The sequence below is a fragment of the Micromys minutus genome, assembly GCF_963924665.1.
Source record: "Micromys minutus genome assembly, chromosome: 19".
NCBI classification, from domain to species: domain Eukaryota; kingdom Metazoa; phylum Chordata; class Mammalia; order Rodentia; family Muridae; genus Micromys; species Micromys minutus.
Genome location: NC_137954.1, coordinates 39447111 through 39511049, shown reverse-complemented (window position 1 = coordinate 39511049; position 63939 = coordinate 39447111). Strand labels below are relative to the sequence as shown.

Sequence of the window (63939 nt, the reverse complement as noted above, 5' to 3'; positions counted from 1 at the left end):
TCATCCTACCTGAAGCCTTTAGAGGTTCTTCTGTAGTGGAACCACAAGGAGTCTGCCAGGCTCATCTTTAGAAGGGTAAGGGGTTTCCCTGCCCAACAGCCTCTGCCTGTCCTTTCTCTCCCTCAAAGGTCTTCCAGCCAGCAGCGGAAGCACCAGTTACCAAGACCTGAATGGTGCCCAGGCAGCCACTGAAGTGGTGCTTAGTGGTGTCCAGGTTTAAGGATGGAGTATGTAAATGCCGGATTAGGAGCTGGCCTCTTGTTTTGGCTCTAAAGCTCAGAATCCAAGAACTCTGGAGCAGGGCCAGGGGTACTGAGGGTGCTGCCTGGAGGGCGCGCAGGCGCGCAAACGAACACACACACACACACACACACACACACCCCACCCCTCCCGCAGCGAGGCAGGGCCAGCAGATGGACCGCCGACGACGCGGAGCTTGGGCGTCTGGCCGACACAGGCGTGCCTGTTGCAGCCTGCGGGACAAAGCCAGCGGGACAAAGGCGCAGCCAACACCTGTCGCTCCTGGCCTGGCTGCCGCTTTTCTCTGCCGAAGCGGCTGCAGCTGCCAACTGTCACGGGCATCAAGTTACCGGGGCCAGACGGCAGCCTTGGCCTGCAGGAACCAAGGATGGTTGGGGGAGGAGCTGAGAGGGACTGGGGGAGCGGGGGTGGGGGACACTAAGTGGACTCGCGGGGAAAGGAGGTGAGCGTGGGCTTGAGGGACAGGGATATGGGAGACCACCGGATGGGGGTTCGGAGGAACTAGAGGGAAATGAGAGGAGCTTAGGCGGATACGGTGTGATGAACAAGGAAGAAGCTTGACTGGGGGGGGCAGTTGAGGGGGCTAGACTAGACAAGGTAGTGGCTGGGTAACTTAGAACACAAAGAGAGGCTCAGTAAGACGACCGCGGACCTTGGAGTAAGAAGGTTATAGGTGTCCTCATGAGTCTGAAAAATGCACAAGAGTCCTGGTCCTGCTGCTAAACTGGCACCCACTTTTCCTGGACTTTGCATTCTCGCCACCAGTGGCCCGGAGCCCCTTCCAGGTTCCGGGGGCATGGTCTTGACTTCGGCACTGTCCTGCCTGAAGCTGGCTCTGGGACTTGAGCTCTATCCTCGAGAGAACGTTTTGGTGAATCAGGGGAAGCAAATGGCTGAAGGGATGGATGGTGAAAGGGCGCGTGGAAGGGAGGAATGGATAGATGTAAGGTCCGAAGAATGTATAGCTAAGCCCGGGCTTACAAGCTGGAAATCTGGGATCATAACTCAGCGGAGGGAAGTACAATCACACCAACAAGAGAGAAGCCGGAGGTCACAGCCCAGGAGTCCAGCCCCTGTGTCTGTGGCAGGAGGTCCGGCTGTGGGCTCCGCCCCGCCAGCTGCCAGACCCCCCTCCTCCCCTCCCGGGCCTGACAAAGCGCGCGGCTCTCATTGGCTGCAGGCTGCCTCGCGGATGGCCGCTCCAATCACGCACAGCCAATCGGTGCATTGACATGTAAATAAGTTGCTATAAAAGGGGCGGGTCCCACGGGCCGGAAGACTCCGTATTCCTAGTGAGGCCTTCGGGCTGCGACCCACCTCGCAAAGTGGTTTGCACTAAGGCGTTGGGCGCCGGGCTCCGGGCGCTGTGGACCATGGCTCCGCCCCAGGCGCCCAGCAGGGACCATACAGGCCAGGAAGATGAGGACCGTTGGGAAGCACGGGGGGACCGCAAGGTGCGGACAGGGGCTGCGGGTGGATGGGCCTGCGGGAGGTTGCGCGGGCCAGGGGCTCAGTAGCCGCTTCCCACAGGCCCGGAAGCCCCTGGTGGAGAAGAAGCGACGCGCGCGGATCAACGAGAGTCTTCAGGAGTTGCGGCTGCTGCTGGCCGGCACCGAGGTGCGGCGGGAAGGGTGCGGGGGGCTTCAGGGTGCGCCCCGGAGCACACAGCGGGACTCAGCTCCCATCCTCTCTGCTCAGGTGCAGGCCAAGCTAGAGAACGCCGAGGTGCTGGAGCTGACCGTGCGGCGCGTGCAGGGCGCTCTGCGAGGCCGGGCGCGCGGTGAGTGGCGGCGGGGATCGAGGGCGGGGGCGCTGACCCGGGCACGCCTGCCACCCTAGAGCGGGACCTGTCGGCTCCTGGAGCCCCGGTCCCGTACATAGCGAGGGCTCTCCCCAGAGACTAATGTGTCTCCTGGGTGAGCCCCGAGCCCGCGGAGCGGATCGTCAGAGCCACGGTAGTCACTGCTCACGGTGCGGGATGCCGCTTTCTTCTTCCCACCCTCCTGCACAGAGCGGGAGCAGCTGCAGGCTGAAGCAAGCGAGCGCTTCGCTGCTGGCTACATCCAGTGCATGCATGAGGTGCACACGTTCGTGTCCACGTGCCAAGCCATCGATGCCACTGTCTCAGCTGAACTCCTGAACCACCTGCTAGAGTCCATGCCGCTGCGGGAGGGTAGCAGCTTTCGGGATCTGCTGGGGGACTCTCTAGCTGGGCTGCCTGGAGGCTCTGGGAGGAGCAGCTGGCCTCCAGGAGGATCTCCAGAGTCCCCATTGTCCAGTCCCCCAAGTCTTGGGGACGACCTGTGTTCTGACCTAGAAGAGATCCCGGAGGCTGAACTAAACCGGGTGCCTGCTGAGGGGCCAGATTTGGTGCCCACATCCTTAGGCAGCCTGACTGCTGCTCGCAGGGCCCAGAGTGTGTGGAGGCCTTGGTGACCACACTTACCAGGGACTGCTGGGCTGCCATCCTTAAGTTTGCTTTCTCCCTGGGTATCAGATGAGGTGGAGACAGCCTAGAACACTCCCCGCCCCAGGTATGCCCTCCCCACTATCCAATGGATGGCTTGTATGGCAACTGGGACAGCCAGCCCCTGCAGGTTTCATAGCACTGTTTTTTGAGGGAATCAATTTCATGGACCCTAGAGCTCTGGATGGGAGCCCGGGGGTGGCACTGCAGAAAGACGGGAGACTCTTGGTAGAGCTGCCAGGGTTCCCTCATGCTCACCATTTCCTACCTTTTAGGCATTCTGAGGGATCTAGGGCAGGAGTGGCCAATCTTGAGACTGAGCATTAGTGTCCTGGGCATGGACACACAGACCATAGCAATCCTGACCTGAATAGAAGTTTAGATTTGCTACTTTGGCTAGGAGACCAGGGGAGGTCATCATATCCTGCAGTCACTGAGAGCCACTCCCTGTTTGGAACACAGCTGAGTGTGTGAATTTGGTTGCTATCGGATGCTCCGATTGAATTAAATAAAGAACTCTGGAGTCAGTTGCTCGGTGTACTGTCGTTGATGTCAGGTGTGTAAATGTTCAACTGCATCCAACACTAGTGAATACCTTTGTAAAGGGTCCGTCCTTTGTTAGCCAAGTGCTGGCCAGATCCTCTGGGCTCCTCCACTTTCCTAGGAGGATGTCCTAGATGAGTCCACTAGCATGGGGTTTGTCTCCAGGGTAACTAAGCCATAGGGAGATGATCTATCCTCGTACTGTTCTCTCCTGAGCTCCAGGACCACCACTAGTGACTAGTTAGTTCTCTGCCTTGGACGTGTTTTTCAAAGGCCTGGCTTCATGTTCATGAGTATGGTGCAGATGTCAATCTTTCTCAAGTTGTCACTTTTTTTTTTCCTTTTTAAAAATGTTGTGGGGCTGGAGAGATGGCTCAGCGGTTAAGAGCTCCGACTGCTCTTCCAGAGGTCCTGAGTTCAGTTCCCAGCAACCACATGATGGTTCACAACCATCTGTAATGAGATCCTTTGCCCTCGTCTGGAGTGTTTGAAGATAGTGTGTCAGTGTACTAACATACATAAAATAAATGTTTTAAAAAATAAGTCATTAAAAATGTTATATATGTGCTTATAGGCATGTATCAGAAAGAGGATAACTTTGGGGAATTCTCTCCTTCCATTATGGTTTCTGAGGATCAAACTTGGGTCCTCAGGTTTGTTTGGGAAGCCTTTATACTAGCTGAGCCACGCAATGGACTCGCTTGTCACTTTTCTTTGCAGGCATTTCCCCTGGTGCCTCTGTGGAGACAGGGAGTGCTTGCTGTGAAAGTGTCTGGGGCCCAGAAAACCTGGGCCTGAGGTTAGGCTAGACCCTGGAGGAGTTTGATAGGATGGGCATGCAGTATGCCTACGGATAGCCATAGTCAGTTGACAGCAATCACTGGCACCATTAGAGAGCCCCCTTCCCTCCAGGAGCCCAGAGCAGATGGTTTTCACTAGGCTGCAAGCAGGCAGGCTGACGTGACACTTTAGGATTGTCATCTTAAGTCATGTGCCTTTAAGAGCATCTTTCTCAAAAGCTTCAGGTTCCCCAGTGTTTCGGCATTTGGGGGTTCAATTTTTTTGTTAGGTTAGAAATCCCTGCAACTTAATCTTAGCATTGGGGATGACCTGTGGGCAGTTGGAGGAATGGAAACGTTCCTGGGGTTATTTTCTTCACCTCAAACTAGTGTAGAGTTCCAGAGGGACACAGATTTTGGGCCCTCTTGCCTGGCTCCTGTCACTATCTAGAGTCCAAATCACTAAGCTCCATTGCCACCATTGAGAGCTTTGGGACTGCTTGAAGGAGCAACCTGCATCTTCCCATAGGCCCCTGGACGAAGGGGAGGTCTTACTCCTTTTGCAATGTGCCAGTGGGCTCAGGACCCACTCAAGGTCAGAAGCCACTGACTGAGCTCCAGTCCTATGTGCCCCCAACCCAGAGACAGCCTCTGGAATGCTTGGGCACCGTCTTTTTCTCAGTAGTGGAAATGGCTTCCACTGTTGTTTCATTCACCCTGCCTCCTCTCAGTTCCTAAGCTTCCTCCCAGGCCTCCTGCTAAAGCATTTGATGCCCTACTTTCCTCTGAAATTTGCCACCTGGCCCCAAGCCTTTGATGGCAAACTTGGTGGTTTCAAAGGATCTTGTAATACCAAGTGTTTCCATAATCAGAGTTTCGACAGGCAGGGTCCTGCTGTGTGATGGTGATTCTTGATTGCCAACTTGACTACAGCTGGAATTAGCGAAAACCTAGGCAGCTGGATATACTTTCCAGGCATTTTTTTTTCCCTTAAAAATCATTTGAAGAGGGAAGAGCCCCTTTTCATCTTTTGAGGTAAGAAGATCCACCTTTCATCTGAACCACACCTTCTCGGTGGCAGCCTGTGTGAAGGACAGGGAAGAAGGAAGCTTGCTTACTTTGCCTGCTTGTTCTCCCACTCTACCTTGTTGCTCTCCACACCTCAGAAGCCCCATCTATCCATCCTCTCTCCAAACTAGTAGCTCCTTACATCCTGAGCACTTACAGCCATGTCAAATGAGCATCCCAAAGAACCAGGAACACCACCGAGAGTTGCCTGAATGCACTTCCCAGATGATGGCATATCTCGGCACCTCACTGGTGGGAAGGGAGAATCCTGTACAATCCTGATGGGAGTTCCAGCCCCAGCTGTTCTTTCACTCTTAATCCCAACATTCAGGAGAGAGAAGAAAACTGAGTTCAAGGCCAGCTTGTTTGTTCTACACAAAGAGTTCCAGGATACCTGTCTCAAGATACAAAACTAACTAAGCAAACAAACAAACAAATACTCTTAAGAGGCTGGAGAGATATTTCAGTGGTTAAGAACACTGGTTGCTTTTGCAGAGAACCCCAGTTCGGTTTCCAGCACTCACAAACATCTATAACTCAAATTTCTGGGGATCCAGTGCTGCCTTCTGGCCTTCATTAGCACCAAGCATGCACAAGACATTCGCGCAGTGAGAAAACATGCAGGCGAAGTATATTATATACATATATGCATATATGCATATATATGGTATTATCTTAAAATAAAATTAAAAATCCTTCTTTTCTTATTATCACACTTCCCGTCAGTCCTCCATTTGTAAATCCATCTCCACTGTGCTTCTTACCACTGCGGGATCCCATCTTGGAGAACCCGGAGGAACTGAGAAATGGAGGGGTTTGTAGCGCCATAGCCAGGGAGAGCTGAACACTAGCTTCAGAGCCACTGTGCTGGACTCAAGTCTCGGCCCGGCCCCGCCCCTTCCGAGAGCAGCGGCGCCGCCCTCCTTCGAGAGGCAGTTCCCACGCGCTCGCAGAAACCTGTGCGCGAGCAGGTGCCAACGGTACCAACGAAACCAACGGTGCTAAGGGCGCCAAAGGTGCTGGCATCCGAAGGAGGAGCGGCCGCTTTCTGCTGAGCCGCCGAGAGATCAGGCTTGCCGAAGGAGGGGCTCGTACGGCACTGCATCTCCGAAACCCCTGAACACCATGGAGGTGGTTTACCGTTGGTGGGTGCCCCCCTCGTCTCCAGGCCCAACCCCTTTGACCTTCAACCATCTTAGCTATGTCTGTAGCTACCTAGGTCTGTAGCCACACTGTGAACCTTCCCGGTGGACTGCCACAACTGAAGTTCCCGCTTTCTTTCCTATCCCCCTACCTAGGAAGTTTGTTCTCACCCTCAATACCCCTGCCACCCACCAAGCCAGTCCCCACTATCCCCACCCCACCACCCCCCGCCGCACCGCCCTCTTACCCCCCCCCCCCCCGCAATGGGTGAACCAGAAGCCACAGTGCAGCCTTCCGACTTCCCCTTGTCCTTCTGTTGCAGGATCTGAGCAGCCACTCACTGGGCAGCACCTTAGCTGCTGTATTCACCATGCTGAGGGAGGCTGTGAACATCCTGCCCAGAGAAGCAGGATGCCCAGAACTATGCCTACCTTCACTAAGGTGAGTGCTCTGTGGAGGAGAACCAGGCTGTAGAACCCTGGAATGGGAGGTCGAGTGCCCTTCTTTCCTGTTTCTCCCTCCAGTGCTCCCAGACAGCTTCTGCTGGTCTTGAGTGGTAGTTGAGGAAGAACCACCCAGTGCACAGAGCTGAGAGTTCACAGAAGCAGCACTGGGCATCTGCTCTTACAGAGGGATGTGGGGGATGCTGGACAAAGGCAATGGGGGGGGGGGGGAAGAGAAGGACCATTACCTATGGGATGGAATGTTAGAACTTTGGTATTTGGTTTGGTTTGAGCTCAAACTTGTTTGTTTCCTAAGGATGAAACCTGAGACTTCCAGAAGATGCTGGCCACCAGCTGGTGCCTCACACAGAAACCCCACAGGTCCTGCCAGCATTGGACTCTTGCTCTTTCTCCTGTAGCTTTACCTTGGCTCAAGACCCATTCACACCAGTTCTCTGGTCCCTGGGCATTCCTTTGGAGGCCTGGCTGTGCTCTGCAAGAGCAGACAAGATGTGGGTCTTGTTGGGCCCTGACCAGGCCCGAACCTCTGCATGAAAGAGGAGACTGGAGTATCTTCATCCAATTTAGGAATCATGTGAACAAATCACTGGAGACAGCCTGTTTCTCTTTGTGACCAGGAGGAGTTTCAGCAGGAAATTCAGCCTAGTCCTGGGGCCACAGTCTCTGACTTAAGAATGTAGTTTCAAAAGGGATGCTACTTCCCAAGCATCAGTGTGTCAGACACAAGGCCAGGACAAAGTAATGAGCATGGTAAGAGTTGAGGAAAAGCTGAGATGCCCTCCGACAGGCAGGCCCCAAAGAAGGCTGCCTGAAGGAAGTAGCCCATTGGCCCTGCAGATTATGGAGGTGGTCAAGGGTGGCAAAGGACTGGGTTTGTCTTTCAGATTTCTGATTTCCACAGCAGATTCCCATAGTAACTTGATCCCTGAGATAAAGCTCCTGTTCCCCATCGTGGAAGGGAAATGGGCTTGCTGGACACAGCCTCTCCTTGGAGGGAGCTAGGCCGTGTCAGAAGGATTCAGCAATGCTGTCTTCTGTGGCTCCATTGACCTCTCCTTTCCCACTGGGTACAGAGCTTGTGCCTTCTGGACCTTGATCCCGTGAGGCTTCCTGGCAGCAGCTTCCTCAGAACTGGAGGTTTAGGTTGAATCCATCCCATCCAGTTAAGCTCCCCACTGTCCTGTGTGTGTGTGGGGGGGGGGGGTGCCAGTTGGGCAGTACCAGAACAAAAATGGGATATGGCACCTGCATGCAGAAATCCACAAGAAGTTCACTCTGTGTAAAAAAATCAGCCAGAGATGTCTGTTGCTGTGTAACAAACTACCCTACAATTTAGCAGTTTAAATATATTACAGGTTCAGTAGTTTAGGGCTCCACGTGGTTAGTGGTGTCTTCCTGGTGGTGTCTCATAAGCTATGCAGTCTGTGTTCAGGCTGTGGTCTCTCATGTGAAGGCCCAGCCAAGAGGGGGTGCTGTACTCTCAAAGTACAGTTGACAAGACTTCAATTCCTGTCAAGCAAACCCACAAAGGGTCTTAATTTATTTTGCTTTTTTGGCTGGAGGCCTCTCTGAGTTCTTTTGCACGGGCCTATCCACAGTGTGCATCCCAGTATGACAAATGCCTGCCGCCTGGTTAAGCAAGCAAGAGGACAAAAGAGGAAGTGGGCTCTGTCATCCTTCTGACTTCATAAGGGAAATTCTGGAATGTAGAATTTAAGTCCATACTAATGGGCTGGAGAGATGGCTCAGCGGTTGGGAGCACTTCCTGCTCTTCCTGAGGTTCTGAGTTCAATTCCCAGCAACCACATGGTGGCTCACAGACATCTGTAATGAGATCTGATGCCCTCTTCTGGTGTGTCTAAATACAGCTACAGTGTACTCATATGTATAAAATAAAAGTCTTAAAAATCAAAAAACAAAAATCCCCTACTTAAAAAAAAAAAAAAGGCATACTAAAAGGAAGCAGGTCTACAGTGAAGTACATAGCACCAGGAAGGGGAACGTTGGGGACCACCTCAGGACATCTCCACAGCCTGCCATGACACCATCTAAACCCAGTTATCTTGTTACCCTAGTGTGTCACTTTATAAAACATCCTAAGATATACTCAGGGATTCAGAGGTAGTACATGTTTGTTAGAGCTGCCTCTGGTCTTGACCTCTTTCCAAGGCAGCTGATCCCCTTGAACTTCCCTGGGTGGCATAAGGTATCCAAAGCTGGGTTGTTAGGCTGTCGCTCAAAGAACAAGCTTGGGCCTTGCTCTGAAATGAATACTTTAGAGATCCCATAGACTGGAGAAAACGAAGGCTAAGCATGTAGAGAAGTCTGCCCCAGTCCTTGCCGTATCCATAGGGGTCTCATAGATGAGGCTTGAAGAGCATCAGAGCCCATATCTAGGGAGAGCTCTTCATCCTCCTGGACAAGATCAGTGCACTCACCTTCAGAGCTCTCTAAGGCTTTGATGAAATTGGAACTCCCCCTGCACCTGCCCTAAAGCAGGTTCTACAACAGGGTGTTCCATCATCCTGTGGCAGTCTCTGGTAACTTTTTTTTTTTTCCTTCGAATTTCCCTGCTTAAGGTCCATGAAGAGCTGGCACCTTTTTTTTTTTTTTTTTTTTTTTTTTTTTGGTAGTCAAGATCTGTTTGTAATGGGGATTAAAAACAAAACAAAACAAAACGTACTGGGGAAACCTTCATTGTTACATGTGAGAAACAGTATCCACTCCTGCCTGAAGCTCATCTCTTTATTGGTGAACCTCAACCCCTGATTTACTCTGGCAAAATAGAATGGAAACTGGAACAGCCAGAGGTAGAATAAGAGGACCTTGGTTTTAGAGTTACACTGTGTGCCTTCCCTTGCTCAGTGCCAAATTCCTTTCTGCCTCTGTTCTCCTCCAGATACCCGAACCAGAATCACCTTGTCCATCCATAGACTTGGTAGGCTGGAAGGAACTCAGAGCTCCCTCACCAGCTCAATAGGCCAGCAGTTGAAGCTAGACATAGAACTGTCTTCTGTTCCTCAAGAATACAGCAAAGTTGAGCCACATTGAAAATATGCACCTGTTTGCACCAGTCTTCATTTGCAAGGTCTAGTAACGCCACATCTGGTCAGCCCTAGACGCAAAACAGTAGTCACTTGTTGCTAGAAAGGTAAAATAGCATAGCTCTTGTGGAAAAAATTCAGTGGTCTCTCAAGACTACAAGATTACCATGTGACCCTGTGTGGCAATTCTAGGCATATTTGGGAGCTATAACACAGTGCAAACAGCTGTGCCCACAGAACTGACAGTATCCCAAAGGTGGGAGCAACTTGTGCATTCAACAGGTAAACATGACCAGCCCATGCAACTGGACCTTATCAAAGGAGGGAAATAAAGCTCACATATATGTGCAAATGAATCTTAAAACACTAAATGAAATAAATGCAGAACAAATAGGGTAGGATTCCACGCACACGAAGAACCTAGAAGGCAAATTTGCAAAGCAGAGGAACAGGACAAGTTGTCTTAAAAAGTCAATGAAAGTTACCTGGAGCAGTTGTGTGGGGAGTGAATATGACATTGTATGCATATATGAAATTCTCAAAATAGATTAAAATGGAAACTGTAGGGACAGCTCTGGTACTAGATGGTATGTCACTGCTCTAGAAGTGGTAGGACCTGGGAGAGTGGAGCTGATAAACACGATAAACTCATGCAATAGCTGACTTTATTCAGAGCATCAGTTTATTCTGAGGGTTAAGGATCACATGAGTAAAGTGGACAATTACAAGGACAAGCTGCACTTGGCAAAAATGCGTTTTTCCATAGAGGTAGATGAGCATTTAATTGACTAACAGCAGAAAGCAATTATGAGTACTCTGAAGCAAACTCTCTATACCTGGAGGAGAGCAAACACATTCCAAGAACAATCCTGTGCTTTCAAGAAACTGGTCACAAGCCTTTTCTCACAAGCACTCAGAATTCTCAGGACTCCATTCTTTGACCATGTCTCTACAGTGATGGTTTGCAACATAATATGCTTAGCATCATGATCACACAGTCAGGGCTGAACTTGTAAGTTTATTTTTTATCATAGTTCAACAGTTGAGATGGTGGCATGTGTCTGTAATCCACTTGGAAGACTGAGGCAGGAGGATTGCTCCAGGTTTCAGGCCACCCTGGCCTACATGGTAAATTTTGACTTAGATTATACAGAAGGACTCCATCTCAACAAAACACAAGCCAACTAAGACTATTGACAACATAGCTCAATCTAGTCATAGAGATAGCTTTTGACCCAACAGTCCAATCTTTGGGCATTTTTCAACAGAAATGAAAACTTGTGTCTACCAGATGGATATAGAATGCTTATAACAGCTCTGTGGGTAACAGCTCTTAGACAGGTCAGAACCTACACGTTCACTAAGAGCAGATAGACAAGGAGTGGTGTGACTACAGAAATGGATAGATTACAGTTTTGACAATGTGGCTGAATGTCACAAAGATGATGTTAAAGGAAATTCAGTTGAAACAACATGCTGTTTTCTGTCCTGTATTTTTTCACACATGCAGTTCAAGTCCAGGCAAATTCCAGGGCAGAGTGCTAACAGTGATCTCAGGAGCTTGTGCTTGCAATGTGTGTGTGTGTGTGCAGAGTGCCCAGAACCACTTTTTCTGGTTCTTTGTTATATGGCTCTGTTTGGCTTGTAAAAGTCATTTAGCGGTATGATTCATGCACTTTCCTGTAATTAGAATTTGACTTCAAAGTTTAACTGCATACCTGTTAGCATGTTAAACTCCAGAATACTGAGAACAAATGCTGGCATGCTGGCATGATACAGAGGGCAGGTGCTCCATTCCATCACGGGTGGGAAGGTAGAATGGAACAGCCATGCTGGAACACATACTTTCTTCCAAAACTAAATATGCTTTCCCTATATAACCAAACAAAACACTCTTCTTGTCTGGACAAAGAAGCAGAAAACTCAAGTCCACACAAACGTCTGCATGGGCATTGTGATGTTTGACATTGGCTGTCAACTTGACTGGATTAACATGTCTACAAAATTAGTAAAATACATTGTGTGTTGGAGGTGGAGGAAAGAGTGAGGAGTGCTTTCTGAAAAAATCAGATCATAAGGCACTGACCTAATGAATGTTTTAACTCAATGGCAGGTTTAACATTTTGGTAGATTGTTGGTAAGTGGTGGAGCAGTGGGAAGTGGATACTGTATAGGTGACTGGGAACTTGTCCCTTTGGATTATATGTTGTCTTGGTCCCTTCCTGCTGCTGTTTCACTATGCTTTCTGCACACCATGACGTGAAGAACCTCCTCTACCACACAATCCCATTGCCATGCTTTCTGCCCAAGTATCTTAAGCCAAGCAACAGACTAAGGGAATGATTTTGTAGTAGAGAAAATGAAATGTTGGGAATGGAGGCACTGTGATTATGATTATCCATAACCCATTCTAGGGACTTAGTTGAGCCCAGAAATCTAGAGGTGGTAATAAAATTAACAAGTCATGTCTGTACTGGCTGGATTTATGTGTCAACTCAACACAAGCTAGAGTTATCACAGAGAAAGGAGTCTCTCTTGAGGAAATGCCTCCATGAGATCCAGCTGTAAGGCATTTTCTCAATTAGTGATCAAGGTTGGGAGGGCCCATTGTGGGTGGTGCCATCCCTGGGCTTCAGAAAGTAACATTCCTTCATGGACTTCCTGATCTGCTTGAGTTCCAGTCCTGACTTCCTTTGGTGATGAACAGCAATGTAGACAGTGTAACCTTTTCCTCTCCAACTTGCTTTTTCATCATGATGTTTTCTGGAGGAATACAAATCCTGACTAAGACAATGTCCAAAGGGGTAGTGTAGTACCCCCTTTTGGGGACCCCCACTTGAGTCTCAGGACACCCAATGAAACGCGAGAGACCTTCTTGCTGCAAAAGCATGAGGTAGTTTAAAGACAGAGCTCCGGGCCAAAACGTATCTCACGCAGGAGACAGAGGCATCGACCCTGAACTCAATTAGGGGGACATATTTATAGGGAAAATTACATAAGCAGTTGGTAACAAGCACATAATTTTATTGGTTTATTCAAATTGGCACTCTGTCTGCTTTTGGATATGATTTAACTCTAGACCACTCTGTTTTGGGGCACACTGACCTTCATACTAGTTTTTCTCAGGACTGCAAGGCCAGCCCAGACCTTATTGAGTCTAGCCGGTCTGGGTAGACTCTTTGGACCATCTCTTTAAACAACTTATTTTGTTCTCAGCCACTACTCTCTTCTGCCAGAACCATTTATCACGGGACCAAATGCCCAGGCTAAAAGCGTTTGTGCGCTTGCGCAGCCCACCCCCGCCCCGCCCCCGCGCGCGTAGCACTCTGGGGCGGCGGCTGCGCGGCGCGCGATTGGCAGGGTCTCCGCGGTGAGTGACGGCGCTGCCGCCGCCGCCACCGCTGCCGCCGCCCAGGGTAGCGCGGAGCTTCCGCTCCATCGCCCCGCCGCCATGGACCTATTCGGGGACCTGCCGGAGCCCGAGCGCGCGCCGCGGCCGTCTGCCGGTAAGCGGCGCGGGAAAGAGGGCGGCGCCAGGATGCGCAGCCTCCGCCATCTTCGCGCCACCGCTGCCTCAGTCTCGGCCTGTGCCTCCCGAGGCCGCAGCGACCGCGCGGTCCCTGTCCGGGCCTCGCGTGGCACACGCACGAAGTCCCGCGCCGAAGGGTCGGGACACTCTGGCTTAAATTTGGCCACGGCAAGACTCCCAGCCGGATGTTCTCGTCCCGGGCCTATCTGCGTACTGGGGACCCCGAGAACTTAAAAGAACAAGTTTCGACTCCCAGTCCCTCGGTGCGGGGCGCCTGCACAGCCAATGCATGGCGCTATGGCTGGCTAGCCCGGGGCGAGAGATGGGGGGCGTATGCAGCCCACGTTTTGGGAACGTCTTTGGCAGGGAATAGGAAGGTGGAGAGGACCCAGACTTTGCCTTCAGAGCGTTCAGTTCTGATCACAGATGCAATGGTTAAAAACCGTGGGAAACGCCAAGCGTCCAGAGTAACGGTACCCGAAGACTGGTGAGAAAGGAGGCGGCCTTTAGCGGGGGCTTCGCGAGATGGAGAGGCTGGTGGTTTCCAGAGATTCTAGACAAGGAAACAATGTTCAGAAGTGGGAGGGCTCACATCTCCAGCTTGACAGAGAGGGACGGGTTAGTATGGAAGAATGCTGGAGTTTGGGGTCATGAAAAGGTATTGGCCTGTCCTTTTCACGACCTATGCTTTGGTTTCTTACCTACGCACCGCACCTCCGGACTACTGAGATGCTTCGTAGTGTCTGTCATCTTTTTGCAGTTGCTCTTGGTAGTAGCACCGTTACTTACTTACACCAACCACTCTGATGGTACCAGGACCTTCTAAGTTACTAGGTCTTGAGTCTGTGAATTTGATTCAGCCATTCTTTTTTAAGATAATCACCATTACAGTTGTGAGTAAAGCTGGCCTCATAGGCAGTCTTGCATCTGTCACTGGAGTGTAACCTGTGTCTGAATGTGCTTGGACCAGAGTTTGGATTACTAGGTGTGCCTGGAAATCTGTCAATATTTGTAGTCCCTATTGCTTTTTATCCAAAATTGTTTTGGGTCTTCGTGGTCAAGGTTCTCTTGACATGACATAAAACCTTGCAACTCCTTACTAAAACTTGGGACTTAGCAGACAAGTGCAGAGGACCCATTCCCACTGTTACAATGTATTCTTAAAGTTTCAAAACTAGACAGGCTTCCAGAAATTTGTGGAACAGAAAGCTGAGGGCTAAATACTGGAGAGATTGGGAGAATTTAGATTCAGAGTTACTGTAGCAAGCTGATAAAACATCCTCCACATACTACCTGTAATCCGAGCACTGGATAGAGCCCTAGACAGGAGGCTTTTGAGACTTTGTTTCAAAAAACAGCAACAGTACCAACAAAATAGTTACATAGCACCCTAACAAGAGTAGGTTTGTTTTGATGGCTACAAGTGTTTTATCTGCATGTATGTCTTCATCCCCTGTGTCTGTTACCTATAGAGGCTCAAAAGGAGGGAGTGGGATCCCTTGGAACTGGAGTTAGAGTTGTGAGCTGCCATTTCTGTGCTGGAATTGAGCAGCCAGTGTGCTTAACTGCTGACCCATCATCTCTAACTCCAAAGTGATGATTTAAAAACTAATACTGTATTTTAAACATTAAATCATTAATACTGATTTAAAAGTAATTTGCATACTATACTGTTTACCTCTAACTGGTGGTTGGACCTGGGAGAATGGAGCTGATAAATGAGGCCTACTAACTTCTCATGTAATAATAACAGCTTTATTCAGAGGGTTAAGAATCACATGAATAAAGTGGACAATCACAAGGACAAGCCACATTTGGCAAAAGTTTTTTTTTCCCCATAGAGGCATATAAACATTTAATTGAATAATAGCAGCAAACAATAATGAGTAATCTGAAATAAACCCATTCCTATCCACTACACTTAGGAGGGACACAAAAAACACATGTGTTTTGAAGAAACTGAGGTCACATGACTCTAGTCTTGTTTTCTCACAGGCACTTAGAATTCTCCTCACAGGACTCTATTCTCAGACCAAATTCAGACACCATACTTTGCTTCAGTAAATAGTGTGGATTGCTAAGTATTCAGAAGGATAAGACTAAATTGCATACTACCCCTACTCATACATGATGGGTCAGTATAACAAATTTTCCAAATATTCCACTAGGCATTTTCACATTCTACAGTAAGGTGTGTGGAAAATGGAAGTGGCTGTGTCTTCAGATCAAGCTTTGCGCTGCCCTTTTACCTTCAGGAACTGTTGGCAAATGTGTATAATGGGTGATGCCTCCTGCAGACAGTGTGTGGAATAAAGAGAACCTGTGTGTTTGGAGGAATGCATGGTCCAGATTGGATTATATAGTCAGGACTTTGTAGATGATGGCTAGTAACATCCCTGGGATCTGCTCTGTATAGTGTGGCAGAAGAAAGTCTGTGTTTTATGTCTACAGATACTGTACTGAATTCACGCTTCACTCCAGAAATTGGTAGTTGAATATATCTATTTAAAAAATTATCAATCTTTTGCAGAAAGGACTTATTTTATATCAGTAGTAGAACTTAGAGGTATGTAAAATGCTGACACTGTTGGGTTACATAGAGTGGTTCACTAATTTACTTGTTAAACTGTCACATTCAAAACTGCTGGTCAGGCCAGAGCCAAAGCACTCAGTAGAACACCCACCCAGCATGTATAAGGTCCCTGGCTCTAGAACTGGTACCAAAAAGCAAAAACACCAGTCAGTCAACCTGTGGCTATTATTCAGTGGAAGAGCACATATTTAGCATGAAAAATCTTGAGTTTAGTCCTGAGCACCTCAAATAAAACTGATGTTTAATTGTCAAGGACTATTTGCTTGCTAGGTAACCTAAAAGTATGTATTTTAGGAGCCAGTATGAAAACACATGTCTGCAATCTCAGCAGTGGGATTTGAAAAAATAAGATAGCAATTAAGGAAGTGTTTGGGCATCAGCTTCTAGCCTGTACACACACTTGTATACACACTCACACAGACACATACAATACATTACTTCATGAGTAGTTATTTAAAAAAATATTGGAAATACAAGCATAAAGGTTAAAATATCAGAAGAAAATATTATTTCTAAAACCTAGTGTATCTGCAAGAAAAAAATAAGTCATAGTTAAAGTAAACTGAGAAAAGAATTACAATATATGTTTTAAAGGATTAATATAGTAATGTCTAATAATTGAAAGATTCACAGAATTAATAAAAGACAACATCTTAGTACATGTCTTTAATCCCAGCACTTAGTAGGCAGAGGCAGGCAAATCTCTAAATTCAAGGCCAGGTTGGTCTAACTAACTACACAGCAAGTTCCAGTACAGTTGGGCTACGTAATGAAACACTGTCTCAAGAAAACAAAGGACAAAAAAAAGTCTTATTGCAGATAAGATATGGAGAAGATGTAGTGCCTGGATGGATAATGGGGAGGAGGGAATGTGTGATTGGAAAGGTGCACAGTTCATCCCATGTTAGTGTTATGGATCATTGGCATGTTGTCTGATGGTAGGTGACAAGTGTAGTTCACATAGTTTGGACATCTGTTAATTCAAAACAATGAATGCAAAGTTTTGGCTAGTGAAAAGTTTCCATGGTATAATATACATGACCCACATCCATAGTCTAAGGTCAAATGTGGTGTTTTAACCTAGAGGATGTTTTAAAGGATCCAGATACAAACATGTTTGACCATACTGATATACAGGATGACTAAAGAGGTCCTCATGAGCCAGCCTGGGGCTGTGCTGCAGAACTGTAAGGGTGTGGTGTGGTCTTGGTAAAGTCCAAGGCAGATGCCTAGCAAGAGCCCACACTGGGAAATTGGCCAGTGGGTTTGAATCTTAATTCCACTCCCCATAGCCCACTCATCTTGGGCAGGTATTTGGCCTTGGGGTCTTTGCTTCTTTCTCATAGTAGTAACGGTACCTTATATAGGATTGTTATAGTAATCAGTTGAATTAAAACATTTAGAGCCCTTAGTATAGTGCCTTATAAGCAGTGAGTATTTCTTTTACAACTCACATTCAGTTGTGGTCAGTAAAATGGGAAAGTACTGTATTTAAGTACTTCTGGTGGTATTCTAGGGTGAGAGAAAACAACATCTGTCATTTAGAACCGTGCTGTTTGAACACTCTGTTATGGCTGAAGACTGGCATGAAGCAAGACATCTGCCTCTGAAAATTGAAAGTACTCCTGTACCTATGCAGACTTTTCATATTAGACAAGGGTAGTGGAAAGACCATGCTTAGATGAGAAGGGCTGCCGCTCAGGTTGCACATACATACATACATCATACATAAATACATACATACATACATACACACATACACACACACCCCTCTTCTTGAGAGACTGGGCCCACTGCTGTCCTGGCCCACTGAATAAGGTGTGGTTGCCCTAATTATCTAATTTTTAAAAGACTTATGTTATGTGGGTGTTTTGTCTGTATGTATGTACACCACAAGTGTGTCTGGTGCCCCTAGAGATCAGAGGACAGTGTTGGATCCCCTGGAATGAGAGCTATGGATTGTTGTGAACCACCCTGTGGGTGCTAGGAATTGAACCTAGGTCTTCTGCAAAAGGAAATATTGCTGAAGTATCTCATCATTCCCCAACCAGATACAGTTTTGAGTGTCAGGGGAATGGGCATTTTGATTGTTAGACCTTTGGGAGTGAGCTGATAGACTGTTAGGGGTTTTGTAGAGGAATTAATATATAGAGTAAGTACTTCTCAGTGTTCTGCTTCTTAGAATAGAGTTCGCTCTCTTGTGTCTGTGAGTTCCATACTTGTGGATTCAATGTACCACAAATGGAAATAGATTTTAAAAGCCGTAGTGAGCATGTGCAGACTGGTTTCTAGTTATTCTTGCTTAAACAATACAGTCTAGGGTCCATTTTGTAGTATTCACTGTGAGCTGGGCACACATTTTTGAGACGCTGTGACATATAGAGGATGATGTAGGTGGGTTGTTTGGGTAAGATGATGTTTGTGTAAGATGGCAATCCTCTCTGGATTTGGTTATTGGAGTAGTTCCAGAAGCAGGGCTTCATTGACCCCAAGGGTAGCTTCTGTACATTGTGTCTCTTAAGAAAAATGAAAGCCTTTGTGATTCCTCAGCTTGTTGGGGGAATCCTGAGGGTTAGAACATATCTTCTTGTTTGTAATATGGGAATAAAATAAGAGATTTTGTTAGCTTTAGGAGATTTGTGTGTATTTAGGCACTTCTAAATATTCTGAAGACATTTTTTTTCTTTGAAACTGATAAATTCTACTTTTTGTTTTAAAGAGAAGAATTGGGCTACAGGGATGGGTAAAGTGCTTGCCACACAGTATGAAGATGAGTTCAGATCCCCACTGCCTGTGTAAATGTAGGATGAGCGTGAGACCTACCTGTAATCCCAATACTCGGGCGCAGAGATGGGTTTCTGAAGCAAACTGCCTAGCTAGATGAGCCAAATGAGCAAGCTCTAGCTTCAAAAGACCCTGCCTCAATATATAATATGGAGAGGGATCAAATAAGACAGCTAGAGTCTACCTCTGTCCTCTGTACATACACAGCACTTTAGCACACTCACATGTAGACACACATGTAGAAAGGAGAACTGATACCTATCTCATCTTTATATGGGGAACAGATCATGATCATAAATAAACCTCTTGAATATAAATTTATTTAAGTCAACTGACGTAAATGAGGGTATTTTACATGTGGTCTAAGAAACAAATAGAAGAACAAGGTCTGTGTTGAGCCTGTGGGTGCTAGGATTGAACCCAGATCCTCTGCAAGAGCACCATAGGAGGTAAGCATGATGCATAGTGGTCATTTATAACCAGATATACATTCTAAGAACCTATGTAGGTGCTAAAAAAAAAAAATCTGTAAAACTCTGTTCTTCTCTGTACTTGTATGAGAGTTTGACAGAAACTAATTATAAAATAATCATAATATATCATAATGTGTGTTTTGGGAGCTTGAGAGCACTTCTTGCTCTTGTGGAAGACACAGGTTCCATTCCTAGCACCCACATGGTAGCTTGCAACCATCTCCAGTTCCAGAGGCTTCAAGGCCTTTTTTGATCTCTGTGTATCAGGCATACACATGGTATACAGACAGACATACAGGCAAAACACTTGTACACATAAAATTAAATAAATGTAATTTTAAAAATAGTGTGTACTTTGGGGACATTCTTAAGTAAAATAAAAGTTGCTTGAATATAGTGTAATTCTATGCAGTCACTCTGATAACCCAAATGGCCACTAATGGTTTCTGAGGGATTAAGTGACAGGCAGCATGGAGAGCAAAGATGCCCTGGATGCTGAGATAGATACACAGTGGGTAGAGGTTAAGGATAGCACAATGTTTCATTATGCTAACTTAGAATAGTAGGCGGTTGAAAATGAGTTTTTTTGGATAGTTTCCCATTTAATACAGTTGGGCTGCCATTGATACTGCATAATGGAATCTGGAAAATGTAGGTAAAGAGTCTGCTTACCCCTCGACATCAGGATGTTCTTCTCTAGATTCTTGTGTCAGCTCATATGTTTAATAGTTTAATTAGAATTTTGAAAGACTTTTAGAAGCTGGGGAGTAAGGAATAATGATTATATTTTATGTGAAAAAATGATAATGGGACATAAGACATCTAGAATTTAATCTTCAGATTTTTAGATTAAAAAGAAAAGAAAAAAAAACGGAAATATTCCTTGGCTTTCTTCTGAAGCCTGTCCATTTTCAGATGTGAGATAAGTTTTCTCCATTGCTCATTGCTGGTGCTCATTGCTATAACAGATTGTCTTCTGTTGCACAAGTCACCAAAGTAGCATTCAGTAGTTCCCAAAGGCCTCTGAAGGCTCCCTCTGCTTCTCAACTCTGCATTAAGGTACAAAAGTTGTCTTTTCTGTTTCAGCGATTCTCCTTCAAGGGAAGATGTTAGGAACAACGGTATATTGCGTGTAGTTCAGTGGTAGAGCCCACACTTAGCATTCATTCCACACTTAGTATTGGGGACAGAAGAAAAAGGGGAGGAAGAGCAATGGTAGCACACACACACCTTTTACCCCCACACACAGGAGGCAGAGGCAGGAGGATCTCTGTGAGTTTGATATCAGTTTGGTCTTCATTGTCAGTCTCAGGCCAGGGCTATATTGTAACTCCTGACCCTTCTCCAGAGAAGAAAAAAGCTTTAAATTTGGCACCTGTTGGGTGTCATTTCATTGTTTTCATGTTGACTGTGACTGTTGGAGACAGGGGTTTATAGTGAGTAGCTGGCCTGAAGAGACTTTAAAAATATGTCTGCATAGCAGAAAAGAAAAAATTTAACTCATAGCAACATACATCATAGCAGGAGAGGGCAGTGTGTTCCCTGTAGAAGTTTATGCTGGGTGACCTGCTCTCTTAAAAATAAGTTTTCTGTTTTAGGGAAAGAAGCACAGGAAGGACCCGTGCTCTTTGAGGACCTGCCCCCGGCCAGCAGTACTGACTCAGGTACAGTCTTCAGGCTTTCCCAGGTGTGTGTCAACGTCTACTCATCCTGGGATTGTAGTTATCTCAATCTTTCTCCCTTTCCCCCATTTTTAACACACAGATGTTTTAGGTGTTGGCTGTCTTTAAGTTTTGAACCCCTGGCCTCAGGTAAGGCAGAAAGACTGAAGTAGGTAGCCCTGAGAAGTGCTGCATAAACAGGACAAGCGTTTTCTCTGGTTTAAGTCAGTATTTTACTAGTTGAAGTAAAATTCAGCTCATTTAATAAAATAGAATTTCTGTTTTCTTTGAAATCATAGGACTTTAAAATAGGTTCCGGATATATTATTCCCTACAGACTGAGTTGCACTGGATTGACACAGTTCTGAATTTGTCTCAGTAACCTGCTACATAGGTGTCCTGGTGGGATGGATTCTGAAACTGAAGTCTGGTTTGTCATTTTGGACTCACTCTGGGCTCTTCTGTGTTTCAGGATCTGGGGGACCTTTACTCTTTGATGATCTTCCACCTGCTGGCAGTGGCAATTCAGGTAGGCAAATAATTTCTAGGTGTGGCTGGAAATAATCTTTATTTTGCCACTATGTAAACTGTGTGCACAGGTTTAAGCAGGATTTTGAATGACATTAAGGTATAGTACAGATAAGGTATTTTAAAAATGAATGGACACCATCAGGTAGAAGCAGAGATAGAGACCTAATTACTGTATCAACCAGTTCGTTTCTTGTCCTTAACTTTGCCTTCACCTGCTAGGCTGATTTTTTTTTTTTTTTAAGGAATTAAGATCTAGGCATGTGGCTCCTGCCTGTAATCTCTGTATTCAGAAAGCTAAAGCAGAAGGAATTTGAGTCCTAGACTAGCCTGAGCTACATAATGAGACAATGTTTCAAAATAGTAACAATCATTTAAAAGGTCAGAAATTCATTCTGAACTTTTGTATTAACTTTTAAAAAAAAAAATCTGTTTTGTGTCCTGTTAGGGAGAAGGGAAGAGTGATGGGTATTCTGTTGTTACAGCTGCAGACTGATTATTCCATCTAATTGACAGCCTCTTACTTGGAGTTATTGTGTGGGAACTGCAGGTGGTCCTATTTTTTTGTGGTTACAGGTTTCATTTGTTGCCTGTGAACATTTCCCTGTGAAATCAGTAGGACTGCTTAGGAAAAAAAGCATTTAATTGTCTTCTATAAGAATCTCAAAGTTTTCAGGACTAGGGACTCATATCAAAAACTGCAGCGTGCTCATATCAGTCAGCTTTGAGAACTTTCCTAGAAAGTGCTCTTAGTTTTATGAGGGCTAATATGCAAGTCAAGTGTTGTGGATTTAACTTTAAGATAATTCAGCCTCACTACTTGTCATTCATTAGAAGACACACACAGCATGAGTAATCTGGATTTCTTAGAACACTGGTTTTTCTCAAGAGGGCAGATAATCTGTGGAGTTCACTGTGTGCTAGTCTGTAAGACAGGACCTAGTGAAGAGTCTTTAATATACAGACCTTGTCCTGTGGTGCAGTGGAACTCACCTAAAGGCCGTGGATAGCAGCACGCTTCTCTATTTTGCGATTAGAAAGGATACAGAAAGGAAAACTGGAGCCCAAACAATGAGCAGCATGATGCTGATGGGGACAGTGAGGGACTTACAAACTCCCATGATGCTGATGGGGACAGTGAGGGACTTATAAACACCCATGACATTTTTTAAGTTGCTCTTTTTTATGCAGGGTGTCATGCATTTTGTAATACTATTGTGAAAATATGCTCTTTTGCAAGGAGATGAATCTTAGCACAGAGCTTTTTCTTCTTTTTGCTAACAAGTAGGTTGACTGAATGGCTACAGAGAGAACTTAGGACATTTGATATAACAGGCACCATAGTGGATGGTTTGTTTCTTGTCCCTTTTTATGTTTACACAGTCTCTGGAGATGGCATACCCTCACCATATTATGAAGAAACTGGCTGAAAAATTCGAGACTGAAGCTAGCTAGACCTTATGGTCTCCAAACTCATGAGTACTGCTGGGGCAGCTTGATACAGAGATAGAGACAGCTCCAGCAGCACTCTGTGCCTTTCAGATAGAGCCTGCCTTTTAACCTCTTAAGCCTTTTGGGAATGTGTTGTTTGGACTTGTTCAGGAACATACAAGTTTGCTACAGCTTTTGGAAATGTCCCTGTTAGTCACTAAGGGTCTGTGGATGTAGTACATCGTGAATATGCTATAGGCTAGAAATTTAAGTTTGTATACAAAGTTCTGCTACTGAGAGGTCTCCTGGGCAGAGACTCTCAGGTTCTTGATTCTCCTGGATGTTGCCCCATCCTCTATCTTTCTAAGCAGAAGTTCTAACCTAGGCACTGTATATGCTGGTCCTTGCCTAAAGTGCATTCATGTTTCCAGGCTAGAGTAGATAGAGCCTGGTCTGCTGGCTATTTTCTGCAGTCTGCAGCTGCTTCTGTCTGGCTTTTACTCATTTCTAGGTTCTCTTGCCACATCAGGCTCCCAGGTGGTGAAGAATGAAGGGAAAGGAGCAAAGAGGAAAGCCCCTGAGGAAGAGAAGAATGGCGGTGAAGAGCTTGTGGAAAAGAAAGTTTGTAAAGGTTTTCAGACAGTTTGAAAACAAATGTATCAGATTTTATACCTTAAACATCCCAGAGCAAAGCCATTGTCACCTTCCAACCGTAGTGGGCTTGGCCCCCTTTTGCAAATGATATGTAAAACTGCCTTTGCTATTCATGTGTTTGCCTGACCTGACAGGAAACCATACTGTTCCTCAGCACTGAGAAGGACATATTCCTTTTTCTTAGTCCTCTTCAGAAATGGCTGACTTTTGACCATCCATTCTTTCTGACTACCAGTCTTTGTTTAAAAACTCGTGGTTAGCTTTGACTAAGAGAAATAGCTGTAGACTTCCCTTTCTATACTGATGGAGAGAAAGGACTGGAAACTTTCACTTCCTCTATGAATAATTGCCTCCATGATAGCAGTGATACCAATATGTCAATGCTGCTGGACACGGTCAAATGCACTTCTACAAGTGCTCCAGGTGTCCGCAGCCTCTAAATGCAATGCCGTTCTGTGCTACAGCAGACTCCTGCCCCTTCTCAGTTGGAAGGAAAGTGGCTGTTACCACTGTTGGCAGCTTGGAGCATACAGATAACAGACTTTCAGGGTCTTCAGCAGTATAGTTGGCAGCTCTACTGATTTGACGTTTTTAGAAATGGGAGTTTTTTATGTCCTCATTAAATTGTCAGCAGATTAAATTTACCCTTGGGGATCTCTTTCCCCTGATCCTTAGTCCCACGTCTGAGTGAGGCAGCACTTCTTTGACTCTGATCTCCTTAGGTGGAGCTCTTCTGTCTGTGCTCACCAGAGATCTCACATGTCTGCCACAGCTCCAGGCTTTCTGGCAGAACCATGACTGTGGCTACAGACTGATTAGGGAAATGCCTTGAGGGGTATTGCTTATTCGTGCCATGGTGATGTTGTTGAGCAAGGCTGCCGTAGTACCTCTTATTTGCTCTGGGACTAGGGCTTCTAGAGGGTAAGGCACAGTCTTGTATTGGCTTTTTGTTTTCTTTCCTCAGCCTCTTCGGTGATCTTTGGTCTGAAAGGCTATGTGGCAGAGCGGAAGGGTGAGAGGGAGGAGATGCAGGATGCCCATGTCATCCTGAATGATATCACTCAGGAGTGTAACCCTCCATCATCTCTCATGTGAGTGTTCACATTCCAGCAAGCCTGGTTGATGTCCATTCTCCTCTGTTCTACTAAGCTTTGGACTGTGAAGATGCTTCTCCAAGAAAGACTGATGTGATGAGCAACCTGCTTTGTGCATCAGTGGATCTTAGATGGGAGAATATCTTTGAGATAATTGTTACCATCTGAGGATATTTTTGTTGTTGCAGTGGAGCAGGCAGTGGCTATTGGTACTTGGTGGATAGAGACAAGAATATTACATTGCTAAGCATGGGACTGCCCCTCAACAAAGATTTGACCAGCCTAAAATTTCATCAGGGTTGCATCTGAGTGCTGCTGAGTGGGAGCTGCTTCCCCGCTGTGGACTTCATGCAGATGTACTGTCACAAGTGACGGATGAGCTTTGGGCTGAGTGCTCTTACTGTGTCCTAGAGAGTGCATGAATTGAAAGTCACTGAGTAAAGTCTGCAGGAAGTGTGGCTGTGGTGGTACATGCCTGTCATCCTATCCTGAATTCCCAGCACTCAGTGGATATTGAGTTCCTGACAAGCCTTAGAACTACCAAAAAGATGGCTCTGCCTCCAAAACAAACTGAGCAGAGTCTTAGGGAATTGGGAGAGGCCAATAATAAGATAGATAATAAGGGCCCAGAAAGACCAAAATAGTCAAAATGACCTGGAAGAAAGAAAGAAAACGGTGCACACATGAAACTGAAGCCTTTGATCAGTTCTCAGAACCAGAGGAAACAAGCAGACAGTAGCAAATTGCATGACTGCCAACATTCTGTTACATACATAGCATGGGGTATTGAATAATTGCATAGTTATATATTTCATCTGTAATTTCTATAATTGAGAATTACGTAATGTGCATGCTGTGGTTTTCCCTGACACTAGTTGTTCATTAACAGTGTGCTAACAGCTGTAATCCAGCTCATCATTGTGGCTGCTGCACAGAATGATCATAGAGACAAGAATGTAGTGGGTTCAAAGCCAGGAGAGAGCCTTGGGAAGTATCCCTAGATAATGCCAATTGCACAGTGACAGGTTCCAAATTGTAAGCCAGATGAGACTTGTTTTCTTATGGCTCATAATGTCATACATTGGAAAGGAATACAAAGAAATTTAAAAGAAAACTTGATTTTAACCCTAAATGTTATTTCTCACAAGTTTTCTTTCTGATGTAGTTTTTTAAATTAAAATTATTGTGTGCATTTATGATGCAGGTGGAAGGTCTGTGACATGGTACCTATGTAGTAGTCAGTGGATAACTTTGTGGGGTTGGTTTTCTCCATCTACCATTACATGGGTACCAAGAATTGAACTCAAGTTGTAAGGCTTTCCAACCAAACTCTTTACCCAGTGAATCATCTACCTGGCCCCAAAGTAGGTTTTTATTTTTTGGATACATGGTAGCACTATGTAGCATTGGCTGGCTCAATATGTAGACTAAGCTACATTTAAACTCGAAGAGATTCACCTGCCTCTGCCTCCCAGGTGCTGTGATTAAAGGTGTGTGCTACCACATCTGCCTTAGATTTTTTTAAAATGGCTATTACCATTTATGTGGGTTTTCTGACAAAAGTTGAGTAGGAAATAGGAATAAGATCAGCATAAGCTTTGAAGCTAGATATTAATCAACAATGAAGCAACAATTTTGGAATTTCTCCCTTGTTCTTACAAGCATTTTTGACAAGAGTCTTAGATGAGTAACTTTTTTTTCATTTGTTTAACAAAGTCTGATTTAAATAAAAGGTGTGAATACTAATTTCACTGAGAAATTATATAGCTTAATTTATAAATTTTATTTATTTTATGTGTATAAGTTTTCATGTATGTATATGTACCACATGCATGCTTGGTACCCATAGAGGTCAGAAGAGGGCTTTGAATCCCCTGAAACTAGAGTAATGGATGCTGGGAACTGAACCTGAGTCCTCAGCAAGAGCAGCAAGTACTCTTAACTACTGAGCCATCTCCAGCCCACAGCTTAGTTTATGAAACAAATGTGGTTTTGTTTGTTTTGTGTCTTAAGATAGGGTCTTACTCTGTAGTCTGGCAGGTCTCGGAACTCACAGTTGAGCCCAGGCTGGCTCCAAACTCAGTTCTCATGCTCCAGCCTCCTATGTTCTGGTATAAGAGGTGTGAACTACTATACTGGACTCAAATTTGAATTTCTAACAATTAAAATGTATGAAACTTACTTAAACTCTTAAATATTACTACCTTTCCCCACATGTCAGTGTGACTGTATCTCAACAGTGTGAATTTCATGTCCATTGCTTGAGATGAGACTTGAAAGCTTTAATGAAATGGAGAGTGGTGATTTACTTACCTGTGATCTCAACACACCTGGGCGGGGCCACGGGGGTCTGTAATTGGAGGCCAGACTGGGCTGAATATGGAGCCCCCATCTCAAAACTAAGCAAAGCAAGCTTCAGTGAAGAGGTGTTTTCATTGCTTTAAGCATATAATTAACTTTTAATTTGTTCTTCTAGTACTCGGGTTTCATACTTCGCTGTTTTTGACGGACATGGAGGAATTCGAGCCTCGAAATTTGCTGCACAGAATTTGCACCAGAACTTAATTAGGAAATTTCCTAAAGGTGAGACTGAAAACTGAATCTATGGATGTTTGCTTTGCCTCTGCTGTTTGCATGGCTGAGTCAGATTGGGTGTTTTGCTTTGGCAGAAAGTCGTTGATGGGTCTGGGGATATAGCACAGTTGATAGTTTACCTGAATAGTGTGCATGAAGCCCTAGATTCAATTCTCAAGACCATGTATACTGGGTGTTGTGGTTCTTAAGGCAGACCAGAAGTCCAAAAATCATTTTCAGCTGCACACAATGAGTTTGAAGCCATCCTGGGCTACATAAGACTGTCACAAAACAAAACCAAAGTCTTTGGCTTTTAAAGGAGTGAACTTAGGGATCAGAAGAGGCAGTGTGAATAAAGCATTATTTCTTAGCTTCTTGTTAAGTGTCTTGTGCCTCCACACTGGAGATACAGCACAACTGAATTTACATGGCACTCCTACAGGTGAGAAAACAAAGATTGCTGACAAGGACCAGCGTAGAAAAAGTTTATATGTGAAAATGACTAACAGATCCAGAGTGAGCAGCAGCCTTCTCCTCTTGAAAGGTTACTCTGTTTGACCCTTCTCTACAGGAGATGTTATCAGTGTGGAGAAGACTGTGAAGAGGTGCCTGCTAGATACTTTTAAGCACACCGATGAAGAGTTTCTGAAACAGGCTTCAAGCCAGTGAGTATAACTTCATGCAGAATGCTCAGTGCGTGGTGTTTTCCTGAGCACCCTTCAGGTCTTGTGATAGTGTTTAGCACAATGCTTTCTGTCTCAGGAGTACCCAGCACCATGTGCGAGTTCTTTCAACCATTAACTACAAAGGATGTGGGGCCAATGGGAAGCCAGTCAAGATGATTGCCACTAATTCTTATGACCTGAGTTCAGATGGTAAAAGGAGATACTCCCTCAAAAATTGGCCTTGCCCTCCACATACATGCACATACATACAATAATATTTAAGTAAATAAAATATAAAAAGTAGAAAAAATGCTTTTTAGAAAAATGTTTATTGGGCTGGAGAGATGGCTCAGCAGTTAAGAACACTGACTGCTCTTCCAGGAGTCCTGAGTTCAATTCCCAGCAACCACATGGTGGCTCACAACCATCTGTAATGGGATCTGAAGCCCTCTTCTGGTATGTCTAAAGACAGCTACAGTGTACTCATATAAATAATAAATAAATCTTAGATTTCGCAATTCTCTTTAAAAAAAAAAAAAAAAGAAAGAAAAATGTTTGTTGGAGCTGCAGAGATGGCTCAGTGGTTAAGAGCACAGACTGCTCTTCTAGAGGACCCAGCTTCAGTGAATATCTAGCACCCCATGGTGGCTCACAACTTCTAGTACCTCCAGTTCCAAGGGATCTAAGTCCTCTTCCAGTCTCCAGGAGCACCAGGTATGCACTTGCATACAGGCAGGCAAGGCACTCATCCATATAAGAAGGTAAAAAGATGTGTGTATCTCTGCATCACAGGAATGAAAGCCTTTGACTTGGGCTATGTTAAGAAGATTTGTTTGGTATTTGTTTTTAGTTTTGAGAGGGTTTCACTGTGTATCCCTGGCTGGCCTCAAACTCAAAAGTTCTGCCTGCTTCTGGAGAGAACCAAAGGTGTGCATGGCTCCTCCACACCCGAAGCAAAGAGTTTATTCCAGACTACTGTTGTGGACTTCAGGCACAGCATAGGGCAGCCAGTTAGTTTGGACCTTTGGCTCAAGTGACTCATCATAGTGGCAGTGAATATCAGAAGGCATGCTCTTCTCTGAGCCAGACAGCAGGAGACAGAGAAAATGGGCCTGAGCCCTACAGTCCCTTTGAAAGACTGTAGTAATATCCCACAGCTCCTTTTGAGGAAACTTTCACAGTGACCTAAGATCTCTCATAAGGCCCCATCTCCTAGAGCTCTACAGTACTTCCTAATAGTTTTACCATGGGACCCCAACCTTTGCTGTAGGAACATCTGAGGACACTGCCCATATCCAAACTATGGAGTAGTTCAGAGAATACAATCTGTTTTAGCCTGGCACACTTGCTGCTTGGCTCTATAACTTAGTTTCCGGGCACTCCCCAGTAGTGGTGACTGCGTTTCTGATGTGTTTCCCTAGGAAGCCTGCCTGGAAAGACGGGTCCACTGCCACGTGTGTCCTGGCTGTGGACAACATCCTGTATATCGCCAACCTTGGAGATAGTCGGGTATGTGGCTCTGAGCCACCTGCTTAGGTGACAGCATGTTTCAAGGAGAGAACTTCAGCAAGTCAAAGTGTTGGTGGCTGGTTGGGCCTTCTAGAGGGTTGCTGCGAAGAGTGCTCCAGTGTACTCCTGGGAAGGAATCAACCGCTGAGCAAGGGCAGTTTTTCTCCCAGAGGACCCTGAGCTATCTGTTTTAACACCGAGAGCCTGTCTTTCCCCCTCCAATATGGGGTTGTTTGTTTGTTTGTTTTGGTTTTTGCAGACTGTTAAGTGACACTGTGGTTTGGAATGAAGTCAGTGTGCAAGTAACATAGATCCTCATTTTTTGATCATAGTTGGTTTTGAATGAAGAGTATTGCTCCACCTTTCCAAAGCGTTCTGACTGCAGAGTAGCTTGAAAACTATGATATAGGGAAGTACAAGCCTTCTGCAGCCAGGAGCCCTGGACAGCTGAGGAGGTGTAGGAGTGGCCTTATGTTCAAGCTGCTTTTCCACCCAGCCCTGTGTCCTTCCGTTGTCAGTGACCACTCACACTTATGCAGCCTCTACACCTTCTAGTGCTTAGGGCTGGGTACTCATAACTAGGAATGCAGCTGTAAACTGAGGTGACAGCCGGTCCTCGGGGGACTTAAGTTTATGGGAGTCTCTGTAGACAAGTTCTAGTATGTAAGTGTTTAGAACAAGTGACTCAAACCAGAACAGGAGGAAAACGTGTCATCCCCTAGCCCAAATTCTTCAAACCCAGACCCAGTATGAACCCTGGTTCTTTTTGTGACTTTAGGCAAATAGCTCCTCTGGGCTTCAGCGTCCTCTGTGAAATGGACACGGTCACCGTGGTCATGGGAGCACACGGGGGCAGTGCTTGCTTGCCCATTCCTTCACCTCGTATAGATAAACTCATAGACTTCTGACTTTGACCGTGGTATTTGTTAATAAATGCCTCCCGTCTTTGTCACTGATACCACCAACAGTGGCCATTTGAGAGATTGGCTACAGTCAGCCAGCAAGGCTTATGCCAGAATTGACACCAAAACTGAGGATTTCTCACCCTGAGAGTGAGAACAACTTTCCTATTTGCTATTTCTTTGATGCTGGATTCTCTGAGCTTCTCTGTATGTCAGCAGGCAGCTGAATGTGAAGTCATTGTAAGTCGCCCTTCGACTCAGTCCTAGATGCTGCTCACTGAAGTCCACGGTGTGTGATCTCTGTTTTCCCAGGCAATCCTGTGTCGATATAATGAGGAAAGCCAAAAGCATGCAGCCTTAAGCCTCAGCAAAGAGCACAACCCAACTCAGTATGAAGAGCGCATGAGGATACAGAAGGCTGGAGGGAATGTCAGGTATCCGGGGCATTTATGGGAGCCCCGGGAACTGAGGCCTCTACACACTTGAGGATTAATGTGTGCAGTAAGGTCCACTCGTCTGTGTCTCAGTAAAGGTAGAGAGTGTTTCCCTAGCTAAACAGAAAGACAAAACCTGTCTCAATTCAACACTTACCACTCACTGTTTTCAGTGTGTCTGGGAATCTCCTCTTGTACTGTCCTTGTTTGGTTTTTATGCAGGGTTTCATCTAGCCCAGGCTGGCCTCACCTCAGTTTATAGCCAAAGCTGGCCTTAAACTCCTGATTTTCCTGCCTCTAGCTCCTCACTGCTGGAATTATTGGCCTGCCTTAGCATGCCCAGTTTAATAAATACTGCCCCTCTGTGGCACTGAATAAGTTAGTTTCCAGAGAGAAAAATCCCTAGTGGTTAGTAGACTAGATTCAGAGCTAGGTATGGAAATACTTGTAGTTCCAGGTACTTGGGAGCTTAGATATAGAGTATTTGAGTTCAGTTCAAGATCCACCTGTGCAATGTGGTGAGGTGCTCTCTCAAAAGTCAGTTTATGGAGGGATGCCTCCAGAGTGTGCTGTGCTGACACAGAGCTCACTTAGGTCTCTGAAGGCCATGTGACTAGTCAATCACTTGTGTGCCCAGAGGCTAAATGAGGACTTCATTCTTCCACTTCATGGACATTGCCTTCTAAATGTGACCACAAATGTTTTCTGGTTCTTTCTATAATTTGTCCTTTAAGGCTTTTTTGTTTTGTTTTGTTTTGTTGGAGATAAGTGTTCAAAAATCTACTTTTAGCTAAGCTGGAATGTTTTGAAATTCAAGTTTCAATCTCTTCTATAAGTTGTATGAGAGCTGGGAGTCTTTGTTCATTGCCGGTGGGGATGAAGAGAGAGGCGGTCACTGTGGAGACTGCGGTTCTTCCAGGTTACATGGGGTCACACAGGACTCAGCACCAGATTCCCGTTCACCAGCAGTTCCCAACCTATGGGTCATGATCCCTTTGGGTTGTTGAATGACCCTTTCAGAGGGGTCACATCAGATATTTATATTACGGTTCGTAACAGTATCAAAATTATAGTTATGAAGTAGCAACAAAATAATTTCATGATTGGGGGTCCCCACAACATGAAGAACTAACTGTATTACAAGGTCTCAACGTTAGGAAGGTTGAGAACCACTGCTACATGGCCATAACAGTAGCCATAAGAGGGCAGCAGTGAGGTGTCTGTTGACAGATGACATAAAGACTAGCCTGTTCATTACAGTGAAGGCAGTGTGCAGCAGGGGTTCCTCTGGGAGCATGAAGGGAGGTTTGCTCTTCTACAAGGAAGGGTCTAGCCTGGCAGGCTTTCTGAAGACACTGGCATTGCAGCCCATCAGCATCGTGTACCTGGGACTGGGCTAAGTACTAGTGTCATAGTCCTTGGGGACCAGAGCTTATAGTTGTCTATAACTAGTGTTCACACACTGGCTTTCTGCTGTTCTCCAGGATGGATCATTCTTTCCCTTTTCCCACATGCTAAAGGAGTCAGTGGTCTCCTACTCTTTTTAGCTGACAGATGAGCCCCAGACCCAGGAAGAGCAGGAGTCTTAGCTTATGAGAACTGGAGTAGGAAGGCCCTGCACATAGCTAAGATCTGAGAGCTGCGGAAGAGGTTCTCTCATGGCTTCTAAGTTTAAGGCTGCTTCCTATATGGGTGCTCCCAAGTCAAGCACCCCCACTCTTCCTGTTCAGTACTTACTGCTCATAGACATTTCCATTACTTTGTTCTGTTTAATAATTTGTATTCTAGAATGTTCTGTTTTTCCCGGGGTCCAGCAGAGGTCTTTAGGGATTAAAAAGCATTCATTCAGGTCGGCTGAACTGAGTCACTGGGGGTGACTGGAATTAAGGCTAGGCTACGTCCTGCCTCCAGAAATGTAGCACCAGCACAGGAGGAACTTCTTGTCCCACCTGTCTATCTCATTTGAGACGTAGGAACCGCAGGGATCCTAAACCACCACACTGCTTTGGCATTTATTAAATCTTAAAAATGATGGCCTCAAAGCCCAGGGAGTCTGGGCTAGCAGAGTTCTTAGGGGCAGTGGCACTCCACACTGGTTCCCTTTGATCACAGTGTCTGCCTAAGGAACCTCATCTAATTTACAGGTCATCTGTTTTTCCCTTCACATAAAACTGAGTAAGATTGTGGTCCTGCTGAAGTGAAAGTGCTTTAGCAGCTAGCAGTCATAGCCTCAGATCTCCTCTGAGCCTAGCTTCGACAACTAGAATGCATACCACCCTCTTTCCTGGCCATCTTAACACAGGCTGTGTGTGTAGTTATTTAAGGGCCTTAGGACTCATACTATCTTGTCAGAATCGCTGGGCATGGGAAGTTGGGAAGGGGGATATGGGGACTGGTGAGATTCACTGTTGAATCCATCAATAGGGTGGATGGTGCCCATTGTTGCTGCCAGTGTATAGCTGTATAGTCCTCATCCCCAAGGGGAACAAGACCTGAATGACCTAGGTTCGTGTCAGTGCCTCACCTGAGATAAAGAAATGTTAGACTAGCTGAGTGGTGGTGGTACATGCCTTTGATCCCAGCACTCGGGGCAGAGGCAAGTGGATCTCTTAAGGGGCTAGCCTGGTCTACACTGTGAGTTCCAGAACAGCCAGAACTACACAAACCCTGTCTCAAAAAAGAAATGTCAGACTCAGCTATTGTGAACTCTCAGTTTCTGCTTTCAGGGATCCATGACTAGTCACGTGAGAGTCTGACATCGTTCCCCTCATTTTAGAGATGGGCGTGTCTTGGGCGTGCTGGAGGTGTCTCGTTCCATTGGAGATGGACAGTACAAGCGTTGTGGGGTCACATCTGTACCTGATATCAGACGCTGCCAGCTGACCCCCAATGACAGGTAAAAGCAAATGGTCACCAAAGGTGTGGGTGTGCACATACATGGGCTTGTTTCTCTTGCTGACTTTTCTCCAATCTGTCTTCAGCCTTTGCTGGGGGAAACTGAGGAGAGGGATATGCAGTGAACCTGGCCCTGGGGTGCAGATACAGACACCTGTGGATTCTGGTTTCATGGGGTCCATGGTGGTCAGGAAGGGAATGAGATGGATACTTGCTTTATCACAAGAGTGGCGTGTAGGAGTTGTGCTAGGAGGCTTTAGTGTGGAGGAGAGGCATTCATTCTAGTGGGACTATCCAGACCATGTCAACTCATTCGAGTACAACGTGAAACAGGTCTTTTCTAGCAGTGGTGGCTAGGGACTTGGTGGATGGAGGGGAAGTGGGAAGAAGTACTGGGGACAGGTTGAGCAGGATCTGTGGGTTTGCAGAGGCATTTGGGTTTTAGCTTATAAAGAAAATTATATAGAAAATCATAGGATCAAAGCCTGAGTGGCTGAGAAAGACTTCCTTTTCAGGGGTCTCCTGTTGCAGGTAGATCAAGACCAGGCACAGGTTTGTGAGGGTAGCACAGGGAACCTAGCAAGAGTGGCTAAGGGCTAGGTAACAGGCAGGGAGCTCTGCTGACCCTAGCAGGATGGGGAAGGCTAAGCCAAACTATGAGCAGAAGGAATGGAAGGAGCTCAGGGAAACAGGACTGAGCTGAAGGAAGGGGCAGGTGGCAGAGAGTAAAGGTCACATGGCAGGCTCCAGGCACAGCTGCGAGGCCTGCTCTGACACCTGCCTGTGCCATGTTGTCAATTTTCCTGGCGTCTTGGAATGTGTTCTGGAGGCCCCTTGTAGGGTTATGGCTTCTCTGCCCTAGATTAAGACAGGGCAGCTACCTGTGCTCTGCTGTGCTCTCACAGCATGGAACCTTAGAGACAACCGTAACAACAGCAGTGTGTAGTGACAGTGCTGTGCTAAGCACATGTCTGTCTGTATGCTTGACTATTCTGAGTCTGACTGAAAATACTAGAAAGAGTAGCCTGCTTAGACTTATCTCCACCGTGTCTCATCCTCAGGTTGTGTACCCTACCAGAAAATAGAGACTCCGGACAGGATAGGAAACAAAGGCAGGTAGCTGTTTTAAAACCAGACCAAGAGAACAGAGGACAGTGAGCTTTGTTCAGACCAGAAAGTGGGGATAACCACTCTGGGATCTAAGACCCTCAGCAGTGAAGCACCACGGAAGGATATTTCCTTAGGATGTTTGCCCTTAGTTCTCCATCCTTGGGCCTGTGGTGATCACAGGTATGTTCACTACATACTTACTGCCATGGTTGTCCCTAAGGTACCAGAATGCAGCTGAGGTCTCTGTGATTCTATTTATGGGTGGGGAAAATGTACCTCTTGTGGTATACAGCATCCCTCCTTAAGCCACAACTCATTTTAAAGAGTTTCAGCTTTCTTATACAAATTCTATTATTATTCTATTATACAGGTACAGTGCTACTACTGGTTTGGTTTTGAGGATTTTGTTTTATTTGTTTTTTTTTTTTTTAATTAAATTTTTCCTATGTTTTGGTGTTTTGCCTGCAAGTATGTCTGTATGAGGGTATCAGACCCTGGAGTTAAAGTTGTGAGCTGTCAAGTAGATACTTGGGAATTGAACCTAGGTTCTCCAGAAGAGTATTCAGTACTCCCAACTGCTGAGCCATCTCTCTAGCCCCTTGTTTTATTTTTTGAGACAGGGTCTCACTATATACACCAGGTTGGCCTCAAGATCCACCTGCCTGTGTCAGCTTAGTACTGGGACTAAAGGCACGCACGACCAAGCCTGGTTGGTTTGGGTCTTTTGAGACAGTGTGTCCTGTAGCCCTACTGGTGTCACACTTGCTGTATAGCCAGAATGACCCTCTCTCCGCTTCCCAAGGACTGAGGTTACACATTTGTGTGTCATTATCCTTTTTATTTTTGGGGTACCTAGTGGCACCAGGGCTGTCCTTAGCAGTAGGCAGCCAGCCACTCCTTACTGAACTTTCAGGTCACCTTTTATTCAAAGGCTTGTGGCTGAGACCTCGTTTCTTCCTTATATCTTAGGTTCATTTTGCTGGCTTGTGATGGGCTCTTCAAGGTCTTTACCCCAGAAGAAGCTGTGAACTTCATCTTGTCCTGCCTTGAGGTGAGACATCTTACAGGGTGAGCTGCTCTTTATTCCGTAGCTCCTCCCTCCATGTCAGGAGTAATCTTCGAATTCTTTTCAGCATAAGCCCTGTTGTGGAGCTCTCGGGTCACTGTCCTGCCAGCCTTTGTTAGGGATAGAGCAGGCTCTGTCCTGGCCTCAGTGTCTTGAGAGAATGACAGAGGCTGGTGCCCTGTTCACTCAGATCCCATCCCTTCGGTAGGATGAAAAGATCCAGACCCGAGAAGGGAAGCCTGCTGTTGATGCCCGCTATGAAGCTGCATGCAACAGGCTGGCTAACAAGGCAGTGCAGCGGGGCTCGGCAGACAACGTGACGGTGATGGTGGTGCGGATAGGACACTGAGGCCTGCACACTGCACGTGTGTTCTTGACTTGCAGGTTCCTTTTGTTCGTGCACGCTGTGTGTACTCCTGTGGGACTTCTATGGTTGTAAATAAAGGTTTTTTTTTTTTTCCTAGTTATTTGAGTGACTGGTCCTGAGTTATCCATTTTTGCTTTAGAATGTGCTTTGAATCATTATGGGCATCTTGGACAAACTCACAATGACTTGTTAGTTGATGGGCTCGTGCTCTCTTGTGACCTTCTGGGGAAGTGGGATGACAGGATGATAACTGGGCTCTGTTCAGTTTTCTCTACAAAGCATATGTTGCAGATGGTGTCGCTGAAGTGGGGTCCATAGATGATTTAACCACATGGCATGCCAGTCTCACCAGGTCCCTAGACAAGTATGATCAGCTCGCTCCTTTTCCCCTGAAGTGAGCCCTGGGAGCATGACTGTCGTCCTGGCTTTTACTCAGCTGTCATCACCACCACAGCAGCAAACTCAGTCAGTCTCCGGAGGGCTTAGTTCTGCTGCTTGAGTGGATGGTCTAATCCAGGGAACTTCTGGGCATTATTGGCCCCGAAGAACCTTCTAACCTGCCTCCAAACACCTTCTATGTAGGCACATCAGTGCTGGGGCTACTTAGTAAAGAGCTCTTGCAGATTTTGTGTTGGCCAGTTAGAAAATGTGCTGTGGATATGGATGTTGCAAGGACCTCAAAATACTCTGTACAAACCATAGGTGACTTCTAAGGGTCTGTCATGGGAAAGCCATAAATAGAAATTGAATGTATATAAATATCCTTACATTTAAACACTCAGAAGACCAGCCTGAGTTACATAGTAAGACCCTGTCTCAAAAACCCACTGAGGGCTGAAGACGCATCTTGGTGGAGGGCTTTGCTAGCATGGGTGGAATCCTGGGTTCTATCACTATAAATCAGGCATGGCAGTACATTCCTGTAGCCCCAAGGCTCAGTTAGAGGCAGGAAAATCAGAATTGGAAGGCCACCCTCCACTATAGCCAGTTTGAGGCCAGTCTAGGATACTTGAGACACTGTCTTTAAAAAAAAAATACTAGGGAGGAGGTCGAGTCCTTACCATTTGTGAACCAACTTAAGTTCATACCAAACTTAAGTTTAATTTCCAGCATCCACATAGAAGCTAAGTGTGGTGGCACACGGCTTATAATCCTATTTCCATATAAGCCCTGGAATGGTGGGAACAGGTAGATCCTGGGACCTACTGAGATCCTGTCCCCATAAAACAAAAGTGCTTGACTGCTGAGGAACATCCTAGGTTGACCTCTACACATACTACAAAGAAGAGAATAAGATGTTTTCAAAATAACACTGTGGGTCCAGTGAGTTTCTTCAGCTGCTAAAGGCACTTCCTGCCAAGCCTAAGCACCCAAATTCAGTCTCCAGGACCCACAAAGAGAGGACCGACTGTTGCGGTTGTCATCTGATCCCCATATCTGCGCTTCCCAAATAAGTGCAATTCAAATTTTAAGTAGCTTCAAGAGCATCGGTGTTGCCCATCCCTGGGAACAAGAGGCAGCACTCCTGCTCAGAGACTAGGGCCTGGACAGCCTGGCATACAGAACAGAACACCACCTTATCAGAAAGCACAACAGTTTAATTCAGCAATCTCTTACAGCAACCCAGGAATCACTCAGTGCCTCATAGGCTGTGACCCATGTCCCCCAGTGCTTGTGTCTGGGTGACTCTTGGCACTGTGGCCTTCCTGGTTAATAAGAACCTCTGCTGCTACCGTCAATGGGAGTCCTGAGACTACAGGCATTTCTCCCTTGCTTTCCAGAGCTTGCCCCTCATGGTCTTTGCTGAGGTAATCTGGAAAGAGAAGGTCATGCTTCTCAGGTCTGCCCTTCATTGATATGGCTTTGTATGATCTGTTACATAAATACATTCTGCCTAGCAATATGACACAATAAATACTTTAAGTTGCTGGGTAACACAGTTGTTGGAAGGTAAGATATGTGCTTATGTGGCTTTCTCAAGGGTAGAAGATAACGTCACTAACATGTCTGTGCCCACTGGATACAAAGTGAAATCCAGAAAAGGGTGGGGTGTGTCCACCTCATGTCCTTATCAGAGTGCCAGGGAGTCAGGACCCAGGCCAGCGCAGCACTTCCTGGTAGGGTGGGTACCAGCCCTACTGAGAATCAGGCCAGGCCTGCTCACAGACAGCCCTCCAGTCACCCGTTGCTCTGTGTTGGCAGCCTGATTTGGGGACAGGTCTGATTATAGAAGGGTGTTCTGATGGGTAGCCTCATCCTGGCGTCAGCTGAAAGATGAAGCAACTGGCAGCTGTCCGCTCCACCCCAGGCTTGAACACTCCCACTAGGACAAGAGATCCCAAAGCAGCTGCTGGTTGTCAGCTCTAGTTCATCAGCAGCCCATCGGGACTTGGAGGGCCCAGTCGTCTCCACTGCAGAAGCTGGTCGCACATTTTGTTAAAAACAAGCTGTAGGCTGGCAGTCCTGCAATGTCTCATGAGAAGAGCCCTTCTTTGTCACCAAGCTGCCCTTTTAGCCAGACCACCCCGTTTGCAACAGTCTCAGGAGGTGAACTTGTGAGCAAGGTGCCTTGTGTGTATAACTGTGCCCAAACTTTTGTTTATAGTATGTGGGCCCTAGCAGTGAGCCAGAGCCTCAGAGGGGTTGGGAAGTTGGCCTTTGTAGAGGATAAAGATGGCCTGTGAAAGGGATGGCAGCAGAGTACAGCTGCAGTGTGTTAGGGTGCTCACCAGGAGGCCTACAGTTCATCTTGCTTACCCCAGAAGCAGAAACTGCTGCCAGGCCCAGGATCACTGGCTCTGAAGTCTCTAGGTCCCTGAGGCTGTAGTGTAGGCAGAGACATAGAAAATGCTCCAGGATAGGAACGCAGGTAGACAATGTATGGTCCAAGAAGGCCTGGGCATCCGTCTTAAGCGCTATAGTCATTTCCCTATATCCCTGCCCTTGCAGGCTGAGCTGGTTCCAGGTAGTGAGTGGCCTGGTGAGTTTGCTGGGCCACAGGAAGGAATTCGAGCCTGTATAGAGAGCTACAAGGATGCCAGCTCTACAGCTGGGGATTTAGCAAGTGCCACCAAGTATGCTGGATGGTCCCAGAAGAGCCAAGCCAGGCTTATGATATTCACAAATTGCTGCTGGTTCTGGGAGAGCCTGCTTTTCATCACCTCTGCAGGAATGCAGTGGCTGTGCTAAGAGGTACTGCGGTGGCCAGTGTGTGCAGAGGTCCTTCCTTCTGCACAGGGAACTGTCACTTAACAGTGTAGACATTGACCACTCTGCTTGGTGAGGGTAAGAGCCTGAAGCAGCCACTCACAGGCCCAGGAGGATAGCACTGAAGTGAGAGCCACTGCGTACTGTGAGGGAAGAGCCACTGGCATTGTCCAAGAAGACAGAGGCATAGTGTCCTGTCTGCAGGGAAGAGCATGTGTCAGTTATCTGTCTGGCCCTGCAGCAGAGCCTGCAGCGCTCAGCATGTGTAATGACCATACTGTGGCCTACTCTGCCCCACCTGGGAGAAGACCAGGCCTAAGTTCAGAGCCAGTGCTGGAGAGTCTTACACTCAAACCCAGTACATCTGGCTCTTATTCTATTGCTCTCCAGTGTTTCCATCTCAGTATATGGGAGCAAGTTCCTACTCAGGGCCCAGGTAGGGTATGAGAAGCCAGCAGTTTCCTCTGCCACAGAGCTTGACTCAGGCCGTGGACTGCAGCGCCATCATGAGCATTACTCTGCTCTGGCTGCCCCAATGTGGTCCTTGGCATCACATTCCCTGGAAACTGCCAGAATTAGGACTGAGCTCTACCCCGGGAAGTACTTCTGAGGACACAGGTAGTGCGCACCCCTGAGTTCAATGCAGCTCATGGTTCCAGCACTGCAGCCAAGCCACCCACCCTGGAGCTCAACTGTATGAGCGCTCCACACACCTCTTTGTTTCCTTTCTAGTAAATCTAAACCACAGTGACAAAAGAGACTGTCACTGAGGTTCCACATAGAATATAATTGTCAAGTTCTGTGCCCACCTTCCTCCTGACCATGGAGGGCCTGGGTGGCTGGAAGCACCTGTCTGCCACACTATCGAATTCTTGGAGGGTCTGAAAGGGAGACTGTTGTTCCACCAACACAGGCTGGGAGACAAGAGTTGGAGGGGGAATGGAACCTGAAGCTTGGCTCTCTTCAAACCAGCATCAGCAACTTGGGTGTATCTGACTGTGCTATGCCAATGGCCCTGAACACCTACCAACACTCGCCAACCCTCCTACCTACGTGGTTAGCAGAGCCCCACACACCTGTAGATAGAGGACACCGTTGACTGAGATGGTGAAGAGCTCACTGCTATTCTCCAGCCCCATCACAGTCTCCAGGGAGCTGCATCCAAGACAGAAAGAGGGTCAGCCAGTCCCCAGGTCTCACCAGCTTCACTCAGTGCACTGAGCAGCAGTCATTCAGTGATCAACACCATCAGCAGTAAAGTGCTAGGTCCAAAGCCATCATCCCCAGGAGGTGGGACTTGAACCTGGGTCCTCAGGAGGAAAGACAGGAAAGGCCTGGTTCTCCGAAGAGAAACCGAAATGGGAGGTAGCAGGTGACACAGAAAACCAATAGATTGGAAGAAGTACTAAGCCAGCTTGAGACACCCCCCCCCCAATTGATTCACACCTCCCTCCAACTATGCAGAGCACCTGCCCTGTGCCTGAACTCCATTCCAGGCAGAGGGTCATAGTCCCTGTTCTTACATGCCAAATGAGGCACACAGGGTGGACACTGCCAGCAATAAGCAGTAAAAGTCACCAGGGCAAATTCACTAGGTAAGGAGTGGGAGAGTGGCCCAAAAGGTCTTATAGAATTCCACATAGCACCTACAGATGTGGTTCTCCCTGTCCTCTGGACGAGAGTCCTAGAATCAGGAAGGGCATGTGTCATGGGTCCATGGGAGGATTAGGGTAGGCTGGGGTCAAGGACCCTCATTCTCCATTGGTAGAAATGGAGGAGGGTCTTTACACAAGAAAGGGCCAGGCTGCAGCGCCCACTCACGCGTTGTGCTGGCAGAGAGATTGGATGCAGATCAGCAGCCGCAGACGGTCCCGAGGTCTTTGTGGTCCCTTTCTTGGCTGCTCAGTGAGTGCTGAGGGGAGGACAGGTCATGGTGGTCACATGCACTCTGGCAGGGCCAGGACAGTGGGCGGTCCCTCCCATTGCCATGCCCCGGACCTCACCCACGTGCAGAGTGGCAGCGAGCGCATAGAAGCCAGCCACGGGTGCGGTGTACTGGCCGCTGGTCAGGTTCAAGCCTGGGCCGCGAAGGAAGGCTCCCTCAACTTCGGGCTACGGAGCACACGGATGAGGTCATCCTAGGTCCCTCCCTGCTCCGCCCAGCCAGCTGCGTTTCCACTCACCAGGTAGTAGACTCTGATCTCGTGCAGAGCGCGCCGCTCCACCTGCACATCCCGGCGCAGGCGACAGTGGAACGCGGCCTCCACACGTGGTGCCCGTGGGCTCTGGGCCAAGGTCGCAGCGAGCAGTGCCAACACGGCCCCTGGGTCCTGGCTCTCAAGCTCCTGGTAGGCCGGCTCGCGGGAAGGGCTGCCCGCGGCTGCTGTAGTAAGATCCTTGGAACACTGCTCCGTGTCCGTGCTCTCTCGCTGGCGTACTGCCCCTGTCACAAAGTGGTCAGCAGACCACTCTGCTCACCAGCCTTAGAGCCTGGAGGCTGAGTCTGGCGGTCCTGAGGACCTTATTGCCTGACCCGGCAGCTGCCACTTCCCCCTCACACCATCCAGCACAGCTGCAGCAGGTGCATACCCAGCACCCTTGTTCTCCAGCCTCATACCTTATTTTTGGTAAAGTTGTATATAAATACCTATTGTGGCTACACTGGAAGAAACACAAAGGTTCCTCACCCTCTGGAAGCCCATTTAAAACCAAAACAAACCAAAGGAGCTGGATGTGGAAGCAGGGAAAGGGCTCCTAGCAGTTCTCCGTGGTACAATCAGTTACAGAAGACAGTGACAGTCACTCCCCAGCAGCCGGCTGCAGGGCTGGTCCCCAGTGAAGAACAATAAAAGGCCTTCCCCCCTGAGGGTTCTATGTGCCACATTCCCACAGTACTGCCCCAAGGCAGGTAGGGCTGCCAATCAACATAGCAGGTGTTTGCTGGGTACTGAAGTCTAACCTCCAGAGATGCCCTGCTGGTTTACCAGAACATGTGCCCACAGGGTGGCACACTTACCTTTCAGCAGCAGCTGGAACTCCTTCAGCAGAACCTCAGATGGGATAAAGGGACCAGGGGGCCCCTGAGGACCAGGTGGCCCTGGGGGTCCTGGCAGGCCAAGCTGGAAGGGAAGGTAGGTTTTAAGAACATTTGAGGGGAGGGTATATGAGGCAGGCAGGAGAGCTCCCATCTTGGCCATGGGCCCTCCCCTCCTTGGTGGAGGTCCTTAGGGTTCTCACACTCCTCTGTCATCAAGCAGGAAATGAATAGGCAAGGTTGGGATTGTGCGGTTGTGGACCTCACTGGGGGCCGTACAGGGCACACTAGGCTATGTATGCAGAAGAACCCTACAGCTGCCTCTCCGGATGTGCTTCCCAGATAAAGGACTACCCTAGGCTGCTTCTGGGGACTTGTATGACCTGGGACATAACAGCAAGTCACCACTGCACTTGGTCCAGAGCTTGGTTCTGGGCCCCCTGAAGGAGTTTATACTGGTCTGGGTCAGGACCTAAGAAAAGGAGGCAAGCTTCTGCATAGAGAAGGACCCCCTCCCCACCCCCACACACATCTCAGGCCTAGTGGTCAGATTCTGGGCAGATCCTCAGTAGGGAAACCCAACACACAGTGAAGACCAGCCTTGGTTCAGAGTTACTTAGAGGAACTCAATGCAGGAGTCAGTCATCAGGTTCCTGCACAGGCCATGGCCATACTGAGAGGTTCCCATTCTGTATCATCCCAGCAGCCTGAAGCTACCCCAACTCCTAAGCATATGTTGGGCAAACCTCTCCCCCCTCCCTCTGGCCAGCTGCATACTTTGATTCTGTGGTTTTTTCCCCCCCTCTGGCATCTCCTGTTGGGGCTTGGGGGAGGGGCTCGAGAGGGGAAGGGGCACAACTACTCACCTTTAGCCTCCTGGCTTTGGACCTGCTCCTCTTCTTACTGTTGATGCCCTTGTCACTCTGCTTGACAAACAGCATCCAAGCATCCCGGGGATCCACACTGTGTGCGTGTGCACTGGTGGGCTCCTGGAACACAGCCAGCCACCGGTGCTTTGCTTGGTAGCACCTGGCCCTTGTGACCTGTGTTCTCAGAGTAGTGTCCCACCCATCCCCAGCCCATGGAGGGGGAGAGCCCAGGCTGCAGGAAGGTGGGGGTGGGGCTCGGGGACAGGTGCTCTGGGATACGTATTCCTGCTCTTCCTTGGGTGTCACTGTCCTTGGCAGTCACTGGCACCCACAACTGCTTAGGAGGTGACTATGTACACACTGGCTGACAACAGGGCCTTTGGTCCCTCCCCACAGTCAGGTCCACTGTAGTCAAAGGTCATAGCCATAGCAGTGGGGCAGAGGGGTCAGATGTCATGACTCTAGGCCACTGCATGGAATCCTTTCCTTAGCACTTCTGAAGCACTGGTCCAAGGAGCCAAGTGCTGAGAGCAGCCTTGTTTCTTGACAGAGGCCTTTGGCAAATAGGTCAATGGGCCTCGAATGGTCTGGATTCCATGTAGGGTTACCAGCTGAAAGCCATGGTTCAAGAGGCCTTAGAAGAATTCACAGGCACAGACTTCAGTGACTGATAGAAAGACCCAGGACCTCAGGACTACCCAAACCAGTGTAGGCGTCTGTGCTTGCTGGTCTGATGCCCTCAGTGGAAACCATGCTTTTCATCACAGGTCAGGGCAGGCGCGCTGACCCTCCCAGGGGACCGGTGGCCTGTGTATGGACTCAGACCACTGTTGGCTTGAGGGCAGCACCAAAAACAAAAAAACAAAAAACAAAACAAAACAAACAAAAAAAACCAAAACAAAACATAGTGGTCCAGGGCTCCAGGAGCTGGAGTGGGAGCTGGGTTTCAGCTTATCAGGAAGCTGGTGACACCTTGACAGTCCCAAAGAGGGTCCAAGGCCAAAACTCCACTGGGAAGTTTCAGCCTACTTCCCACTTCCTGATGACTGTGTTGTTTGTTTTTTTTTTTTTTTTTTTTAATTGACTATTCTGTATTTACATTTGAGATGTTATCCCTCCCCCCCCGCCCCCCCCCCCCCACCGCTCTGCTCCCATCCCGATAACTGAGCCTTAACCTCAAAAGTTTTGAAGGCTGTTGACTGGGGTTGGGGGAGGCTGCCAACAACAGGGACATTTGTACTCCGACGGAAGAAGGCAGCTGGGTGAGGCAGAAATGGACCAATGGAAGGACCCAGGGACACTTTGCAGAGGGAGCCCAGGATTGTAACCATCTCCAGCTGTCTTAGCGGATGTCTTGTTGGCCCCTGGGGTGCTAAGGACAGAATAGTTCTAGCCTGGGGTTTCCTTGTGCCGGTCCCACAGCACGAGTGAACAACTAGACCGAAACTCTTCATGAGCCTTCACCAACAGGACTGACCCGCTCCAACGAAGGCCACCAATCCGCCCTCCCCAGGCCTCTGGCCACACCCTCCCCAGCCTGCGTCTCCACCCCAGCAGTTCAGGTGGAGATCCTGGGAGGGAAGAGGCCGAGCCTGGTTACATCACTCCTTTCCCAGACGCAGTCATCTAACAAAAAGGAACTAGTCCTGGGAGCCCTGCTCGCCCACCAGTCTTCCAGTTTCACGAGGAGCAAGTTAACTGCATTTCACACCTTTCCCATTTTCTCCCACTGGCCTAGTAGAATTTTGCCGCCAGAGCCACGATACAGAGGGCGCATCCACCTAACTCTGGGTCTCACTGAGCCCCTGAGAGCGGCGTGGCGTATCCCCAGTGTTGGACACTGTAGAAAGGGGTGCCACCTTCTCACCGTCTCAGGACTCCCGGGACAAGAAGATATTGGGCTCGGTTATGTCTTACCGGCGGGCTGTGGGCTGGCGGGGCGGGCAGCTCGGCCCCGGACTGCTGCGGGCGGGCGTGGGTTCCCACGGGCTCGGCGGACTCCGGGACGCCGAGGCCCATGGCGACGAGCAGGCTGACGAAGGCGAGCAGCATGCGCGCTCCGACGGGGCTGCGGGTTGAGGCCATGCTGGCGGCGGCGGCAGCAAGGAGCACTGCTGGTCAGGTCGGCGCCTTATAACGCGCTTGAATCCCCCGCCTCGCGCGCGCCGCCCTCACTGCCGTCGCCCCCTCGCGGCTAGGGCGCGCCCTGCAGTCCCAGGGCACCCCGAGAGGAGGCGGGCGCACGATCCAGTCTGTGCACGCCACTGCTTGCTGCTTGCATGCTCCCTACTGAAACCCAGGGTCAGTGTCTCCTCTCCTAACCCTGCACCCGTGGCTCTTTAGACCCCCTTTTCTCTAAGGACAGTCACTTCACCATTCTGCGCGTCTTCTAAGCCCCCAGGCTCCCTTCTATTCTGGTTCCAGGCCTTGATGACAGGTTGAGTACATTAGAGTATTACAGCCCTCATGGTTCCTCCTTTTCAAGCTGGGGGACCTGGAGCCCTTGTAAGGCTTGCCCGCTCTTCCCTACCCCGATGTATCTGCACTGCTGGGGCCTCTCGGGTCTGCTACTAGCGGCTACAGAGAACTGACCCGGCCTGACTAAAGGGACAGATCCCTCGGATGTCCTAAGCCAGGTGTGGGGGCAGACGGAGCTCAGACTGCCCACTGCCCACCACGGGGGGCATTCAACCAGGACAGATGTGGCAAACCCTAAAAGGTTTTGAGCACACCTCTGGGTGGCTCTCCTCCAAAGAGGCAGGCCTGCTCTGCCGTGGGCTGCTGTCATTCCATTGGCTCAAGCTAAAGCAACACACCTGTGTTTCTTTTGGTGTTTTGTTTGCTTGCTTGCTTTGTTTTAGTCTTAAATTGTGTGCTCAAGCATTTATGTGAGTGCAGGTGCCCATAAAGGCTAGAAGAGGGAATCCAAAGAAGGGACTTGATTTGGGGAGCATGACCCTAAGATGTCAAGTGACCCCACTCCGTTCACAGCGAGGGCCCCAGCTGCTGCGCTGACAACCAGATCTGTTGCCATGTGAAAGTAGTTATTTTCCCAAACAACGGACTGTCCTAGTGATGTCATGGGTTCTTCCAGAGGGCCCAGGTCCAATCAGTTCTGGTGCTGGCACGGTTTCCTGGGCCCTAACTCAAGGTAATGACGCAGTCCAGTTCAGGCGCATGGCCCCAGAACTCTGGCCTTTCAGGAAAGGCTTCTGTATGTTTGCAGGGCCCCATTTGAAAACAAGGTCCCCAGGAAGACAGGGGTACACAGCAAAGCTCATAGGGCACTAAACATGGGGTCCCCAACCTTGAAGGAACAACAGCTCTTATTCGGAAGTGGAAGCCTTGGGGATGGTGCTTGCCTCTGAGTGTGTAAGTGCTGAGTGCTGGGTGACAAGTGACCTGCTCCATGGCTTCTTGCATGGTAGGAATCTGATCCTCATTCCTGGGCCCTCGTGTCATGGCCTTGACCCAGCTTCCTGGCAGTTCAGTGAGCCAAGCTTTCCCTGTGTCCCTCTTTCTTCAAAGGAAGGCCGTGGGCTGATGAAGTCATGGGCATGAAATCTCCCTTTACTCAAAGACAATGGGAGCCTGCCTGAGGCTGGCTAGCTGTGTGGTCTCCAGAGGACCTGCAGATAGCCCTGGTGTCATTTGCTATGCCTTGCACATGGATGAACCACCAGTACTCAGATCACATGACTGTCCCTAACATACAAATGAGGAGACTGGGGGGCAGAGCTTGGGAGCATCAAGGAGTCACCAAACAAAAGCAGATCCAGGACATACCATGTCTTGAAGTCAGCAGCTCTGTAGGGTCTCAAGTGCTCTTATGGGCTCTCTCCAAGTGCTCCCAGGATGTGGTAGTTTGAGTAAGAGTGGCCCCATAGGCTATATATATTGACTACTTAGTCTCTGGGGAGCAGAACTGTTTGAAAGGATTAGAAGCATTAGGAGGTGTGGCCTTGTTGGCGGACCTGTGTCACTGGGGGTGAGCTTTGAGGTTTCAGGTCTCTCAGACCTGCAGATCAGGAAGTCACTCTCAGATAAGCTCTAGCACCATGAATGACACACCACTCACTTCCACAGTGCTAAGAGACTAAACCTCTGAAACTGTACTCAAGCCCCCAATTAGTTAGGAACTTCACACACACACACACACACACACACACACACACACACACACAGTAGACATAACTTAAAGCTGTGCTCTCAGCACCATCTTGAGTCAGCATCTGCCTCTTCACTGGTTCCTGGAAGCTCTTGGTGGTCAGAATACCCTATTGTTGCTAGCTCCACAGCTCACCTCCACCAGTTGGTCCCCTATGAAGCTGGTCCCCAGTTGGAGAATTTCTTAGACTCCCAGCTCCCTAGCTGGAAGACCTTTCCTCTTGGAACATTAATTATGCCACTGACCCCAGAATGACCAGATGAAGCACAATTCAGCAAAGCTGAGAACCATGTCTTTCTCCAGGATTTCCTCCACTCACACTTGTCCAGGGATAAAGTCAGCTCTTTCAATCTAACCACTGGACAGCCTGGGATGGCATGCATGGAAACTCATCCTGATCTGCAGGCTTAAAGAGACTGGGCCTGGCAGGAGACGGGCTTTTGAAACCTTAAATTCCACCTCTAGTAACATACTGTCTCCAACAAGCCACACCCCCTTAATCCTTCTAATCCTTTCAAACAGTTCTACTCCCTGATGACTAAGCATTCAATATATATGAGCCTATGAGGCCAACTCTCATTCAAAACCCCAACACCATGGGAACATTTAGAACCCAGGTTTGAGTTCTGTCCTCTTAGAAGTAACACCTCTACCCGCTTCCCTATTTGATCTCTGAGTTGGTTCAATGGTCCCAAAGACAGGCATGAAGTCAGGTCTGGAATCAAAGTGAATCCAGACTTGCAAAATCAGGGCAGAGACTTGAGTCCTGTCCTCAGAACCCAGGGGTGTCAAGAACCACTCGGAGCCCCTGGGCTGGTCCCAGAGAAATCTGCATGTAATGGGAGCTGGGGGCTACTCAAGGCCTCAGTGGGCTAGTAGCTGGTGTTGGCCAGACCAACTCCCAATCTGCAGTCTAGGTCCTCAACAGTCTGTAGCAGATAGAGCATGCCACTTACACACAGTGAAAGTCCTTTATTGATTGTCTGCTTACAAATCTGGTGCCTTGTCTAAAGGAAATCAAGAGAGGGAAGGGACAAAGAGAGGATAAGAGGCACACAGAGAAGATGTAGAGACTGAAAAATGCACGACCTCATGAGACTACGGTCTGAGTCACACCAAATCATATCATGACTGGCAGGAGAGTCCATCAGATGTTAGCTCCACCCCGTCTCAGCAGACCACCAAAAGCAAGCTTCTGACACACCTAAGTGCCACCCCCAGAATCCCTGCAGAGCAGGGTGAGGGGTCAGGTGTGAAATGCCCTGCATATCAGATATTAACTCATTTATCAGATACCTGCATATCAGATATTTACAGTAGCAAACTTATCACTATGAAATAACAATGAAGACAATTTTGTGGTCAGAGGTCACCACACCATGAAGGACTGTATTAAGGGGTCACAGCATTAGGAAGACTGAGAACCACTCTCCTAGAGGATTCTCCACCGCCTCACTCTCCTGACCTGTACCACATCCCCTGCCTTCCTAGTGTCTCTTCGGGGGCTGCTTTCCTGGTGTCAGAGGTACCCGTGGTGGGGCAGGGCCACCTTCATCCCAGAGGCAGCTATGTAAATACTGTGCCAACACACAGAGGCTAGGGATGGAGAGAAACTGGCCTTCATCCAGCCACCTCGTGTGGGGTGAATGTGGGATCTGAGGAAAGAAAGAGAAAGGAAGCTGAGGATATGGTCAAAGAGCATGTCATGGCAAACTCTAGGGTGGGCATCAGAGCTAGAGGCCCTGGCTCGGTGGTGTTCTGGGAACTCCATTTAACTCCTCGTTTGCACAGCTTCCCTGCAAACCATGGTCAGGTAGAACAAGAGGAGCTGCCACCAAGTGGTCTGTTTTTCTGAGAGTATAGTCCAGGACCCCTTAGCTTCTTTCTCTGAGGTCTTCAGGGTCAGCAGAGCTCTCTTCCCCATTACGTGAGTCGGAGTTTCAGGGTCTCATTCTTACAACTGGTGGCAAAGTTGGTAGCCCCAGGGCTGCGTTATGTGACACTGAGCCTAGCTCATGCCCTTGATGGGGCAGCGATTCACAGTAGACAGAGGACAAGCATGGGGTCATTCTGCAGGACAGTGAGGAGCAGAGCCCAGAACTCCTCCCTAGTGCTCCTGAGGGGCAGTGGAGCTGAAAGGCTGTGTCCACTTGGAGATGTCCAGAAAGATGGTTGAGGCCCCATGGTAGAGCCAGAGACGGGGTAGGGAGCCATGGCGGGCCCAGGTGTCTCTCACGGTGTCATAGGCCTCCATTTCTACATGGTAGTCTCCGTCCATGCCTTGCCAGCGGCCACCTGTCACATACAGCAGGTCACCCAGAGGCACTAATGCACCATTCTCATGTAGGCTGTGCTGAGACTGTACCTGTGGATGATAATTGTCAGGGGCCAGTGGGCAACTGGAGGACAGAAACAAGGATGCCCTTGGCGGGTCTGGTAACCACCGCCTGACCCTGAATCCCAGAGTTCACCACGGCTCACTGTGGTTATATCAGATTCTCCTTACCAGTGAGGCCCTAGTCTCTCTCCAACCTACATCTAACAGGATGGCTCCTTCAGGCCTTAGAGTCACAGGATCCAAGTAGGATGCTGAGGGCTAAGCCCAGAGCTGCCTCCCATGGAGTCTGGGTTAAGCCTTGACTGCCTTGCAACTCTTGGGGCAGACAGATGGACCAGAAAAGGTTGGTGTTACCTCCACATGAAGGTGACAGCAGGCAGCTGCCCTGCCCACAGGCTCAACAAAGTCCAAGTAGGACCGGCACTACTGAGAGCCCAGCTTATCTGTGGCTCAGCCGGGAGGCTCAAGGGAGAAGCATCTTGGCAGGGCTTGCACTGTACCTGCTTGACCTCTACAACAGGGCTTCCAGTCAGTGGGACATGGAAGCAAGAAAGCAACTGTGGGCAAGGGGACACAGTGGGGCTCCCATCACCAGGCTGACTGGTGGCTGGGGGTAGAGGGTGGCCCCATTTCATCAGGCTCCTAGAACTGAGAATCTCGAGGTAGATGGACTGACCCAGAACATCCAGCTTAGAACTGAGGAGAAATACCAGGGCTCTGGGTCCCTGGGCTGACATTTGAGCATGCTCAGTTCCCACCCTTTCCTGGGCCTGAAGGACTGGAGCAAGGTGGAATAGTACCGGGAAGAAAGCTATTCCTCACTCTTAGCGCAGGATCCACCTGCTTGGTTGCTCTCCCACAGAGTGGGATGCTCACTGCCTCCTGGTTAACAAATGATCCTCCCTTTCTATCCACTCAGTGCTAAGCATGGATTGGATCCCAGAGAATGAAGACAAGAGCTCAAGGCAAAGAGACCTGAGAGCGACCCACAGTCACCATCTGTCCCCATTACCGCTGACACTGTGGCTGCCCTATCTTCTAGAGAAAGCCGGAGGCTTGCCTCAGTTCTGTTGGCCTCTCTGGTCTCCTCCACACACCTCTGTTCTGTAGCATCTCTGGGTGTCAGGAGTCCAGCTAGGTTCCACCAGGGGGCAGAAGGAGGGAGACCTGGGGTGGCTTACCTTTTGCCACAGGTTGGCCCCCGGATCATACACATAGACCTTCTTAGTGTTGTCACCAATGAGATACAGGGCTCCATTGAGAGCCGCACAACGTGGCGAGGACAGGTACTTGGGCAAGAAAGGAGAAGCGATGACAGTCCACGCATCTGCAGGGCACAGTGGAATGAGCCAGGGGCAGTGTCCGGTAAGGCCTCTGCCTCTCACTGAGGTGTAGCATGCAGGAGGAACGGGGCTTTGACCTGGCCACTGTCCCGCCTCATTCCCACAGGCTGCTGGGAGCCCCTGAGCCTCTGCATCTGTCTAGCCCATGTTTCCCCCACGTGGTTCTCTTCTGCCAGGTCCAGAAACCATAGGCTCCCTCCCCCAACCGCTAGAGCTTGTCACCTCAGGAATACAGGCTGCCAGGGAGACCTTCCTACCTGTCACAGGGCTGTAGCACTGGAGAGCCAGCATGTTGTACTTGCAGGCACTGGAGCCCACCAGGTAGAGGCGGCCCTGGCAGCTGGCAGCTGAGAAGTTGCTGACATACTTGAGGGCTGGACTGGCAGGAGCCCAGCTGTCCGTATAGGGATCATAACGTTCTACTTCGACTGCATCCAGGGCAGTGCCTGTGGGAGGCTATCTTAAGTGGTAGGAGTTGGGCACTGGGGTCTAGGGATAGGAGAGGGTCCTGAAAGCTTAGGGTCTGGGTTTTCAGAGGCAGCCAGGATGGCTCTTGAGCCCCAGGGAGTGGGGGTGAATGGAGGAGGTAGGATCTTAGAATTCTGTGACCTGGGTCCCGTTCATAGGCAGCAGGGCTCACCCAAGACCACACCAAGAGGTGGTATGCAGGTGAGAGGGTGGGCACTAGTCCCTAGGACCAGTTCTGGGCAAACAGGTTGAAAGGCGTAAGACTGTAGGGGTGGCCCCCAGTGGGAAGGATATGCCAATGGTGAGAACTTATGGGGTCCATGTTTCCTAGTCTAAGCTTCTGTGAGACCCTGGGGACCCCAAGGTGCCTGAAACTTGAGAGCATGCATGTTCTTTTGCTTTCTGGCCGGTCACACACACCCAGGAACACAGCAATTCTTTGAGAAGAGGAGACCCCCCCCCCCACAACTGTTAGACATTAGAAGTGGCTTCCAGGCTGCCCGTGAGTCTTATTTTAATATTCATAATTGGCACCGGGTTGTCTGGATGATGAAGCGTGAGGCTGATAGCAACACAGAGGTCGCTGTGGGTCATTCACCTCAGAGGCTTGCAGTGACCCTGAACCGAGGGCCAAGTCCCTACTTCCCGGGTGTGTGCGACCATTCCTGCTGGCCCCGAGGCTCTGAGTCCTCCACAAACAGGGGCTGGTTAGTTCCTTGCTAGGATGCCCCAGCCAGACTATCTGCATGGGGCTCATTGACCCCCCCAAAGGTGGAGAGCTCTCCCTGGAAGCATCTAGCCATGACATGGGGTGGGGATCTGTGGCTCTAGGAACAAGGGGTATGGTGACAGGGAGGAAGGCCTCACCACCGATGGCATAGATCTCCCCATTGAGTGCCGTACTGGCATGGTTCGTGCGGGCCTTCAACATGGGTGCCACAGGCTTCCAGATAGCTTCCTTCAGCGGGAAGCACCAGGCTTGAGTGGTCGACCAGGTGTCTGTTTTGGTGCCCCGTGAGCCACCTGTCACGGAGAAGAAGTTCAGTATATACAGTGGTGGCGCCTAGCACCTGTCAGAGGACTCTGTTGTTTTTAAACTTACTTATTTCTTTTAAAATTATTTTGGTTTTTGCTTGTTTTTGAGTCAGACTGGCCTCGAACTTACTTACGTAGCCAAGGATGACCTTGAGTTTCTGACCTCCCGTCTCTGTCTCGAGAGATGCCTCACTTTCAGATGTGTAGAAAGCTCTGGAAGGTCTTAGTAGACCTCCCAGAATCCTTTTGGGTGGGAGAATTTATTTGAGGGCCTGGTGTTCTACCAAGCTGACCAGGGTGTCCCTAGGAGCTCTAGGCCACTCACCTGTGACGTAGACATCACTGTTGAGCGCTGCCAAGGAGAAACCCCACTTGTGGTAATCGGGGAAGTCCGGGAGTGCCATCCACTGCCCTGGGAAGAAGAGAGAGGCAGAGGGTCAGAGTGGCTGTGCTCCTGCAGGGCCCCTGCTCCCTCACCTGCCCTGCTGTCTTTTTCAGAACTGGTGGGTAGATCAGAGAGTAAGATCAGAGACAGCTGGGGTGACCCAGTTCATTCTGTTCCCCACAGCACCAACCTGGGGCCCAGACCGGACAAGAGTAGCCCAAGGACCTAAAACATAGCCCAGGTTCTGCAGGGTGTTGTCACTCTGACCTGAAGCTCACCGACCCTAAACAAACGATGTCTCCAAAGGTAGCGGCCGTTCACTCCCCCATTCATCTATCTATCTATCCCAAGACTCTCTTCATCTCCAAGGCAGCCAAGAGATATGGAGGAGGAGATTCCAGCCTTGCAGCAGAGGAATGATGTCCAAATCCTGCCTTGGGCATGCAGGTTGTGTGGGTTTAGACAAGGCCCAGCCCCAGTTTTCCTGTCTGTAGAATGGGGCTGAACTGGGCCAGAGAGATGGCACTTGCCAAGGAAGTTGACAGTCTGAGTTTAATCCCTAGATACCACATGATAGGAGATTAACCCACGCCCACCTGTGCATCATGGCACACAACCCCCCCCCCCCATATAAATTAAGTGTAAAACACAAATTTAAAAAGGTGTGAGATGTGTGATGCATGGGACACACCCACCGGCTGTGGCTGTTAAGCCATTCTCACCGTGGTGTGTTTGGAAAGAAACCATCGTGAGACCATAGGCGTGGGAAACTCAAATCCTGTGAATGGACTCCTTGCAAGTGTCTGTGGGAGACCAGGCCCTGGGGAAGTCCCCTGGACTGTTGACTGTTTATGACACTTTGGGAACATGTAGAATTCTAGGACTCATGGTGAACCAAGAGCCTGGCACCATGAGTAGGAACGGAGTGTCCCCTGATTCATGTCTGTGTCACCCCAGAATGAGGATGGCCCAGCAATCAGCAGGCCATTGTTGCCAGCCAGCTGCTCTCTCCTGACGTCAACCCCAAATCCCCACCATAAGCCTCTGACCTGGACTGCTGGCCCTGGACTTCCTCCAGCCCGCCAGAGCTGATGCGGTGGTGCTGGCGACCCGCCTCCTCCCTGGAGCCAACCGGCCCTCATCAGTACTTTCCCAAGAGCTCTCCTGAAGATGGCCTATGGGGTACCCAACAATCCCTTCCTTAGGCCCCCTTACAATCATGGGAGGGAAGCATGGAAACCCATTTCACAGGTGAGGAAAATCAAGACACACCCAGGAAGGTTAAATGACTTGCTCCAGAGCCAAAATGGATCCCTTTGAGCTGACCCAGAACCCAAACTCTTACTCCTGGTCTGTTTGCACCCTCTTATTTTCGCCTAGAGCCTTGGTTCCCGTGCTGGATGCACAGGGCAGGAGAACCAGAGCAACTGAGGGGCCAGGAGAACATCCACCCTTAGCATTTCTGTCTGGCTAGGCCCTTTTGTCCCAGCCGCCAAGTCCTAATAAAAGTCAGAGGTGGAGCCACTTCCTCCCCATGAGGTAAGGTCTAAAATTCAGCCTTCTGGAGGCAGGGCCCCCATTCCACTGGACACCTCACTGGACATGTCTCATGTCCAGGACAAGCATGTCAGGTACTTACTGGCCTTAGTGTTGTAGAAAGCAAAGTTTCCAGTGTGGGGGTTGGGTTCCTCACCAGCCTCCTCGTCCTCCTCCAGTGCCCGTCCTCCTACGACCACCAACACCTCCTGCATCTTCTGTGGGAGGCCAGGAAGCTTCTGTGGACAGGAGCCAGGCCAGAGTGGCTAGCCATTGTCGATTCAGCCCAAGGGTCGGTCATGTGTTGTCTTGGTGCCTCTGCTTGAGGCTAGGTGGGCTTTGGTATGTGTGCACCCATACATATGTGTATGCACCTGTGAGTACCTGTGCATATCTTTATGGGCTGGACACAGTGGTCCACACCCCTCCCCCATTCACACCCCACCCCATTCATACCCTTACCCCATCCACACCCCCACTTCATCCACACCCCCTACCCCATCCACCCCCTACCTCATCCACACCCCCTACCCCATCCACCCCCTACCTCATCCACACCCCCTACCCCACCCACACCCCCTACCCCATCCACACCCCCTACCCCACCCACACCCCCTACCCCACCCACATCCCCACACCCTATCCACACCCCCTACCCCACCCACACCTCTTACCCCACCCACATCCCCACACCCTATCCACACCCCCACCCCATCCACACCCCCTACCCCACCCACATCCCCTACCCCACCCACACCCCCACTTCATCCACACCCCCTACTCGATCCACACCCCCACCCCATCCACACCCCCACCTCATCCACACCCCTTACCCCACCCACACCCCCACTTCATCCACACCCCCACCTCATCCACACCCCCTACCCCACCCACATCTCCCACCTCATCCACACCCCCACTTCATCCACACCCCATACCCATCCACACCCCCTACCCCACCCACATCCCCTACCCCACCCACACCCCCTACCCCACCCACACTCCCTACCCCATCCACACCCCCTACCCCACCCACATCCCCTACCCCACCCACACCCCCTACCCCACCCACACCCCCTACCCCATCCACACCCTCCACCCCATGGAGAGCTGTGCCTCTCAGTAGTCACCAAGGGGTTTCTCAAGTGCTCTGGAGTACCCTTGGGGTGACCAGGCCTGTCACTCTCTTAGGACCTGCCTACTGCCAGCTCACTGCCACCATGAGCAGGCATGGAATTCCATATGGGTTCAGTCAGAACTGCTCAGGAGCACTTGGTGACAGCTCCCAGGTCCCACCGTGTCCCACCTCTATCCATCATCCTGGATGGTTCCTTCATCTCCCTCCTTTCAATTCCTCTAAGTCCCAGCTCCAATGCGGACTCCTCCAGGGGGTCCTGCCTGCCTGCCAGACTGTGACACCCCTAGCATCTTCCCAGTGGTGGCCTTTCCGCCGTGCACTAGTTCTGCTTTTTTGTGTTTGTTTTTTGTTTTGTTTTGTAGTTGTTTTTGTTTTTGGAGACAGGTTTTTCTCTGTGTAGCCATGGCCACATAAAACTCACTCTGTAAACCAGTCTAGCCTCAACTCAGAGATTCATTTGCCTCTGCTTCCCACGTGCTGAGATTAAAGGCATCTTCCACCAAGGCAGTGATGGGCTTCTTAAAGATAGGGAGACACTTCCAGGCTCCTCCCCCTGGTCCTCAGAGCATTGCACACTTGGTGACGGTCTGTCAGGGGACCAGCCCTCAGGAGGGAACCATCCAAGATGGGGCATGCTGGCACTCTTCTCTCTCCATTCTAGTAGGAGCCGGGGGGGGGGGGTGGTGTGTCTCCTCCACTCCTTAAGTGGAAGTCCCTGTCCTCTCACTCACCGCACTGTGGCCCTGGGACAGGGCCTCCTGACATGCCTCTGACTCCTGAATCAATGGCTCTGTGGCCAGCAACTGTTGCACACAGGGCCTGGGCACGGCATCCAGGTGCACCAGGCTGAGGAGCTCAGGCAGGTGGGCAGCCCGGTCCTGGGGGTCATGGCGCACCCATCGCAGCAGGGCCTCGAGCCGACTCTGCTCTGGTTGCACCTGCAGCAGGTCGCTGGCCAGACAGGTGGCCAGTCGATCTCTAGGCAGCTGCAAGAACTCATCCTCTTGGGCCACTGCCTCAAAGTTCTCCCGCAGGAAGGCCCAGGCTTTGGCGGCCACACCTAACAGCCCTTGCTGTTCCCCAAACTCGCAGATGCCCAGGCAGTTGGTGGCATCTAGCTGCTGCTGGAGGTATCGGCCACAGACCTTCTGTACAGTGGGGAAGTGCAGGCGTGAGGCAGATCGGGTCAGTGCCTCCACGTTAGTCTGAGTGACAGTCAGCTGCCCTGTGTACACGAAGTCCACCAGCTGCCCCACCGCAGCCGGCTCTTCGTCCCTCAGCTCCACACGTGCCGAACAGCTCTCAGCAAAGTCTCCGGCAAACATGGCGTGGAAGTAGGGGCTATTCAGTGCCAGAAGGCTGCGGTGACAAGGCAGCTCCTGGTCACCAACCAGCAGCGTGACATCAGCCAGCTTGGGCAGGGAGCGCAGACGCTGCAGGCCTTCCAGCATGTCTTGAGCGTGTGACGGCAGATGGAAGTCCAGGTCGTCTACATTTCTCACCATGATGCAGAGTACGCAGAGACCCTTGTAGCCCACCCTCTTTCCTGGAAGTAGTTCCTGGGGCTCTCCTGGAGACCTAAGTAGAAAAGCAGGGTCCGCCATGAGAGCTAGGGTCTCATGTACCTGTGAGTCATTTTATGACTGTCTGAACATCAACCGTCCTCACCCCTGGCGAGTGCCCACCAACTAGTATTGCCAGTGTGAGCGCCATTGTGGGCACCCCACATCCTGCTCTATCCCAGGTCCTCAGCCCTATGGGTAAGTCAACTGTCGCTTATACTTTATAGCTGAGGAAGCGAGACTACTCAAGGCCGGGTAATTAGGGTAATGCAGGACCATGTAGAGAACACAAACCCTGGGCCTTCTATCTTCCACAGTGTAAACCTCCAAAGGTTAGAGAACTTCCCTGTTCCAAGAGCCCACGAGGCTTCTTTTCTGTCAGGCGCCATGTTGCTGGGCCGGCCTCCGGAGATGTTTTACTCTGCCTCATTGATTTTTACTGCCTGTCTGCATGAGTTTGCTGGGTTGACTCTGGTCCTGCTTCTGATGGCGAAGCTAAGTGTGAAGGGGATGTGAGTCAGCCTCCGGGGAAGCTCCTGAGCATGGCCACTTCCCAGGCCTCTTCTTGTTCTCACACTCAGCCTTTCGGCCACTCTGCCAACTGAGTGCTGGTATTTTACAGAGAAACTGACCCAGAGAGTTTGAGTCATCAGCCCAAGACCACAGAGCTAGGAAGCAGAAGTTGCGGAGTGGGGTAGGGGGGGAGTAAATTCAGAACCTGGCTTGAAACCACAGAACTCAAAATATAGCCAGGGCAGCGCCCCATCATGTTAAGTGTGTGGCCTGTCAGCAGATTCCTCTTCTAGACCTAACAGCATGCCTGTCTGGTATTTGGCCCTAAGAGAACCGCCAAAGATAACAGTCACTGGGCACAGTGGGCACACCTACAATCCCAAAGCTGAGGCAGGAGGATTACTAACAAGTTCAAGGTCTGCTTGGATTGCACAGTGAGGCCTTGCAAAAGAAAAAAAATTTTTTTTTCTTTTGGTAGTGCCCTCTGGGGGTGCCTCACCCAGCCTGGTGGGTGCCTGGAAAGCAGGGACATCGAAGGATGAGGGCTATCCAGTGAACTGACAAGCCACCAGGCTGGCCAGGAGCTTAAGGCCTAGGCCCCCAACCCTGATGCCCTCCCCTTCCTACAGCACTGGGACTACCAAAGGACCTACTCAGGAGGAATTTCAAGGGACAGCCTTGGCTTAGGCCTCCAAAGGGAAACTCAGAAGGCTGGCATCGAGAGCCTCATCCCCACCAGGGATCCATCCCGTTGAACCTCTCAGGGAGGCCTCTGGCTGAGGTTACTGTATGTTCGCTGAGGCACATAGGGAGGGCTGTGCCCAAGGCAACACCCACAGCAGGCCTCGCATTCCTCTCACTGCTGGGCTCTTCGGTTATCGACCACAGCTACAATGGTGCAACCAGGCCTGTGCAGGGCCTGCACCTCTCCAAGGGAGCTCTGAGATACCTGCGGACACCTGCTGTCCTGCAGTTCTACAAAGGCTGGAGGGCAAAGGGGGAGCTTGGAATCTTACCAGGGCTGCTCATGGATGAAAGGGGATAGCAGCAACGGCTTTAATACAGCCCTGCTAATGTGGCTCTGGCTGCGTTCCCAGAGTCCGGCTTCTCTCTCTGAGCCCACCCAGCTCCCAGGACCCCCTTGCCTGTCGAGGACTCTACCAAGCCTAAGCAGAACTTACCTCCTTGTAGAACCCATAGTCTTACCTGTTACTAGGCTCCCTTAGGACTCCTTGCTGAGACCGTAGACCAAAGGGCAGGACTTAAGTTGAAGTGAGGGCCACAGAGGAGGCTGCTGGGCTGGGCTGGGCTGGGCTGGGCAGGCCACGTGGGAACTTAGGGGTATTTTTAGCCTCTGTATGGGAGGAAGGGGGGTTGGTGGGGGACGGAGTGAGGTCACAGCTCTTCGAAGATTGTCCCCTCCGAAAGCCCACAGGGTCTATGTCACACAGGAGGCCTGGGTCACCCGAGCGCTGGATTGGACAGTAGGTGCTTTGACTCATCCTAGGCAGTGAGGCTGAGGTGGGGGAGTTGAGAATGTCTCCACACATGCAGAGTGGAGACAGCAGGAGCCCGTGCTGGCATGTGAGCAGGCCCCCTGACACCTGCGTGTGCAGGTAAGAGAGACTGAGATTCTCACAGTGCAATAAACAGAGCCTTGGCCTTGGGCTGCCCTGGTGTTTCCCTCCATCCTGAGTACTCCAGGCAGCTAAGAAACAGGGTCGTCTAAAAATAAAGCAGCCGAGGTTCACGATCTTTCACGTAGTGCTTGGTTCATGGGGACACACTTCACAGACAGAGGCTAAGTTACTAATGTGACCCAAGGTCAGGTTGGGTCAGGGAACTGAGGGAGGGTGAGAGCCAAGCTTCCCAGGTAAGGGGGTGTCTTAGGGTTTCTATTCCTGCACAAAACATCATGACCAAGAAGAAAGTTGGGGAGGAAAGAATTCATTCAGCTTACAATTTCACATTGCTGTTCATCACCAAAGAAAGTCAGAACTGGAACTCAAGCAGGTCAGGAAGCAGGAGCTGATGCAGAGGCCATAGAGGGATGTTACTTACTGACTTGCTTCCCATGACTTGCTCAGCTTGCTTTCTTATAGAACCCAGGTCTACCAGCCCAGGGATGGCACCACCCACAATGAGCTGGGCCCTCCCCCCCTTGATCACTAGTTGAGAAAATGCCTTACAGCTGGATCTCATGGAGGCATTTCCTCAAGGGAGGCTCCTTTCTCTGTGATAACTCCAGCTTATATCAAGTTGACACAAAACCGGCCAGCACAGAGGGCTTTAATGCACAGATGGGACACCTCAGTGCACAGGTGGGACACCTCAGTGCACAGGTGGGACACCTCAGTGCACAGGTGGGACACCTCAGTGCACAGATGGGACACCTCAGTGCACAGGTGGGACACCTCAGTGCACAGATGGGACACCTCAGTGCACAGGTGGGACACCTCAGTGCACAGATGGGATATTTCAGTGCACAGGTGGGATATCTCACTGCACAGGAGGGATATCGCAGTGTACAGGAAGGACACCTCAGTGCACAGGTGGGACACTTCAGCCTGGGTGACCAGTCTGGGCTTCACCATCAGCACCTCCTTCCTTCTCACATGCAGGCCTTAGTAAAGTAGTCATTGGTGTGTTGCTTTGGGAGTTCACTAGGGATGGAAGTGATGTTCTCACAGACAGGGTCCCAGGTGGCCCTGAGTGACAGTCCTCCTGGCAGTTGGCTAATTTGTTAGGATGCTGGACGTATGACACCTTCCTGGCTGGTACGGCAGATGGGAAGTTCATGTAGCAGGACTAGAGCCTTGCTTCCCGGAAGAACTTGATCATCCCCGGGAGCGCCCCGCAGGGCCTGCCCGGCCCCTCACATTGGCAGCTTCCATGTGCAGGGTCCCGGCTCTGTTCCTCCCTTCTCACTCATCCCCAGGGGCTGTTTCTGGACCACAGTGAGACGCTCCCTCTGGTTTTGATATTTAACTTCATGTGGTATGGGGACCCTCATAGGTGTCCTTGTCTGTGAGGCATTAGAGCCACCAGGGGAAAGGTACTGAAGCAAGGTCAAGGCTTTGCTTAACACCCATGTGCAGGGTCAGTGCCTCCCTGCTCTGTCTAAAGAGAGCAGAGGACGGGAATGGCGACACAGGCTCTGTCACAGGGAGTCAGCAGGTCCCCAGCAGACCATGTGGGCATTACCACGTGGGCATTAGAAGTCCAGTGTATCATCGGATGACAGACCAGGCAGGAGACACAACACTAGTGTGAGGGTCCGAAAATCGCTAAAGGAAGACCCCAGACTCGGAGAGTAGACAAGAACAAAGAGTGGTTATTTGTAGAAACAGCCAGCATGCGGAGTCAAGCATTTTTTGAAGTGGCGACCCCAGACAGAGGCACTGGGGGAAACTCTCTAGGATTAGGTGATGTAAAATTTCACTGGTCACAGGTGATCAGCGGTCTGCATTTTTATGCCATGAACATTTAATCGTAGGATGAGACAAGGCTGCCCAGATGACCCATTCTGAGGGATTTCCCCATTTCTGTGGTATCCCCAGGCTGTTCTTTGGGAGGGGTCCTTAAATAGAGACAAATGGAGTTTATGTTGCTCTTACTACTAGGGGCTCAAAATCACAGGTTTCTTCCAAGATCTGCACCTTTAAAAGAGGCCTAGGATGATAAAAAAAAAAAAAAAAAAAAAATCACAGCAAATTATAATACCCCTCACAGACTGTCCACCCTGAGTCTGGAGGTGATGTGTGCACATGGCCGAGCTAGTGCAAGTCACTGTTTTGATCACTTGATGCTGAATCATGAGCTTTGAGGAGATCGGTTTAAAAACATGGGTTTAAATTTCATCTGGACGGGGAGATACCTTCCTTCCGAGGCTGGAGGTGACACCAGGCACAGCTCCTATTCGTGGGCTTTCGGGTCATTTTCCATTTTGGATGCTGGGGTGACGAAGATCAGCAGTGCAGTTATGTCCCCAGAATAGACTCCAAGTGTGAGTTCACCAAACTAAAATGTGCCACCATCTTTAAAAGGTGCAGCTTACACCGGAAAGACCAGCCTTGGAGGAGGCGCGCTTGCTTTTGCTGGTGTGTAGATAGTTCGGTGGCTGTGGAGGCAGTCCAGGATAGCGTCTGAGTTAGATCACCTCCTCCACTTCAGTATTTATGGCCTGGCTGGTGCACTGTGTCTGGGTCCATGTGAGCTTGATGTGTGTGTGTAGGGGGTGCTGTAAAAACATTATCTTCTTTTTCAGCAGTTAGCTAGAGCATCCCACACTGTTACTGAGCCCTTTTCAGACCCTGTGGACTGGCTGCATCTTTTTTGTCTCAGGACATGCTTCCCAGGTGTGGACGGTCAGGCTTCTCTGACCCAGGATTTTGGGTTAGAGCCACCTTGCTGCAAGGACACTGTTCTATAATGATGACCCCTGGGGGCAGCTTGTGTCAGAATCAGGAAATTGAAAGCAGACACTGGACCTGGGCTATGAAACCTCAAGGTCATCCCACAGTGACCTGCTTCCTCCAGTCAGGCAGCCTCTACCTTTAATGGGTTCCACATCATACTGAGACAGGCCCCCCAACTGGGGACCAAGAGTTCAAACACAGAGTGTGCGTGCAAACCAGGACAGCTTCCTTTACTTCTGCTTCTTTGAAATGAACTTGGGCCTGGAGAGATGGCTCAGTGGTGAAGAGCACTGACTGCTCTTCCAGAGGTCCTGAGTTCAATTCCCAGCAACCACATGGTGGCTCACAACCATCTGTAATGAAATCTGGTGCCCTCTTCTGGTGTGTCTGAAGACAGCAATAGTGTATGCATATACATAAAATACATCTTTTAAAAAAGAAATGAACTTGACGGTTGTTTATTAAAGGATCCACTAAGCCCTTGCTGCTCTGGGAGTAGCATTATTTTATTAATCTTGGCATGTTTTCTATTTCCCTGCATTCATTTGCACACATTTACAAGCGACAAGAGGGCCCTAACTCATCTGGAAGCCTTGATCTGTGACCTTAACCTCCAGGACGTGTATGAAGGGGTTCTGGGTCCTCAGTGAAGTTTTGCCAGCATAACAACAGGTTTATGTGTCCAACTGTGAGTTGACTGTGAGGGGCTGACTTCTGCCTTTGAGGGGCACCTGTTCTCCTCAAGCTGCTAGAGGACCATGGTCTCCTAGCCTGCCAGATAAGGCATCAGAACTACCCAGAACGCCTTTAAAAATTAGCACCCAGGCCAGGGTCCCAGAATCTCCAGGTAGCTTCCTGTAGATGAGATGTGTCTGCAGAAGAGGTTGCCCTCCATTCGAACCTAGGTTGAACCCCTTGCCTAGCAACACAACTCACTCCAGGTCCTCTGGATCTTGCTGGTGTCTCTGAGCATCTGGGTCTGACCTTACATTGGAGAAACTGAGGCCCCAGGCCATGAGGACTGGGTGTGCCTACTTCTTGCCTAGGAGAGTCAAGATTGGGCTCTGTGACTGCTGCTCTCCCAATGGCAACACAGGATCCTTCTTTGTTACACTCTAAAAGATGACTGTCACCACCCTATAGGTGCCCTGCCTACTAGTGTTTACTTGTGGAAGTTCTACAAGCTAGTGAGCCAATGGTGAGCCTACCAGGACGTAGAATGGGCAAGCCAGCATCAGCACCGCATCCCTAATCCCACGATGTAGGGAGGAGTCTGGGTCTTTTCTGGGGTTGATAACTTGCTCTGGTGCTATAGCTGTACTGAGCCACTGGGGTCTGAGTGTCCACTCAGCGGCCAGGCTCTGTACACACGGGCAGCCGAGTGACAGGCAAGTGCTCAGCCAGGAACAGCAATTTTATTTAGCAAACACAAAGCCATCTTCCGCTTCTGATAAGACTCTAAAGGCAGAGGAAACCGAGGATCAAGTAGGAGGATTTACCCAGTCACCTCAGAGCCGGTCACCAGGGTGGGCCAGGGCTAGAGGCGACTTGGAGCCAGGGTCTGTACCACTGCCCTTTGTGGCTTTTCCAGCACCAAGCACCAAACACCAAACCCCATGCCCCACGCCAACTTTATCTCTCTGGAGGTCCCTATCCATGAGACTCTACCTAGTCTTGAGGTTATCCAGGTTTTGCTCTGGCCAACAGCCTTTCTACTAGCACCCGAGAGCCCAAAGTTAGAGCTCCCTGATCCCCCTAGTGGTGCCGCAGGGAACTGTAGGAGACTCTTGGAGATGGCCTGCCCCCATAGTGCTTGTCTTAGCCCCAAGAGACCTGACTGCAGATCTTTGTCCCATGCCAACTGTGGTCTCCTCAAAAAGTCACTAC

The 63939-nt window shown here is 49.3% G+C and overlaps 4 protein-coding genes across 7 annotated transcripts; 2 read left to right on the top strand and 2 right to left on the bottom strand.

Moving 5' to 3' along the window:
- The first annotated feature begins 1556 nt into the window (after window positions 1-1556).
- Window positions 1557-3203, top strand: HES6 (hes family bHLH transcription factor 6). 3 transcript variants are annotated; one of them, XM_080932853.1, is made up of 4 exons: window positions 1557-1715; window positions 1792-1878; window positions 1960-2041; window positions 2273-3203. In XM_080932853.1, exons 1-4 carry the CDS (start codon window positions 1635-1637, stop codon window positions 2695-2697), a joined length of 675 nt encoding a protein of 224 aa, XP_080788979.1. In that variant the 5' UTR covers window positions 1557-1634; the 3' UTR covers window positions 2698-3203. The 3 variants fall into 3 exon arrangements, with proteins under 3 accessions (XP_080788979.1, XP_080788980.1, XP_080788978.1); XM_080932854.1 differs by having other exon boundaries at window positions 1960-2001; window positions 2273-2534; XM_080932852.1 differs by having other exon boundaries at window positions 1557-1878.
- Window positions 3204-13133: 9930 nt separating this feature from the next.
- Window positions 13134-36134, top strand: ILKAP (ILK associated serine/threonine phosphatase). 2 transcript variants are annotated; one of them, XM_080933009.1, is made up of 12 exons: window positions 13134-13275; window positions 20747-20812; window positions 21282-21338; window positions 23280-23399; window positions 24387-24513; window positions 26993-27099; window positions 27662-27755; window positions 29177-29264; window positions 30479-30600; window positions 33377-33496; window positions 35575-35656; window positions 35880-36134. In XM_080933009.1, the coding sequence occupies exons 1-12, from the start codon at window positions 13221-13223 to the stop codon at window positions 36018-36020; spliced, it is 1179 nt and encodes a 392-aa protein (XP_080789135.1). In that variant the 5' UTR covers window positions 13134-13220; the 3' UTR covers window positions 36021-36134. The 2 variants fall into 2 exon arrangements, with proteins under 2 accessions (XP_080789135.1, XP_080789136.1); XM_080933010.1 differs by lacking the exons at window positions 13134-13275; window positions 20747-20812; window positions 21282-21338 and having other exon boundaries at window positions 23285-23389.
- Window positions 36135-39146: 3012 nt separating this feature from the next.
- On the bottom strand, window positions 39147-45233 carry ERFE (erythroferrone; the record flags this gene model as incomplete). Its single annotated transcript, XM_080933226.1, has 8 exons — window positions 39147-39443; window positions 40322-40400; window positions 41067-41157; window positions 41249-41357; window positions 41429-41688; window positions 42262-42364; window positions 43146-43268; window positions 45066-45233. The coding sequence occupies 8 exons, from the start codon at window positions 45231-45233 to the stop codon at window positions 39345-39347; spliced, it is 1032 nt and encodes a 343-aa protein (XP_080789352.1). The 3' UTR covers window positions 39147-39344.
- Window positions 45234-48273: 3040 nt separating this feature from the next.
- Window positions 48274-58940, bottom strand: KLHL30 (kelch like family member 30). Its single transcript, XM_080933491.1, has 8 exons — window positions 58841-58940; window positions 56291-57137; window positions 54525-54660; window positions 52826-52912; window positions 52333-52488; window positions 51255-51443; window positions 50836-50981; window positions 48274-49681 (listed from the first exon to the last, which is right to left on the bottom strand). Exons 2-8 carry the CDS (start codon window positions 57062-57064, stop codon window positions 49424-49426), a joined length of 1746 nt encoding a protein of 581 aa, XP_080789617.1. The 5' UTR covers window positions 57065-57137; window positions 58841-58940; the 3' UTR covers window positions 48274-49423.
- Window positions 58941-63939: the final 4999 nt, after the last annotated feature.

Coding starts and splice junctions, on each gene's coding strand:
- ILKAP (XM_080933009.1), top strand. CDS start 13,221: ATGGACCTATTCGGGGACCTGCCGGAGCCCGAGCGCGCGCCGCGGCCG. Junction 23,400..24,386: donor GGAAAAGAAAGTTTGTAAAG/GTTTTCAGACAG, acceptor TTCTTTCCTCAG/CCTCTTCGGTGATCTTTGGT. Junction 29,265..30,478: donor CCAACCTTGGAGATAGTCGG/GTATGTGGCTCT, acceptor CTGTTTTCCCAG/GCAATCCTGTGTCGATATAA.
- KLHL30 (XM_080933491.1), bottom strand. CDS start 57,064: ATGGTGAGAAATGTAGACGACCTGGACTTCCATCTGCCGTCACACGCT. Junction 52,913..54,524: donor TTTCTACAACACTAAGGCCA/GTAAGTACCTGA, acceptor TCTTCTTCCCAG/GGCAGTGGATGGCACTCCCG. Junction 49,682..50,835: donor GGGCCAACCTGTGGCAAAAG/GTAAGCCACCCC, acceptor TATCATCCACAG/GTACAGTCTCAGCACAGCCT.
- HES6 (XM_080932852.1), top strand. CDS start 1,681: ATGAGGACCGTTGGGAAGCACGGGGGGACCGCAAGGTGCGGACAGGGG. Junction 1,879..1,959: donor TGCTGCTGGCCGGCACCGAG/GTGCGGCGGGAA, acceptor CTCTCTGCTCAG/GTGCAGGCCAAGCTAGAGAA. Junction 2,042..2,272: donor TCTGCGAGGCCGGGCGCGCG/GTGAGTGGCGGC, acceptor CCTCCTGCACAG/AGCGGGAGCAGCTGCAGGCT.